Source organism: Megascapheus bottae, chromosome 7 (assembly GCF_031878675.1).
Source record: "Megascapheus bottae isolate mThoBot1 chromosome 7, mThoBot2.hap1, whole genome shotgun sequence".
NCBI lineage: Eukaryota > Metazoa > Chordata > Mammalia > Rodentia > Geomyidae > Megascapheus > Megascapheus bottae.
This window is the reverse complement of record NC_143515.1, coordinates 76,174,243-76,246,331: the sequence shown is the minus strand read 5'-3', so window position 1 is coordinate 76,246,331 and position 72,089 is coordinate 76,174,243.

Genomic DNA, 72,089 nt, shown 5'->3' with positions numbered 1-72,089 from the left:
TGACACTGGAATTATAGTTTTCACATTTTGGAATACTTGCATATCGACATTGGGAGCCTTGAGGATGGGGCTCTGGAAGAAAAAGATGCTTACTAACAATGCATGCCTTATTTTGTAGTCCAAAGACAATATGATATTATATTTTTTGCACATTTTGGTTTGGTCACATTTTTCATTGTGGTATTGATTAGTGCTCTGAATTGTCAGGCTGGTGTGCATTTCAAATTTCAGATATTCAGATTAATGTTGTTTAAGCTTCAATGAAAAATATTATCCTCTAGTCAAAGTTTCATGCTTAGTTATAGACAAAAAGCTCAGTCCTCAGTGAAAGAGCACATGGGATTTCTATGATGAGTTATTCAATGAATGCTGAGTTACCAATTAATGCTAATTCTACATTGAAGTAAAACAAAGAAGTGAATTATCTCAGTTGTCAATGCTTGATGTGGTGTTACCAGAAAGAAAGCAATACACATTTTAAAAAAATGAGCCAACATAACAGGACATAGAACACTGGAGAATTGAAGTTAATTCCCTATTAAACCATGCCTGAAGACAGCCTTGCCTCTAGATTTTCCATTTACAATAATGTAATAAATCCACTTACTCTTTAAGTCAGTTTGAGGCTGGTTTTCTGACACTTGCAATTGAAAGAATCCTAAGGGCTTCACCCAGCTCAAATTTAATAACCCGCTCTTCCAATTTATTCTGAGAGTATTTTAAGAAATTTCATTCTCCTGTCTTAATACGTGCATGGCTTTCAATGAGCGGGAGTGTAGGATTGTAAACCTGCCTCTTAAGATCATTTACAAGAGCATTTCCAGCCTGCCCCAGCGACTGTCGATCAACTCTTCTTCAGGAACATCTCATCTTTCCTGGCCTCTTCCTGATGATGTCTGCCTAGGCTGAGTGCAGCCTCTGATTATCAGCTTTTATACAATCTTCCTCTACTGCACAGAAAACCTTCCCCAAAGAGTTTTCGCTTTCCAGCAACAGCTCTTTTCCTTCCATGGAGGGGATAATGCCTCTCTAAAATCACACTGACTCATTTTTAATGGCTATTGCCAATCATTGTTCTTCCAAATGCATAATTATATTAACCACTCAGATACGCTGATCATCAACATGCATTATACACATATGCATAAATGCAATATTGGTATATATATATATATATACACAGAGAGAGAGAGAGAAAGAATTTATTCTCTTCACATTTCACCTCATATACTTGCATTCAAATAAACAGATAATAAACTAATTTTCTATTGGATTATTCAATGTGCATTTGTGTCTCATCAGAAATTTTCTGAAATACAAGATGGATCAGAAAGAAGACACAGATGACCAGTGAATTTTCAGACTTCCTATCACCATCATCAATGCTGAAAACATTTCAGCTGAGCTAAGAGAATCCTCTGGATATAACAAATATTTATTAAAAATGTTAAGGAGTTTAATGGTACTGTTGTTATTAGGTATGTTGCTATAAATAATGATGTACAATTTTACACATAGTAGTGGAAAAGTTAGATGAAAGCAAGTAACTAGTTAATTGGTTGGACTGAACAGAGTACCCAGAAGAGTATAGTTCTCTGAGAACTTGTCTTCATCTCTTTTTTTTTGCCAGTCCTGGGCTTGAGCTCAGGGCCTGAGCACTGTCCTTGGATCTTCTCAAGACTAGAGCTCTACCACTTGAGCCTCAGCACCACTTCCAGCTCTTTTCTATGTATGTGGTACCAAGGAATCGAACCCGGATCTTCATGCATGCTAGGCAAGCACTCTACCACTAGACCAAACTCCCAGCCCTGTCTTCATCTTTTATGTGGCAAAACATTGCTATAGGTTTATTGTACTGGTATGGCATCTTTGTGGTAATTTAGTAGAGGATTTTAATTTACATAAGTATTAAAATTACATTAAAGTAATGGGGTGGATTTAATTCCATTTAACTTGTAGGGGCTTCTGTTAAACAATAATGATTATGTTCAGTAAACGGGGCTAGGGTTCTATAATACATAATTTGATTGCGATGAATAGTAACTCGACTTTATTCTATGAGGACTTTCAGATCTAATCTAATGCTTTCACTTTTCATAACCTATATGCTTCCATGTAAAAAGTATATACACAAAGACCAATCAAGTAGTAGTGGTAATGCGAGTCTAACCCTTCCAAACTTGAGTAAGAACGGGAGGAAGTCTTCAAAACAAATAATATTTATAACCACTGAAAATGCAGGAACTTAGGGATCACGGATACAGGAACCATTGATAGCAGATAGTCTAGAAGCCAATGCTCTGATAAAGCTTCACATGCACTGTATGTGTTACATGAATCTTTCCTGAAGAGCTTTGGTTATTTTTTCATAAGTTAATTATACAATTTGCAATTAGACATTTAAGCAAGAAAAATGAATACACTAAATGTCTAACAAAATTTTTCTTTCAATTTCCATTCTTCAAGGAATAAGTGATCAGTTTGTAACTTATACACAGTATGTACCACAGAGTTACAAGGATTTGAACTGAACAGACAAACATCCTGCTGCAAAAACAATGACATCAACTTCACACTTGGGTACAGATAACTCACAATCTTCAATCCAAGCTACTCAGAAGGCTGAGATATGAAGATCATGGTTTGAAGTCAGACCAGGATAGAAAGTCCATAAGATTCTTATGAACAATTAATCACACACACACACACGCACACACACACACAAAAAAAAAAATCAGTGGATTATGTGGTCCTAACAACAACAACAACAACAACAACAACATAGAACAACCTTATAAGTAGTTCAATGATACCAGTAATCGGCCATTTCTTCTTACCTACCACCTATCACATATATATTCCTTGCCAATGACTCGCCCACATCAACAAGGAGAGCTTAATTTTCGCATAGACAAATAATGTACCAAACTAGGAAGGTTTGATCCTTCTTACTTGCTTGTTTCTTATCAAATATAAGCTCTTTTATTGGGAATAAATTCAAGGGATTATTTAGGAGAATCTTTCAAGATACAAATGTGATAGTCACTCTTCTGAAATTTCATCACATGATACCCCGGATCACATTTCATTGCTTCAGTAGCAGTGAAATTCCTACACATGAATATTATCTATCTCAGTGTTATTTTTTCCAGTATTGGTCTGTTACTCAAATTTATATGTGCCTAAAATAGAAGAATCATAGCATTTTTAATAAATATGGTCACACCAAGAATACTGAGCCAATTTGTATTTGTATAGGCATAAATATAGACTGCAGACATGGAAAAAGTATTCATTTTGTGAACTGTTCTTTGTCAGTTAATACTTAGTTGCTGTAGTTTTGCAAATGATTAAATGTAATCATTTTCAACCATTATGACAAAGTTATTGGAAATTTATCCATATGTGGCTTGATGAGTAAATGATTTATAGTTTCCTTTTTACCTATCTAGCCTAAATATCTATCTCAATTTTAATAATTGGCCCATTGAATGTGTAGCAGGAGTTGTTACAGTTTTGTTCATTTGTTTGGTTGGTTGGTTGGATTTTGTGAGTCATGGGACTTGAACTTGGCCTGGGTGCTGTCCCTGAGCTCTTTAGCTGAAGGCTACAAACCTACCCCTCGGCCTGGGTATTGTCCATGAGCGCTTCAGCTCAAGGCTCCCACCCTACCCTTGAGCCAAGCCCCATTTCCCATTTTCTTGAGGTTAATTGGAGTTAAGAGTCTCAGGTCCTTTTGTGCCCGAGCTGGCTTTGAACCTTGATCCTCAGATCTTAGCCTCCTGAATAGCTAGGATTACAGGTGTGAACCACCGTGCCACGCTGGGCTACAGTTTTGAATTATGGATATTTATTCTCTGGAAAGCCTTATTTGTGTGATGACATCAGAGCAAAGATGTGAATATAAATTGATGGTTATCTAAACTTATCTCAGTGTTATTTTGAAAGAGATGAACAGCAGAAAGTATGAATGGCATTGTGGTAAGGGAAAGGCTTAAAACAGACAAAAGGAAATAACATTTGTGACGTGAGACTCAGAAATCTGCAAAGCTATTCTTTTTTAAATGTCTCACTTGCTGATGATGGATTTTTAGGTCAATAGAAAGCAAATCAAAGCAATGCATTTTTGAAGAAGCCAAAGAGTACAGTATTTCCTAAATTTTAGTGAGACTGTTTGTTTTATGCATCTGCCATATGTCACCAATGGTTGTAATTTAGATGGAGAAAATGAATATGACAGTCTGCCTCCTCCAAAGATTCCTGGCATTGTAGGGAAAAATGCCAGAAGAACATGCAAATGTAAAGCTGTGTGAGAAATTATAGTAACATAGGTGTTGGAGCTAATGTAGGGCAAAAATGCAATTAGAAAGTAAGTTCTAGGAGCTGGGAGTTTGGCCTAGTGGTAGAGTGCTAGTCTAGCATGCACAAAGACCTGAGTTCAATTCCTTGGTACAACATGCCCAGAAAAAAAAGTAAGGACTAATTTGAATTGCTAAGGTGGAGGAAATGAGAAGAAACATTGTGAGAACATTCTAAGGTGTCTTGCAACACACAAAGGACTTTTGTAGACACAAGACAGTCAGAACGGCCCATTTTTTAATGGGATGGTTGTTACTTTGGAGGTTAGTTTTGGAGTGATTCAATTTTTTGAGTTGTTGATATATTTTAGATATGAGGCCTTTGTCCATTGTTTGGTTGGTGAAGATCTTCTCCCACTCTGTAGGCTTCCTGATTAGTTTACTAGCTATGTCCTTTGCCATACAAAAGCTCTGCAGTTTAATGCAGTCCCACTTATCCAGCCTTTCTCTGATTTGTTGTGATTCTTGGTCCTTATTAAGAAAGTTTCGACCTGTGCCAAGGAGGCCTAGTGTATCTCCTATTCCTTCCTGTAAAGTTTTCAATGTGTCAGCTTTTACCTCCAGGTCTTTGATCCATTTGGAGTTAATTCTAGTGCAAGGTGACAAAGAAGGATACAGCTTTAGTTTTCTGCAGGTGCTTAACCAGTTCTGCCAGCACAACTTGTTGAAGAGGCTGTCTTTCTTCCATTCTATTTTTTTTGGCTCCCTTGTCAAAGATTAGGTGGCCATAGGTCTGTGGTTTAATATCTGGGTCCTCAGTTCTATTCCATTGGTCTTCAGGCCTGTTCCTGTGCCAGTACCAAGCCTATAGACACATGAAGAAATGCTCAACATCTCTAGTCATAAAAGAAATGCAAATCAAAACAACTCTAAGATTCCACCTCACTCCAGCTAGAATGGCCAGGATCAGGAAAACGAATAACAACAGATGCTGGAGGGGATGTGGCCAGGAGGGATCACTACTACACTGTTGGTGGGAGTGCAAACTCATTCAACCACTATGGAAAGCAGTGTGGCAGTGCCTCAAAAGGCTAAACATAGAACTCCCCTATGACCCAGCAATTCCACTACTTGGCATTTACCCAACCATCCAGAAACAAGGACATACTAAACCCACTAGCACAACAATGTTCATTGCAGCACTATTCACCATAGCAAAGATATGGAACCAACCTAGATGTCCCTCAGTTGATGAGTGGATCAACAAGTTGTGGTATTTGTACACAATGGAAATCTATGCTGCTGTCAGAAAGAATGACATCGCCCCATTTGTTAGGAAATGGAAAGACTTAGAAAAAATCATATTAAGTGAAGTAAGCCAGACTCAAAGGAACTTAGGCTCAATGGTTTCCCTCATTCATTATAATCAGTAGAAACCTTGGGCTCTACTAGCAGAGATTTGCAATAGAACAAAATCTTGATACATAAGGCCATATAATGTGAAGCTAATGGAAAGGACCTCCAGGATATTGAAACAAAAGCCATATAATGAATGATTGTTGTCCTTAATGTACTATGTTGTCTCTCATCTCCTTTGCTGTCCCTTGCTTATCTCATATTGGTATAGTATCTCACTTTGTTATCTTATATATTGAATTTATTTGTATTTGGATATTTGAAATTTGATAGGGAAGGGGGGAAAACCAAGACGGGTGGGGGATGTGGCGGGGGAGGGAAATGGGTACCAAGACATGTGAAAGGGTATCAATGTATGTGAATTAATGCACCTTCTATCTGGCAAATATCATGTAACCCTTTTACTAATTACAATAAAAAAAATTAAAAAAAAAGACAGTCAGAACGGCTCGGTGTCTCTTACCTTGAAACATTTTAAGATTAAAGAAGTTCTTCCTTTCCTTTCCTAGCCAGTAAACTCTCTGTGGATTTTGCTGAGCCTTTTTGTATTATCTGCACTAACAGGCACCATTGAAAATGTCCTGTGGTTGCTCTCACTCTTTCTCTCTGTGTCCCTTAAGGCTTTCTGCATAATAGAAAAAAACGATGGAGAGAAGAGAGGCCTGTAAGTACAGACATAATACTCGATGTGCTTATGGGAAAATGTAACCAGGTAAATGGAGGGGATGGATGCAGTTGGGAAAAATTAGGGAGAATGATGAAAGTGGTGATGTAGATCAATGTCTTTTGCACTCACAGTTTCACACGCTGGGTTGAATTCTCGTTGTACACCTACTTACAGATACTAAGGAAAAAAGTGATAAGATGGACTTAGAAAATGGGAAGGAGGATTAAACAGCTTGAGAGCACAGACAGCAAGTGCCATTGATTTCCATACTGGTCATGAGGATTGAGAGACAGGAAACCTTGGTAGAAGACAATGAAAGAACCAACATTTCTTTTGCCTCCGAGAGCTTTATTAGCAAAATCTGTTTTAAACGATTCTTCTGAGACAGGCGCCGGGAGCTCATACCTGCCATCCTAGCTACTCAGAAGATCTGAGATCTGAGGATTGGAGCCCAAAGCCACCTTGGGCAGAAAAGTCTATGAGATTCTTGTCTCCAATACACTGCTCAGAAAAAGCTGGAAATGGCACTGTGGCTCAAGTGTTACAGCACTAGGCTTGAGCACAATGGGGCTGAATTCTATAGCCAGGACATAATAATTTCTTCTGCTCAGTGATAGAGAGCATGCTTAGTATGCAGAAGGCCTTGAAGTTCAATCTTAGCAACAAAAAATAAATATGTTCCATATTAATAGACTATATGGGATTTTACTTTACTTTTTTAATGTCACAATCACTGATTCCACAAACAAGACCAAATTTGCATTACAGAACACATCAAGTCACAGAAATGGTGGATATTTTCTCTTTAAAGTCTTTGGCATTATTCACATACTTGGAAAACGAGTGATTAAAAATTCCTGGTCATGCGAAGGTAAGGGTAAAGGAAGGCTGGATAAGAATTCAGAAAGGAGAGACATGGATCAAAATGCACTGTATTTATAAACTAATTTGATGAATGACAACTTCCTTATACAACAACTTAAAAGATAATAAAAATATTTATAAAACAAAAACATTAAGTGTTAATAGAACATACATTGTTAAAATTCCAATATGTCACCTTGATTAGTATTTTCTTTTGCTTGTGAGATGAAACTATGTGCAAAAGATAGGTTGGTTAGTTCTTTAAATTGACCACAATTTTATTAAGAAGTTTATACTGATGTTCATCAAAAAGATAGGTACCTAGTTGTTTTTCTTTAGAGAGTCCCTATTTGGTTTGGGAATGAGGATTATACTGGATCATAAAATGAATTTGGCATTGATCTTTTCCTTTGTATTTCATTGAAGAGTTCCAGAAAGATGGGAGAGAGTTCTTGTTTGGAAACCTTATGGAATTTGGCTGTTGATCTATTTGGTCCTGGGCTTTTCTCCCATGGAAAGTCTTTTATTGCCATATTAATTTCATTACTTGTTATGGGTCTATTTAGTTGGGTTAAAACATCTTGGTTCGGTTCAGTTATATCAATGTTCTCTAGAAATGCTTCTTTTTCTCTAAGATTATCCAATTTGTTCTCATAAAGGTTTGCAAAGTATTTTCTAATAACATTCTGAATGTTTCTATTGTGCTATTCAGTTTTTCTTCTTTAATTTTAATAATTTGGGTGTATTCTCTTTTTTGTTTAGTCAGATTTGCCAATGGCCTTTTATTTTTTCAAATAACCAACTCTTACTTTGTTAACTGTAATTTTTTACTCTAATTCATTTATTTTTTATTATTTGTATCTGTCTACTTATCTGGGATTTGGCTTCTTCCTGTTTGTCAAGGAGCTTTGAGTTGCATCATTAAGGTGTTTATTTGAGATTTCTCAAATTTCTTGGTGTAGGCACGCAGGGCTATCCTCTGAGAAATGTCTTTCATGTGTGATCATTTGTATTAAATTCCATAATAATTTGAATATTCTTTCTAATGTTTTCAATAACTCACTATCATTCAGCAATGTGGTGTTTAATGTCCATAATCATTTTTTCAGGGTAGCTTTTGCTATTGAGCTCCAATTTCAGTCTGTTGTGATCTAACCAGATTTAAGGAACATTTTCTTCCCTTTTTCTCTTTTTCTTTTTGTTTTTTATAAGTCATGGGGCTTGAACTTGGCCTGGGCACTGTCCCTGAGCTCTTCAACTCAAGGCTACTGCCCTACCCTTGAGCCACTCCCCACTTCCTGTTTTCTAGAGGTTAATTGAAGATAAAGAGTCTCAGGTCCTTTTGTGCCAGGGTTGGCTTTGAGCCTTGATCCTCTGATCTCAGCTTCCTGAGTAGCTAGGATTACAGGTATGAGACACCACACCTGGCTTGCAGATTTGCTTTGTGACATACAACTTGATCTATTTTGTGGAAAGTTCCATGGGCTGCTGAGAAGTATATTCTGAATCTACTAGGTGAAATTGTCTCTGGAAATCTGTTTTCTATTTGATCAAAGCAATTCTTTAAGTTTAGGTTTCTTTGCTAAGATTTTTTCTGGATGCTCTATTCAGAGGAGACAATGACCTGTTGAAATTGCTAACCATCAATGCATTTGAATCTGTGTGCCTTTTTAAGTACAATAATAGGTGTCTGATAAAAGTGGGTGCTCCAGTATTTGGTGCATATATATTTAGAATTGTAATATTTTTCTGTAGGAGAGTTTTCTTTATTAATATGTGCTACTCTTCTTTGTCACTTCTTACTAATTTTAATTTGAAGTCTATTTTATGTTATATTAGAATTGTTACTCTCACCTGTTAATTGGGGTCATTTGCATAAATATATTTCAAACTCTTCATTAGTTAAATTGATGAGCAATATTTCTAGTGCCTCTTGTGATATGTTTTCTAGGTCCCTGATTCCTGCTCTGTTACCTGGCTATTTTCTGTGAATACTGTGTTTTCTTGGATTCTTATGCTTCTAGTATTTCCGTGATGAGTTCTGCCACTTGGAGACCCATTCTGTTTTCTCCATGGTTATTTGTGATCTTCTAAAACAGGTGATTCCTACGTGCTTGGTTTGACTAGCCAGCTCTTGTTCTGTTCCTTCATTGAGATTTACTTATCTGGATTCAAAGCTTGCAGAGACCATTCAGTTGAGATGTGGAAATACAGACTCCTTGTGTTCAGCTGGTGTTCAGCTGGCCAGTGGCATCTTTATCAAGCATCTCTGTGTCCAGAGGTGGTAGTCTAGAGTCTATGTCTTTTCATAGAGAATTCTGTCTGTTTTGCTATAATTATTGTTACTATTTTGAGGTCCAATTCTAAGATACACATTAACTATTTTGACTATTTTACTTTATTTTTTGAAAATTCAACTTACCAGAGGGAAGCAAGATTGATATGTTTCCGTTTATAGGTATGTCAATCAAATCTGTTAGTTTCCTGAATTTAAGAAGCATTAATAAAAAGACACATCAGCACTAAAAGTGAAATATATAATATGAGCAATATGAAACATCTCTTTGCTTTGACACATGAGAAAAAGTTCGTCAAGAAACATTTGAGGACCAGGAGTTTGGCTTAGTGTTAGAGTGCTTGCCTAACATGCACAAAGACCTGGGTTCCATTCCTAGGTACCACAAATTTCAAAAAAGATGGAGGTGGTGCTGTGGCTCTCTGCTGGTAGAGTGCTAGCCTTGATAAAACCCAAGGACATTGCTCAGGCCCTAAGCTCAAGCCCCAGGACCAGCAAAACAAACCAAAGAAAGATGACTGAAGAATAGAAAGGAGTATCAATCCTGAATAGTTTCCAAAATTATTGGATATGAAATGTGTTGTCACAGAAAGATTAATAGGCATGTCTGCTTAATAAGAAAACCACTCACTGCAAATGTGATCCCAAATAGAAGTGAATATAAATACCACTGAAGGAAGAAACACTTCCTCCTTCATCACAGCACAGTAGAAATCTCAGTGCATAGGGAAACACTGCTCAGGAGTGAGTGGGAAGGGGGAGAGAGGGAGGTAGTGAAAAGAGAGAGAAGAGGAGGATGGAGAAGACTTGCAGAGCAATGTCAGATGAAATTTGAAAATGAGAAATACAATTTATATTAGATTGGTTTATATGTGCACACGTGTGCGTGTGTATGCATGTGTATGCATGTGTGTCAGGGTCTGAATCTGTACCAGTACCAAGGCTTGAACTCAGAGCCTTACAGTGGGCACTCTACCACTTAAAACAGGGCTCTAGTACAGCCTTTGGCTGGTTAATTAGAGACCTAGTCTCCTGGAATTTTCAGCTTCAACTGACAATGAACTTTGAGCTTTGATTCTTCAGATCTCACCCTCCTGAGTGTGTTTGTGTATATACATATGTATATACATATATATTTATATCCTGCTCAAGACACAATTTAAAGTTATCATTATTTATTCCATTGCTTCTCCAAATGCTATATACATTCGATATTAGAATTACTTTTTCTCATGATCTACTCTATGTAATTCACTTCAAATAAACATACTTGTTCTAAAAGTATTTTTTACTGATTTTCTTATCAATCTATATTTTATCTTGTTTGTCTTATTCAAATGTGTTCCATTTTCTACTTTTTGAAGAAGATTGGTTAATACCTTCGTAGCTACCTGGGGGAAAGTACAATAAATCAGATGTGATTTATTTATGAAATGGAAAAGAACTCACCCTACGATGCTTTAATTGAGTATTTAAGTTTGCATTTAGAATTTCATCAGCAGCTTTTCCGTGCTTGAGGCAATATATAGTTCATTTTGTTTTCATTCTAAGTGGCCAGTACATCTTAGGGGAGCTTCCTGAGGAATGCTGGCCGTTAATATAAATTTAAAGTCAGGAAAGACATGAGCATGGAAATTTCCCACGCTGGCCGGCATATTCTGACAGACCTGGGTGATTTAGCATTCCTCCCTGGCAGCGTGAATTATAATTAAATCACAGACATATGGAAGGCAAGTAACTGAATGTCATTTGAGATGTCTACATGCAGAGGAGGAAGAGGCGGTGGAGGAAGTATGAAAAGAAGAATATGGAAACTAGTTTTAAAATCATTTATACTTAGAGAAGAAAGATTGATAAAGCAATGGTATATATATATATATGGTATATATATGGTAAATATATATATATGCTAATAGATCACAAATCCAGAGAGGATACTACCATATGAGAACAGCTGACATCTAAGGAAGTTAACAGTTTGTGATTCCTGTAAGTGGTCATTCTGAGGTATTACTCACTCTGTTCAATTCTGTTAACTGATGTGTTCATTATGGTCAACCGATCCCTGTGTTGTAGTAGTTTATCGACATGGCATGGAGAAGCACACATGACACAGGCATCCGGATTTGGAATGGAATGCAATCTTGAGATGAAACTTTGCAGCTCCAGTGTTTAATGGACACATTGCACTCAAGGTGTTTCATGACTTTTGCACTCTTCAATAAAGCCTTGTAGATAGAATAATTCTATTGAATGAGTTGAAAGTGCAGTCATTGGTGAAGCACCTCTGGTTGAATGAAGAAGGAAACCTGGGGGATTCGTTGACCACTCTCTGGCTTTGATCTACTTGAATAGGTAGAGACAGATGAATACTAAACTGGAAAACCGATTCTCAATGAAGAGAAATAAGAATAAAACATATTCAAGGTGACAAAAGAAAATACAAGTTTCTGCATTCATAAATGAATGATACAATAATTGATTTGCCTCTCATTTATTATGTTTTCTTTTGCTTTAGACAAAAATCCAACACTCATTGGCGCTTACAGCTATAATCCTATCTGCCCAGAATACTGATGTCCGAAGATTGTGGTTCAAAGCCAGCCTGGGCTGGAAAATTCATGAGATACATTTCCAATTACTAACAAAAAAGCTGCTACTGCATCTTTTTAGCCAGCCCTGGGGCTTGAACTAAAGGCCTGACCATTGTCCCTGGGCTTTCCTCAAGGCTATAGATCTACCACTTGAGCCATAGCACTACTTCTTACTTTTTGCTATGCATGTGATATCGAGAAATTGAACCCGGGTCTTTGAACCTGGTTCTTCATGCATGTTAAGCAAGCACTCTACCACTAGGCCAAACTTCCAGCCCCGAGTACTGCATCTTGATTCAGGTAGTAGAATATCAATCTTAAATGAGAAGGCTAAAGTATAGGGCACAGAGTTCAAGCCTCAGTGAAACACACACACATACACACACACACACGATAAAATTCTAAATATTATTCCCTATTGACATTAGTATACAGTTTAAGTCTTGAGAACTTGCCTTGAGGACTCTACAACATCTAATAATACCAATGTCCTAATGTTAGCTCCTATCTAGCACCTAAGCTCTGCCCTTCTGCCATGTTGTGTCCTTCCTTGAACTGAATTTGATAGGTGTTTATGCTGCTCAAAACCTTTATGTTTTTCTCTTGAAACATTCTCAATTGACATTTTTTTTGCCAGTCCTGGGCTTGGGCTCAGGGCCTGAGCACTGTCCCTGGATTTTCTCAAGGCTAGGGATCTACCACTTGAGCCACAGCACCACTTCTGGCTTTTTTCTATGTATGTGGTACTGAGGAATCAAACCCAGGTCTTCGTGCATGCTAGGCAAGCACTCTACCACTAGGCCAAACTCCAGGCCCCTCAATTGACATTTTTGATCAGTGATTCTAGCTAATTTTCATACCTTACTTGAAATTCCAACCTTCTCAAAGAATTACGTTTGAGAATTGATTTCAGGAGTTTTCTGCACTTGCCTGAACATGCCTATTTTGCTTTCTGTGTCCAGTACCTTGCAACATTTCTGCCACAAAGGAGAAAAAATAAGTTCTTCCAGAAGTCTTCCCCTCATTGTATAATTTGGGGCCTCAGGATACTGAGACAATCTCACAAGCAAAGAGAAACAATTACATGAGAAATTCCCAATCACCAAGTTTTCTTCCTGCTTTAATCTGTGGAGGCCTCAGCATTTTTTAGAACAAAAGCAGCATACCAGAGCAGCAGACCCATATGTGAAAACATGAACTCATTCTAAAACAAGTCTTCAGACTGATGTGTGCTCAGTTTTTATTTTTATCTTTATAGTAAATGAGTCTAACTTCCCTTTTTCCTCTCCATCCCTCAAAAAAAATCTGTACATGGGTTTAATGGGGTTTACAAACATTAACCTGTAAATAATGGGAAAGATCCTGGGAGCCTCCCCATTGACTTGGCTGGAGGTAACATTTGAGGGGACCTGTCCCCACAAACTGCATGTGACCTGAGGAGTCTCATGTATGGCTGTTCTGGCCCCACCATGAGCTTCTTTGGCACCTCCATGTTTATCTGCTAGTCTGACAGTCTGCTGGGCCTGCAGAAGAGCTAGAAGCCTGCAGCAGTGGTGGCTCTTCCTCCCTTCATCACTCCGGCCCTAGTTCATTCTGGAAGGGTTGCTTCCTCTCCTGGAAATGATTTTCCTAGGCAAGATAGTCTTTCTGGTGGCACTGGAAGCCACAGTACCAGGGAGCCTGGCAATGCCTGCAGATGGTGAACTCCCAAAACTGCCTCTCAATCACTGTGTGAGGAAGGTGATTTTACTCAGTGAAGGGGTAGGATTTTCTTCCTCCTCCCCACATACCCATTGGCATCGTCTCATACATAGATGCTATAATGCATCATTTCTTGTGTGGACGTGTGTGTGTTCTTGATCTCAGGACCTGGGCACTGTTCCTGAGCACTTTTTTCTCAGTAAGTATTCTACCACTGAGCCACAGCTCCACTTTCAACATTTTTAGAAATAAGAGTGTCACAGACATTCCTACCCATGGTGACTGCCAGTTGTGATCCTCAGGCCTCAGCCTAAAGAGTACGAGCATGAGCCACTTGTGCCTCGCATAAAATAAATCATTCCTCCAGGAAGTGAAAAAAATAAATATTTTTTCCAGGAACAACAGAGTAGAAGAAATAGTCGACGGCCAAGATATATATTTCAAAGATACACTTCCAAAAATTCACTTCCTTCTGTCTTCCACAATGTCATCAATTAAAACCTTAAGTCATCAGTGGAATAAGCCATCGATTTTTGTCAGAGGTTTATGCCCTAATCATCTGGAGATTTCCTCACAGAAACACCAAGAAAGATGCTTTCCTGAATTGCCCAGATAGCTCCAATCTAGTTAAGTTACACAATCGAGACTAATTGTCATAATCACTTCATATAACCATTCCTATGTTAGTGCATTCTCATCACTGGACAAAAACACTGCACAACCAAGTAATAAGGTCAAGAAATTCCATTCAGCTTAGAGATTTGGGGGCTGAATGCCTGCAGTAGACTCACTGGTTCAGCTTCTCAAGGAATTGGGGTGAAAGTGGTAGTGGCAGAGAAATCTCATTATACCACAAGACAACAGACGAGGACTCCAGCTCAGGTTAGGTGACCAGCAGCATGGTTGCATAGCTCTTAATAATCTAAGAACCTGCTCCTCACCCACACCTTTCAAAGGCCCTCTCCATCCTTGCCTGAGAGTGCATGCATCCTTCCAACATGTAAGCGCTTAGGGCCAAACAGCTACATCTGAGTTATAGAATTTCCTTTTCCTTTCCCTTTTTGCTACACTATGACTAATCTAGTGCTTATGAGTAAACCACTATGTAAATGTGACTATTTCACCTTGTGTGAAAATCTGTAACCAGATTAAAAAAAAATGCTGTCTAATAAAAACATCCCTACTGAATAATTCTAGTTAATTGGAAAGCAGAGATAGAAGGATGAAGATTTAAACAACAGCCTAGAAAAGTTTTTCTCAATTTTTTTTTTAAAAATCAAAGCTAATATTGACTGAGCACTTATTTTGTGTAGAACTCTAAAGTACTTTAGATTGTGTAGCACAATTAATCTTTATAATAATCCCATGAATTATGTTTTATTGTCCCTATAAGCAAGATAGTACAAGAAGAGGACAATTTCTAACAACTTTCTCAACCCCACAGGCTAATTAATAAAAGGCTCATTCGCAGAGCTGAGACACTAACTTAATACCAAAACTGGATCTCTGAATGGAAGTTTTTGCTTCTTTCCTATGTTAAATGTGTTTAATTTTGAAAAAGAAAAAAATGGTATAAGGTACTATATATTGATTGTAACACACTCTTCTCATCAAAACGGGGATTAAAATTACACTTCAGAAAGACATAAAAAGCCAAAAATAACCACCACATCAAACAAGCCCAAGCTTTATATACTAGCCTTATAAATTATTTCAAGTTTTTGATGTGATTTCCATTTCATTCACGGAATGACATTGATATAGAATGGCTCAATAGCTTGTCTTTAGAAAAGAAAATTTATAGTGCAATAGTTAAAGCACAACCATTTTCAATTCTTGTTGGAAGCAAGTAGGCTCTAAATAAATCTTCCTTCCATACGCAGCAAAGACAGTAGCACCAACAATAGCAGTGAGTAAGAATGATAGACAAACAGATAACCAGTCTTTTCCAGTTCCACAACTGCCAGGAGGAACTGTGACAGCAAGCCAAGAACCCATAAGCCTAGAGAACAGTCATAACTATATCATCTAGGTAGGCTAATGTAGCATGCATCCTTCATATTTCAAAATTATGAATGAGTTCAGCCTTAGAAATAAGTATAACTTAAAACAGTAGATTGTGATGTACAAATTTATGGAATCAATTGAACAAAAGGAAGATATGAAGAATATAGGCATGCCATACACTATCACTTATTCTACCCAACAGTCCTAAAATGACCTCTGGAAATGTTAAACAAATACTTCAATTTTTGATCATATGTCCAGCAAATGAACTCACAGAGAATGCCACTTATCCTTTTCGAGAACTTACTGTATGGAACCCCGGGAATGTGGGCATAAATATAATCAGTCAGTATAGTAGTTATGAATACAGGAGTCCCTTCTGTGTCTCAGAAATCATTTATATGTTTCAATATAAAACTTCCAACCTGGTCTATTTTTTCTTTCTTTCTTTCTCTCTCTCTCTCTTTTGTTTTTCTTTCTTTCTGTGGGTCATGGTGCTTGAACTCTGGCACTGGGATCTGTACCTAAGCTCTTCAGCTCAAGGCTATTGCCCTACCCCTTGAGCTACAGCAACACTTCCCTTTTGCTAGAGGTTAACTGAAGATAAGAGTCTCACGTTCTTTAGTGCTCTGACTGGCTTTGAACCTTGATCCTCAGATCTCAGCCTTCTAAGTAGCTAAGATTGCAGGTGTGAGACTGTGCCCAGCATCCTGGTGTATTTTCTACTTGTATGTAAAGGTTTGGTCATAGAGCATTATGAAACCTTCACTTTAGTTATTCAGTCAATAGATAACCCGTGAGAATACAGTTAGCATAAGCAATAATGTTAATAACAATTCATAAAACACCATTACACCATTTTTCCATAAAGGTTATATTGACCCACTTTTTTTTCATATATTTTTTTGTAATTAATAGAAGTGTTACATTATGTTCACCAGATAGAAGGTGCATTACTTCACATACATTGATACAATTTCTCATGTCTTGGTCCCCATTTCCCTCACCCCCACCCCCACCTCTCACCTTGTTTCGCCCCCTTCCCTATCCGACTTCAAACAAACAAATCGCACATATACAATATATCAGATAACCAGGGGAAATATTGTAACAATATGAGATAACCAAGGAACAGCAAAAGAGATGAGAGATAACATAGTACATTAAAGACAACAATCACTAATTAAATGGCTTTTGTTTCTGTATCCTGGAGGTACTTTCATTTAGCGACTGACCTGTATTCTTGCATAAGCCATGTATATGTTTGTGTCCACATGCACACACACACACACACACACACACACACACATACACACACACACATACTCAGATTCCTGAATGAGTTGCTTGCACCCTTACCTCTGACATTTTTTGTATATTTTTATTGTAATTAATAGAAGGTTTACATTATATTCACCAGATACAAGGCGCATTACTTACCAACATGGATACGCTTTCTCATCTCTTAGTCCCCATTCCCCTCCCCCCCCACTCATCTTGTTTTCCCACCTTCCCTAACTTCAAATAACCAACTTCAAATAACCAAATAAGCATATATACAATATATCAGATAACAAGATAAAATATTCTAACAATATGTCCTTGTTTCTAGAGGAGTGGGTAAATGACAAGTAGTGGAATTGGGTCATAGGGGAGCTCTATGTTTAGTCTTTTAAGGAACCAGCATGCTGCTTTCCATAGTGGTTGAATGAGTTTGCACTCCCACCAACAGTGTAGTAGTGATCCCTCCTGGCCACATCCCCTCCAGCATCCATTGTCATTCGTTTTCTTGATCCTGGCCATTCTAACTGGAGTGAGGTGGAATCTTAGCGTTGTTTTGATTTGCATTTCTTTTATGGCCAGAGATGTCGAGCATTTCTTCATGTGTCTATAGGAAATTGTTATTTCTTCTTCAGAGAAGACTCTCTTTAGGTCTTTAGCCCATCTTTTAATGGGATGGTTGTTTCTTTGGAGATTAGTTCTGGAGTTGATTCAATTTTTTGAGTTGTTGATATATTTTAGATATGAGGTTTTTCTCTGTTGTATAGTTAGTGAAGATCTTCTCCCACTCTGTAGGCTTTCTAGTTAGTTTGCCATACAGAAGCTCTGCAGTTTAATGCAGTCCCACTTATCCAGACTTTCTCTGATTTGTTGTGCTTCTGGGTCCTTATTAAGAAAGTTTTGACCTGTGCCAAGGAGGTCTAGTGTATCTCCTATTCTTTCTTGTAAAGTTTTCAGTGTACCTGCTATAACCTCCAGGTCTTTGATCCATTTGGAGTTAACCCTGGTGCAGGGTGACATAGAAGGAACCAACTTTAGTTTTCTGCAGGTGTTTAACCAATTCTGCCAGCACCACCTCTTGAAGAGGCTGTTTCATTCTATTTTTTTTTTGCTCCCTTATCAAAGATTAGGTCTGTGGGTTAATATCGGTTCTGAGTACAATTCCATTGGTCTTCAGGCTTGGTGCTGTTTTGATGACTATAGCTCTGTAATAGAGTCTAAAGTTTGGTATAGTAATTCCTCCTGTGCTGTTCTTTCTGCTATGAATTGTTTTTGTTATGTGGGGTCTTTTATTATTCCATAGGAAAATTTGGATTGCCTCTTCTATTTCTTTAAAGAATGACATTGGGATATTGATGGGTATTGTGTTGAATTTGTTCATAGCCCTGGGCAACATTGCCATTTTCACGATGTTGATTCCTCCAATCCAGGAGCATGGGAGGTTTTTCCATTTCCACAGTACTGCTTTAATTTCCTATTTCAGAGTTTTAAAGTTACTACTTAGGTACTTTATTTTCTTTGAGGCTATTGCAAAAGGAGTTGCTTTCCTGATTTGTTGCCTCATTCCTCTCATTGTTGGCATAAAGGAAAGCCCTTGATTTTTAAGGATTAATTTTATACCCTGCTACCTTGCCAAAGTTTTGAATCAGCTCAAACAGCTTAGGAGTGGAGTCTATAGGGTTCTTTAAATTGTATTTAAGAATCATGTCAACTGCAAAGTGGGAAAGTTTCACTTCCTCTTTCCCTATTTGGATCCCCTTTATGCTTGCTTCTTGCCTTATTGCTCTGGCTAGGAATATAAATACTATGTTAAATAGGAGTGGAGAGGGTGGGCATCCTGTCTCATTCCTGATTTTAGAGGAAATGGCATTAGATTTCCCCCATTAATTATAATACTAGCTGTGGGTTTGTCAAACACAGCTTTTATTATACTGAGGAATGTTCCATGGATTCCTAGTTTCTCCAGAGCTTTTAGCATAAAGGGGTGTTGGATCTTGCCAAATGACTTTTTTGCATCTATTGAGACAATGATGTGATTCTTGTCCTTGCTCCTGTTGATGTGTTGAAGTATGTTAATTGATTTGGGTTTGTTGAACCAGCTTTGCCTCCCTGTGATGAATCCTGTTTGATCATAGTGTATAATTTTTTTGATGACTTGTTGTATATGGTTGGCTAGTATTTTGGTGAGAAGTTTTGCATCAATATTCATCAAAGAAATGGGTCTATAGTTCTCTTCCTTTGATGAATCTCTGTCTGGTTTTGGGATGAGGGTTATAATGCCTTTGTAGAATGAGTTTGGCAAAGAGCCTTCATTTTCAATTTCGTTGAAGAGCTTGAGGAGTATTGGTGTGAGCTCTGTTTTGAAGGCCTTATAGAATTCAGCTGTGAATCCATCAGGCCTTGGGCTTTTCTTAGGTGGAAGGTCTCTTATTGCCCTTTCTACTTTAGTGCTTGAAGTAGGACTGCTTAATTGGATTAGGTCTTCTTGGTTCAGTGTGGGTATGTTAATATTGGCTAGAAATTCATCCATCTCTTCTAGAGTCTCAAATTTGTTGGCATAAAGGTTTGAAAAATTTTCCTTTGTGATGCTCTGGATCTTGGTGATTTCTGTTGTGATATTACCTTCACATTTGTGATTTTGTTTATTTCGGTGTGCTCCCTTCTGTTTTTGGTAAGATTTGCTAAGGGTCTGTCAATTTTGTTATTTTTTTTAAAAGAACCATCTCCTTGTTTTGTTGATTCCTTCTATAGTTTTTTTTTGGACTCTAATTCATTTAGTTTTGTTCTGATTTTAATAATTTGCTTACTTCTACTGGGATTAGGGTTCGTTTGTTGCTCTGTTTCCAAGAGCTTAAGGTGCAATATTAAATTGTTGGTTTGCAATTTTTCCAATTTGTTAATGTAGGCATTCAGAGATATAAATTTTCCTCTGAGTACTGTGTTTGCTGCTCCCAAAGGAGCTGGTATTTTGTGAGCTCTTTTTTTAAATTAAATTTTATAAACTGTTAAATTTATGTTCTGATCTCCTGATGACCCATTCGTGATTCAACTATGTGTTGTTCAATCTCCATGAGTTACCGGGTTTTCGTTGGCGGAGATTGCTGTTCAGTTCCAATTTGATGCCCTTGTGGTCTGAGAGAATGCAGGGAATAATTTCAGTGTTTTTGAATCTGCACAAGTTTGTTTTATGCCCTAACATGTGGTCTATTTTGGAAAACATTCCATGTGATGCTGAAAAAAATGTATATTGTGATGTTGTTGGGTGGAATAATCTGCAGATGTCTGTTAGATCTAGTTGGTCTTTACAATTGTTCAATTCTGAGGTTTCTCTGCTGAGTTTTTGTCTGGTTGATCTGTCCATAGGTGAGAGTGTTGTGTTAAAGTCACCAACAATCACTGTGTTTCGATCTATGTATGGTTTCATTGAAAGTAAAGTTTGCTTGATGAAGTCCGGTGCTCTGGGATTAGGTGTGTAGATATTTAGGATGGTTATGTATTCCTGGAGGAGAGATCCCTATATTAGTATGTAATAACCTTCTTTGTCTTTTCTCACTAATTTTACTTTGAAGTCTATTTTATCTGATGAGGATGGCAACTCTAGCCTGTTTTGGGGGGTCGTTAGCTTGATAAATTTTATTCCAGCCTCTTACTTTCAGATGATGTTTGTTTTGGGGGGCAAGATGCATCTCTTGAAGACAGCAGAATGATGTATATTGCTTTTTAATCCAACTAGACAATCTATGCCATTTATTTGGAGAGTTAAGTCCATTGATGTTGAGGGTTAGGAATGGAAAATAATTACTATTTCCTGCCATTTTTAAAAGATTTCATTAGAACCTGTGGCTTGCCAGTTCTTTTGGTATGTAGCTGGTATGATTTTTAGGTGCCATATCTTTGTCAGTTTCATGTTTGTGTTGGTTTTCAATGTGTAGAACATCTTTGAGAATTTTCTGTAATGCTGGTTTGGTTGCTATGTAATGTTTCAACTTTTCCTTAGAATGGAAGGTTTTTTTTTTGTTCCCTCAGGAATGAATGAGAGCTTAGCTGGGTACAGCATTCATGGTTGATAAATATTTGGTTTAAGGGCATGAGAAATCCTTCCAATCTCTTCTTGCTCGCATAGCCTCTGCTAAGAAATCTGTGGTTATTCTGATTGGTTTTCCTTTGTAGGTGATTGTTCTGCTTTTAGGATCCTTTCTTTGGTCTCTATTGTTCCTGTAGGGATTATAATGTGGCGGTGGGTTGTTCTTTTCTGGTCAGGTCTGTTTGTGGTTCTAAAAGCTTCTTGTATCTGCATGGGCCTGCCCTTCTGAATATTTGGGAAGTTCTCTGAGATGATTCCCTGAATTTTATTTCCAATACCATTGACCTCTTTCTCCAGGTCCTCCTCAATACCAATTAGCCTCAAATTAGGTTTCCTAATTGTATCTTGGAACTTCTGAAGCATGCTCACATATTTCCTAAATTTGGTTTGACTCATTTTTTGTCTTTTCTCTATAACAACTAGGTTATCTTCAACCCTGGAGATTCTCTCTTCTGCATTGTCTAACCTGCTATCAATACTTTCTATTTTATTCTTCATCTCCCTTCCTTCCAATTGCTCATTTTTTATGCCTTGCAACTCTTGTTTTAGACTGTATATGGACTTCTTTAACTCCTTGATTTCCATTTGAATGGTTAGCTCAGCAGCTTTAGTCTCATTGGACATTTGTTGGAGTTCAGTCAGCTTTTTGTTTGTTTGTTTCTCTAGCTTCCTCATGTTCACGTAATTTCTTTATTATGGCCTCCTTTATGGCTTCCTCTCATTCACTTACCACCTTCTTTATGGTTTTGTCTCGTTTAAATATGACTTCTCATGTATCTCTTTCTGTATGCTTTCAAACTTTTCATTAATCATGGTTATCAATTGCATTTGTGTAGCATTTAGTAGACTCTCCTCTAGTTTTGTCATTGCCTGCCTCATTTCCTGTTTATATTGGGTGGGAGATGCTATTCCTTGATTTGCCATTTTTCTTCAGTTTCTTGTTCTGCCCATTAGAAAATGGGAGCAAGATAAATACTGCACAAGATTACAATTCTTTAGCTGGCCAGGCAATCGAAGTTCACAATTTTAGATTGGTATTATCACTCTCTCTCTCTTTTTGTGCACTTATGGACAAATATATTACCACTCCCGTTCACCATTTTATGACCAATCTCTCTGGTATTTAAATCACTATGGACCTACAGTATAATCGAACATCTAGATATACAATATTGCTCAACAACCATCACTGTAGATCCGTGTATTATAAAAGTTTGAAGGATGAACAGAGGACCAGAGATAGAAAAATAGTATGAAAGACAAGAGGGGATGTAAGAAAAGAGTAATATAGGAGTGTAAGATTAATATAATAATGAAGGAAAGGGATAGCATAAGGATACTGACCTAAGGTGATAGAAAGGTAAAATAGTTGAGTACAAAATTTAGGAAAAAAATAAGATAAAACCTATAAAAATAAGAAGAATATATAAAGGAAAGAAGAAGGTATATATAAGAAAGAACAATGATAATTTTTCAAGATAAAATAAAATAAATAAACAAAAAAGAAAAAGAAAAACAAGAAAAATTTGGAGGTGAACCCACAAAATTGTAAGTTCTAGTAGGGTTAGGAAACAATAGATTAAAAAGCAGGGAACTGCATCAATAAAAATATAATTTGTATCTAGTCTGTACCCAGTGCTGTCACTGTTTCTAGGAATGACCACAATGACTGAAGGAAAGTGGAAAAAAAAATGGAAGGAAGAATTACAATAATAAAAAGGAGGGGTTTGAGTTAAAAATGGCAAAAAAATTGACACAAAAATTCAAATGAAAAAAGGTATTAAAAAGGGGGGTATTCTTCAGTTTTTTGTTTTTTATTTTGGCTGGGGGACTGGGTAGGAAACTTGTGTCTCCACTAAATTCGAGATCCAAACGCTTTAAGAAGTCTTTTTCTCCTGCGATTTGGCTTTGCGGTTTTCTGATCAGTTTGCTTGACTGGGCAGAAAAAAAACAAACAAACAACAACAACAAAAAAAACGGTGGAGCTGTGAGTGACTTCGTTTACCAGGAGTGTGGCCCCACCCAGGGGGAGGAACTTCCGCTAGCACCTGAGGCGGATGTCCTGCTAAGCTGCCTCTGGGAAAACCTTTGCCCTTTTGAATGATGGCGCTGCGAGCACCACTTCTCAGGCTCCAGTTGGCTTGGCAGGGTCTTTGCCAGCAGTCAAAATGGCGCTGCTCCCAGCTGGTGGAGGAGAAGATTCCTTCCCAATGCCATTCCATGAGCAGAAGTGGAAATATCCACAGAGGTACTCACAAATTGCCGGGTTTTCTGGGTCCCTGACGCCACAGTCGGGTGATGGCTCTGGGCTCGCGCAGGCTCGGTGTGGCTCTGTCTGGAGCCGCGGATCTGCGCTGCCGAGGAGAGCTGTCTGCTCAGGCTCAGGAGAGAGGCTTTGTCTCCACAGTGTCTCAGAGTGGTTGGCGCCGCTCCATGCTGTCTTCCTGCACCTATTTCCTGCCTCCTTTCTGACTGAGATCTCTGTGGTGCTAAAGCTTACTTACGATGGATCTTTGGGAAAAGAACTGCTATCTTGGCAAGAGCTCAGAAAGAGACACACTGAACCGGCGCCATTTTCCACCGATCTCCTCACCTCTGACTTATCTTCAGCCTCTTTTATGTTTCAGCTCCATAGATATGTCAGCTTTGTGAGACCAGAGCCATAGATTCAGACAGCGCCTGGATTCCTTTTGCAGAATGTGCACATCTCCTTTGTGGGCAATTTGTTGCACAGCAATAAAAATTGGTAGAAGTGCACAAATTTTTCTTAGTTAACAAGTATCTGTTACCTCTCAGCACGTTTGTTATTCATGAATTGCTTTAGATAAATTTCCTAAGTATTATATAATTCAGTAACTTTCCTATACTTTATATTACATAATTGAAAGGATCATCAATATACTTTTGTAGCTACATCTCAGCTGTCCAAACTGTCCATTGTTTTGTATAGTTCTAAACCATTCACATTCTTTAGCATCCACTGCAAGGCATTTGAATTTGCCTGTGCTGTTTGCTAGTTATTGTCATTTGTTGATAGAGTGGTCTTCAACTTTGCTGCTATTTACACCACCACTGCCAGCATTAAAGGTGTCTCATCAAAATCTTCCTTTTGCTATTCAATCCAATTTTGAGAGCATACCCATTCATGATTGCTTTCATGACAACTTTATATTAATGGATATTGAATATATGTGTAATGAAATTTTAGAACCTGGGAGGAAAGCATCAGAAAGTAGCAGTTGAATTCTGTTCGGACTAAATATATGGCTTATTATTTTATCCTTGACCTAATTCATTTGGTGTTTTTTTCCCTCAAGTGCATCAAGTGATGATTTCTATAGTAACTCTGTGTGTGTGTGTGTGTGTGTGTGTGTGTGTGTGTGTGTGTAAGTAGTGTTTTGGCAACATATGCTGAGAGTCAAATTCTAAAGAGTTTAAACAAACAAGCAGAAAAATGAATTGCATCAAGTTGTGTGAAGAATCCCAAGAAAGAGACTACAGCTCCTAGAGTAAATAAACTAAGGAATTCAGATTCCTGGGGTCTCAGATTTCTCTGCTTTGTGCCTACACTTTGCTCTTTTCTTAATGATTGGAAGCTTCTTCCATTTCTTTATTTTGGACTCTGAGAACATGAACTGGTGAATTGTGTATTATGGAGTTTCCAGCATTCCCACACAATCCTCATTTCTTTTCCTCCAGTTCAGTTCCAAACTCCCAATTATTAAGTATTCATTGTGTCAGAATCCATCATCTCTTCATCTGTGGACAGTTACCATGGGAAGCATGGTCATGATCTTGTGTTTTTGAAGTTTAAGTCATGAGTTAATACCATGTGAATGTTCATTATAACGGTAAGCATGTGATGTGATGTGATGTGATGTGATGTGATGTGTGTGTGTGTGTTTGTTTGTTTGTTTGTATGCTTACAGAACAGGAATGAGGAGAGGATAGTTTTATAACCCAGAACAGTGTGGGATCATCTTCAGAATTTTGTATTTGTAATAGGTGCTCATGAGAATTTTCCCAACCATAAAGGCTCTAAAATCAGGACTTGACCACTTTTCTATTGCCACCTATAGGATGTCCTATCATCCTATTTAAAAAAAAATCATATATTTCAGTCTTAGCCAACACAGAATGGTATTTGGAGGTTAGCCTTTGGGAAGAAATTCTATTTCATTTGTTTCTTAAGAGAAATTATAGTTCTTACAAGAAAAGGAAGATGGCATGGGCATGGTGGTAAATGTCTATAATCCTGGCTAATCAGAAAAGCAGAGGTGAATGGATCATGTACAAAGGCCAGCCCATGAAAACTAAGTGGGAGATTCTTATATGCAAGACAAATGAAATCAAATCTATGGGTGTGGCTCTAGTGATAGAACCCTTGCCTGACAGTCACAAGACCCTGAGTTCAACCCCCAGTAGTAAAGCAAACGAACAAAAATAAAAGGAAATTAAAAGAAAAAAATGAAAGGAAGGGAAAGAAAGGACATACGTCTTCATGTTTTCAACAAGTTGGAAAGTTCTCCTAGTCACTCAACAAATAGATGGCTGCTAACACACCAGGAATCATTTTCCACCTTGAAACATAGTAACAGGTACATTGATGTGATATTAGCTTTCATAGATCTGTGAAAAAAGTGCCTGTGGTTTATGTCTCCTAGACTGTGCTTTTGCTCCATGGAGCCAAAGCTGATTATATACGAACCAAGTAGGAGTCATACAAATTTATTCTTCATAGAACATTATAAATCACTGAGGTGCTCAGCCTGTAAGATTTATTTACTTGAGTTCAGTTGAAAAACAATTACTTGCCATGCCTTGGATTGAAATTTGAAATGCATAGACAATTAAGAAACACTTCTGACTATAGGCTTCTAGCCTAGAAATGAAGACAGGTATGTAATTGATTTTAGTGGAGTGTAATGGGAAGAATTTTCCCACTGCACTAGACACACATAAAGGTGTGATCAAATCTACAGGAGTAACTCAGGAGTGATTCAGAAACAGCATGTTGACTCATGTTTGCTGATGAAATAAACCTGTGAAAATATAGGAAAAACTGGTCATTATCTGCAGAGAAAACAAGTGGAAGGGAAATTTACACATATGTGAATTTATACATATTCCAATATTAATTTCCAATGTATATAACCTCATTGAAGTATTACATGAGGGATTTTTGAAGAGCCAATTAGTCCTCTAGCGAAGATTAGAAGAAAATATCCGATTCTAGCTGTTTAAATTTCTCTACAGAAGCATATACTTCAAATCCTCCCAGCTAATTCTGTTGATAACTGTCACACTTATATAAGCATTTATTGATCTTTCAGTCTTTGCTTTTATGGACTCTCTAGTAGAGGAGAATAGAATTTAACTTGACAATCAACCTCATCATTCTTTTTCTACAATATCTTTCTGACACTATTTTTAAAACAATATAGTTAATATTAGTCTAACTAATACATATTTATATTTTCCTTACACTCTCCTCAAAATGTTAGTTTTTCACTGGAACTTTTAACAACAGAACACACACACACATACACAATCCTCACAGAGTTTTGTAAAGTAACATTGTTTAGCCACTTTACAGACAGAATGTAACTATCAAAGCCACCCAGCTAGAAAAATGAAGGGTGGTATTTAAACATGTGTTGAGCTCCTGAAACCGCTCATGCTATTAACCACTAACATATGTGGATTCTCAGTTGTGAGCTCTTACATCTGTCTTAGCTTTATTGTTGTAAGGAAATGGAAAGACTTGGAAAAAATCATATTAAATGAAGTAAGCCAGTCCCAAAGTATCACAGGCTCCATGGTTTCCCTCATTTGTAATAATCAGTACAAATCTAGGAGTCTTCTAGCAGAGGATTACAGTAGCTCAAAATTTAGGTTCATATGGTCATATAAAATGAGACTAAATGAAAGGAACGCTAAGATATGGAAACCATAGCTTTATATTGTGTGATTGTTGTTCTTTATGTACTGTGTCATTTCTCCTCTGCTTTTATTTGCCCTTATGGTGAAACTCATATTGTTACTGTATCTAACTTTGTTACCTGGTATGTTGTATAAATGTTTATTTGAAATAGGAGAGGGAAGGGGGAAACAAGATGATTGGGAGAAGGTGGGGGAAGGAAATGGGGACAAAATCATGAGAGGGAGTATCAGTATGTGAGAAGTAATGTACCTAATGCCTGACAATGTAACTGTAAGCAATCTATACATTATCCCAACAATTAAAAAAACTCTGAATGACATTATGCACTATTCATTTTCTCATTTGTTAAGCCCCTTGATACAACTTTCTTAAATTGGAACAAAACTGGGAGAAACCAGCTTATCCACTATAGCATAGTATGCTGCAGTCATTTTAGGCTTGGGTATTAACTGCCATTATCATTTATTGGTTTTTCAAACAGTTTAAGTTAGCTTCATTGCTTATTTCATATTTTCATAGTTTAATTCTTTGCCTGTTTACATGGCCTTGATGTTCGCAATGCCATATTACCTTCACCATACCATGACATTTTTATACTAAAAATCCTTTTGTATGGAAACCACCACCCCTTCTCTCAGAGCTAACCACTTTAATCTCCTTATAAATGGATGCTTTTAGAAAGCTATGTGAAATGAATAATGTAAGATATAGGTTTGACACTGAGATTTGTAGCTAGCAAACCTATGCTGACATTTCCCCTCCTACACTTTCACTCATTAGTCCAGTGTCACAAGAAGCAATATGGCCAATAATCAAGATATACATAGATTTGGAAGTTGTAGGAGCAAGAGATATGGCAAATAATCTGAGCTTCTTTTTTTTCCTATTTTTTAACTACACACTATATTCTGACAGTTGGGCACTCTACCTAATCTCTCATAGAAATATGTATTAATTGAAAGGATATAACTTCCTTCATTTTGTTGCCAAGCGTAGATCTGTCTAGGCTCTGTTGTGAGAGTACTATCATTTAAAAAGTTTTGGTGTTTTGTGTTGTTTCTATTTATTTTTAAGTGTAAGCTTCTAAATTATTATGTTAAACACTGCCAAAAATAGAATGATATATGTGTGCCTCCAGAAAGTTGTAATATTTTAAGCAAGTATTTCTTAATCTGTAACATGATGACATATTAGGATATGCAGTAAGAGTTTTTTGAATATTAACATGATAATACATGATGATTGAGAAATATAATCTATTAAATATCAGCTTATCATGTTTACATTAAATGGGTGCTAAATCATCACCAGCTATCAGTTATATTATAAAATTTACAGAATGAAGAAACATCACCAATTTCAGTTAGATCTTATTATTTTTATAATCAAAAGCCCCAATAACTTTATCTTGCCACAATATGAATTTACAATTATGCGGCAAATAATTTAGATAAGATTTCCTAATTATAGGCCTGGGCGTTTACCCTAGTGGTAGAGTGCTTGCCTAGCATGCACTAAGACCCGGGTTCGATTCCTCGGTACCACATACATAGAAAAAATAAAAAAAGAAAAAGATTTCCTGATTATATTGAATTTACAATTTGCATTTTTCATTGTCATCCAAAGGGATTAGTCATATATGAAGGTACATGTGATCATGGCAGCAGAGACATTTCTTGACTGCACTCTGTCTGATATCTCTAATTGTAAGTATTGAGTGCAATAAAATGAGAGACAGTGGGCCACAGCATGAGTTATCACTCTTTGAAGTTAACCAAGCCGTAATACCACAGCATATTCATAAATTTTTAGCTTAAATTTGCTTTGAAAATACAGACAGTATTGGAAATATAATACTATTTTTACAAATTTATTTTTGGTTGCAGTTTCCATGTTACATTTACATAATTTAGAGTCAGATGCTATTTTTTTTCAGATACCAAATTTATCACCTCCAGTTTGCAATCTGGAAATCAACAGTGTTCTCTTGGCACCTTCTACCATCATAAGCAATTAAACATTCGAAATATAAACTTAGCTTGGAATTGTGCTGACAAGTGAGTTGATACCAGCTGTGCCAGTATCCACAGCCAACAAATAGTGGGAATATGTCTGGAGTGAAAGCAACCAGATAGGACAGAAGTACAGGACAAACCAGATTCATGTTGTTATGGAACAGAAAAGTACAATTTTAAAGAAATAGTTTAATTTATATTACACCACGAACAATACAAAACTAAGACTTAAATGTGATTTCACATCCCCACAAATTACAGATTTCACCATATAACGTAACTCCTTTGCAAAAGCTCAGGAAGAATGGAGGTTGAATGCAAAAATACGGTTATTGAAAACATATTACTGAAATAATCATTAGTTTATTAATGTCCATTGGTCATACCTTTCTTTCATGTATATAAACGTTAATACTTATTAATATATGAAAATCAGTGTTTCTTTTTTTGTGGGTCAACAATATTTCACTTTTTCCCTGTTTCTTTTTTATTTAAAATCGTTTCTTCATCATTATCACAAGCCTATGAGTTTCCTACAGACAGATAAAAAGTTTAAGTTTTACATCAACTTCATACAGGGAGTAAGATTTAGAGTCAATATTTGACTCCACAACCGTGGAATCTACTCACTTTTTACTCCCTCTTATAGGAAACAGAGACACCATCAGAGTAAAGGTGCAAAGAAACATTTTGAAATAGAAACTTGGGGAAATTACATGCATGTGTTTTATAGATAGATAGATAGATAGATAGATAGATAGATAGATAGATAGATAGATAGATAGATAGATAGATGTGTGTGTGTGTCTGCGCACATGCACGCTTGTGTCTTGCACAGCATTTGCCTCAGAATACCAGAAATGGCAGGAGGGAGGACCTTTCTGTAGGTAGAGGGATGTCAGGAAGCGAGCCTGCTCTGCAACTGGGTTTGGGGGTTCATGGGGCAGATGCACTGTACAGGGAAGAAAACCAGCTGTGAGAAACGCGCGGTCTCATGTTCCATCCCTAAGGCCGGTGCCCTGAGGCTCCAGGAGGCTTTTCTGGGGAGCAGGGCTTTCCACTGCAGTTCTGTAAGGCGGTTGAGGCTGAGATAGGGCACAGAGAGAGCTTCGCGCTCTCCTCCTGGAAGCCTGACACCTGGTAGGCATCTTGAGGCGTATTCAGAGCCATCTGGAATTCTCAGGAAGGCTCGTGGAATGTGGCGCTGCTGGAATTGCTCAGGTCCAGAGGAAGGGAAGACGCCCTCATCAATACTGTGCGTGCGGTTAGCATCGGGAACCCTTGGAGGTGTGAATGGGGTTCACATGCCCGCATCATAGTTGTAGGACAGTGACTGCAGGCAACCGTTTTCCTTCCTGAGGCTGGTGTATACTGGTTTGAAGGTCCTTGGAACAATTACATCTGTGACCCCACAAGCACACCAGCAAGGAGAGGTGGCTAGAAGGCAACATTCCACGAAATACCCAGACTCGTCTGGTTTCAAGTCTCGTCCATTAGTTCATTTGTTAGAAACAAAATTTCAGGAAAAAAAATGTGAAGGAATATAGTTTTGGCAACCAAGTTTGAGTTTTCACATTAATGGAGGACATTATATGAAAAGATAAGATCTTCAGCTAAAAGCACTAAAAATATGTGTATGCACCATTATTAAAATCTCACCAGGGGCTGGGGAGTTTGGCCTAGTGGTTGAGTGCTTGCCTAGCATGTATGAAGGCCGAGGTTGGATTCCTCAGTACCACATACATAGAAAAAAGCTGAAAGTGGTGCTGAGGCTCAAGTGGTAGAGCTCTAGCCTTGAGAAAGTCCAAGGACAGTGCTCAGGCCCTGAGCACTGGCAAAAAAAACCCCCAAAAAACAGAAAAACAAAAAAACAAAAGCACCTCACCATGTATGTATTAACTGGATCTTACTCAAAATGTGATTCAGAAAACAAGTGAAACATCAAAACTAAAGCAAAAGGAATTAGTAGTAGGTGGGCTACTTAGTTCTTATATTCATGTATTTTCATTTAAAATGCTTGTTTAGATCTCTAATGTGATGCTAATGTATGGATTACTAAGTTATTGTGGAACTTTATTATTAAATCAAGAAACTCCTGAGTTCTAGGTTTTAGCTTCACTTTTCAGTAGAAAAGACAAGGCAGTCAGCTCCTGAATGTACCATCAATATGCAAAGGCATTCAAGAACTTTAATTGTACTCTGCTTAGAAAAAAAAAATCTGAAGAGTCAATTTTATTTGCTATTCTGTACCATGCATCAGTCCCGAATCAATTGCATCTATTTAAGAAAAGACATCTTAAGCTAAATAATTTCTAGCAGGATTTAAAATTATTTATTGAATTTCAATTTTATTTTTGCAACAGTGTATTGTTCCTGATACATTCCAGCACTTACACTGTGGTGCGTTTTTAATTACAGTCATTTCCTCTCTGAGCATCTCTGCCTTGTGCTGTGGACCTGCAAATAGAATGTGAGAGATGCAGATGTACTGGAGTAGGTGGAGAGGTTGCACAGCTGGAGAGCTCCATGAAATACCTACATGCTTCCTTTACATCCTGGAGATAAAAATAGATCAAATATTTAAATAGATTCAGTGTAAAAATACTAGAAAAAATTAAAACCAGAGAACCTCCTCTGTATTTAATCTCTTTCCAAGCTCTTACCTCACACAACTTTGCCATTTTTCAAAAATTCTTCTATCCTAAACATTCAAATTGCACTCAGAAAACCTTTAGCAATGCTCAAATCACATCTTAATAACTACCTCTTCCAAGATGCATTTCTGCCTTCTCTACATTTAGAGCTTTTATAAATATTTTGCTTCCAAATACATAAACATTTCTGTAATGCTAGTTATTACTGTTGATATGCGTTATGCATACCTTACATTTTAAAACAAATCTAAATAAGGGTAGGATGAATGTTTGCTTTTATTATTATATGGCCTTTGAAGATACTTCCCATTTTTCTCTTTGCATTTGATTGTCCCATAAAAGCAAGGGGAACACTATTAAAAATCAAAATTAACCACAATTCTAAATGAACAGAGTTGTGTAAAGCCTAATGAGCTTTATTTCAGAAAATTGCCTGAAATTTGATTGGAACTGGGCAAATACAAATCATAGCTTCTTACTGTGCTGCCAGGGCCTTCACCGCACCTTTTGGGTAAGCTCTGAGAACCAACAACTTCACAATCAAAATATTGGCAGAAACAGCAAAGTAGAAGGAAAATGGAGCCAGAAATAGACAGGACCTTCCTCAAAGACCTTTTATTCCACTCAAATGATTGTCACTCTCCAATCTTCACAGAGTATTTCTGAAATAGTGTCATTCATATGACACTGCCCTGACACTGTACTTGCTCACTATAAATGTCCTTCTATCCTATACCTCTTTTTAGAAAATAATCAGTAGTGACAGTGTAACAGAGAAACTGCTTAAGGCAGCAATCCTAGTTAGAATATCCAAAAGCTAGCACAAATCTTAAAAGTGAAATGAGGAGGAATGAGATGTTCATAGAGACCTCCAGATACTTCTACTACAGTTTCCCACCTCTGCAGAAAAATGGTCACAAATTCATAATTGTTTACACACCCTAGACAAATCTTATACATCTCTAGTATTTCCTCCTTGTCTGTCTTATTTTGGTCTTGTTTAGTTATCTGTCCACATAAAGGGAAAGTAAAGAGAGAATTGCCAGAGTCATCGAAGACCATGCCAACCACACACACACACACACACACACACACACACACACACACACACACACACACAGATTGTGTATATTTCTAAATGGAATAGGTAAAGCCTTTTCTATTCACAAATGATATGACTCTACACATAGAAAATCCTAACATTTCATCAAACCAAGTGTTACAAATGATATTTAAGAAGCATACTGCAGTAAATTAGTTCAGCAAAGCTGAAGTATGCAAGACCCAAATAAAGATATCAGTGATGTTGCTGCACACAATCACTGCAGAACTTGAAGAAAATAATTAGAATTTTAATGAAGTGAAAATAATTAAGTACCTGAACATAGTGAATTTTAAAGTTGCTCACTGGAAAGTAAACTGGCTATTTAGGTAAATGAAAACTTATGTAGAAAAACATGTGATAGTCATGGTTACAGAACTAGTACTGTTAAATTAGTAACCTTGTTAAATTTGATCTAGGTTCAACATTGTGCTTATTAAGAGCCCAGTATGTACTTTTTCAAAAATTTGTAAGTTACCTCTGAAGTTCAAATGCAAATTTAAGCAGACTCAAATTACCAAAAGAATTTTCAAGAATATTAGAATCATTGTTAGACTTACTGTGGAAATCAAGACACTTATATACTGGCTTAAGGACAATAATATAAATACATGGAATAGAATTAAGGATTCTATATTTTTGGTGAATTGATAATCATGAAGGATTCTAAGATTAGTTATCTAGAAAAGAATCTTTTCATCATTCATTCTTACAGCCCTGTCCATCTTTTCATCATTCATTCTCATAGCATTTTCCAACAAAGAAATGTTTGGTCAATGATTTGTGTTTTTTTTATATATATCCTCCCTTAAGAAATATTTATTTATTTTTTGGTATCATGACTATTGAGAGGGTTTCAGGAACTATCCATATAAAACAAAAACTTGCATTTTGGGGATATGAAAGTTCTCATGGTTCGAATTTGAATTTTTTTTAGTTTTCATTTTATTTTACTGTTATCACAAAGAGGTTGCAGTTACACACATCAGCACATTTCTTTTTGAGCACATTTCTTTTTTGAACAGTGTTTCCTCTTCACTTTATTTCTCCCTATTTTTCTTCCCAACTCCCCTCCTGAAAAAGTTGTAGAGTTCATTTTTAATATATTGTCTAGTGAGTATCACTGCTGCATTTGTTCACCTTTTGTCCCACCATTTCTGTGTCCTTTTACCCTCCTCCAAACTGATAAACTTACATACAAGACAAAAGGTACAGAAATCAATGTAGCGAAGGAGAAAGAAAAATGTAAAGAGAAGCAAAGTAGCATCAAATCTCTTATTTCCATTTCTTGGAGTTCATTTTGAATAACTTTTTTTGTTTGCCAGTCCTAAGGCCTGAACTCAGGGTCTGGTCACTGTCCATGAGCTTTTTCAAGGCTAGTGCTCTACCACTTGAGCAACAGTACCACTTTCACCTTTTTTCTGTGTATATGACACCAAGGAATTGAACCCACTGCTTCTTGCATGCTGCCAATCACTCTGCCACTAGGCCAAACACCCAGCCCCATGTTGTTAAACATTTTATTTGATTATGTACCCATAGTTATTGAGCCTTTGTGATCCATTGCTAAGAATATCCTCCTTTTGTCTCACTGTGTGAATGTCTAGAGCTCTGTATGATTTATCATGTCCAGGTATATATTTTTTGTCTTTTACCATCCAGTCTGTTACTTGTAGATTTATACGCACATTCCAGATAGAACAAATAAGGGGAACCATACAATCTATGCCTCTTTCGGTTTGGCATATTTCACTTGATGGGTGTCTTTATTCCATTCTAAACCTTTTCAGAGTATATAAATATTGACTGTCCATTTGCTCAAAATGATAAAGATGATTGTATTAAATACAACACTAGGGATGTCTCTAGGAATGTTCTCCCACAGTGTCTTGTTGGTGAAATACTAGGTGTAAATGTGACCTTGATTTTTTTTTTGCTACCTGTGTGTGTCTCTCTTAAGTGCCAGATTTGTTGAAGCATACTTTTGTATTTGAGTTGTAAGATAAATCATGTTCAATGTAACAAATGAAAGGACATTCATGTGCCTGTCCCTTGTTGGTTTTTTTTATGTCCTTTGCAGTTTAGCACATTGTCAGACTCAGTAAATAGAACATATTATATAATACATTGAGAAGAAGCATTTGGAACATAATTCGCCTGAGGAAATTTCCCTCCAGATTTCATCACACAGCAATTTAAATAGTTTCTGTCAAAGTTTGCCTACAGTCCAATAGGATCTAAACTGGCATCTTCTCTAGTTGGCTTAGAATTCTGTCATTTTAGCTTGGTAAATCCCAGAAATTAACCTGTGAGTTTGCCAGTGACTCCACTGCACCTGGATTTCCTTCCTGTAGCTAGGAGAGCAGTTGCAGAATCACGAATTGGCAGGTCTTGTGCAGTTCTGCTGCACTGTGGTTATTTGTTATTTGTATTTTATTTCACACAGAAGCAATGCCACTGTTGTTGTTTTCCTTATCCTTCCTTTTTGTACTTGGAGCTATATTTTATGTACTCTTGATGTTTAAACATTGATATTGATGTTGAATGTTTTCATAGTCTCTCTCTGTGCCTCTCTCTCTGTCTCCCTCCTCTTTCCCTCCCTTTCTCTCTCTCTCTCCCTCCCTTTCTCTCTCTCTCTCCCTCCCTTTCTCTCTCTCTCTCTGTCTCTCTCTCTGTCTCTCTCTCTCTGTCTCTCTCTCTCTGTCTCTCTGTCTCTGTCTCTCTCTCTCTCTCTCTCTCTCTCTCTCTCTCTCTCTCTCTCTCTCTCTCTCTCTCTCTCTCTCATGCCTATACTGGGGTTTCAATAAAGGGCCTCAGTACTGTCTCTTAGCTTTTTCCTCTCAAGGCAGAAATATCCTTTTATTTATATGTAGAATCAATTCCTAAGTTGTCTCAAAGCGATTTGCATACACTATTGTCAATGCTAATTCACAATGGCTGAAATATCTATAATTTTAAATGTTTATTATTAATTGCATTGTATTTAAATTTTTAAATAAGATTTGTTTGAACAAAATGTCTCCTTCTCATGGCCATGAAACCTAGCCATTACTTTGTAGGACTTGAACTTTCTTTTTATTTTAGTGGATCTTATATTTGTGGTGCAAATGCTAGTGGAAATTATCTAGAAGAATCCCAAGTGCAACTAATTTAAAATAATTTAAGTGGAGTATGTCTATAAAATCTTTTCTTATTTATGGACTGTTTTGATAAGGGTCTACTTACCAATAAATATTACTTTTCAAGAACATAGACAACAGAAATTGATTCAAACAATTTTATGGTTATTACATCCCATTCATTAAGCAAAGTCTTTGTATATTTCTTTTTATTAAGAAATTCACACATAAATTCATTAACAAGTGAAAGAGTCCCAGGGTTTTATGTAAGTTAAATAAATTAATTTCACCTCACATGATTCTAATAAATTTAATATGTATTGCATTCTTATAAAAAAAGTACTGTGATAAAGTGAAAAATAAATTAAACTTGCTCCTTGTCTCATTTAAAGGTATTATCATATCTAGATGAAAAGACATTGGCAAACTATCCAGGCTTAGGAAAATAGTGGCATAGCATTAAATAGTGTCAATAATCATCGTACTGTGGGTGAAAAAAGAGGAAACATTGGCTATCTCTCATCACATGAGGAAAAATCAAGCTGAAGAAACGTCATTTTCAGTAATATCACCAGTGGAAAATGGCAATTCTAGCAATCATCTGCAATCCCTTTGTAAGGAACTTTTTATAGCTGATTTAAGTATCTGATTGTTTTACCTCAAACTAGAATCAAGTCCCTTCATGTGGAATCAGGTGCAAGTTACTCTTGCATAATCTGTTGTTCCCAACTTTAAGCCTTGCACTGAGTGTGACAGAGCAGAAGCTATCTTTCCACAAGCCATTTTCCCATCACATCAGACTCAGGAGCTAAGCCTTCCTGTGGCCGATTTCATACAACCTTGGGGCCCTCTCCTCTCTGGGGACTGGTAATTATAGGCACAATGAGATGGAGGAAAGACTAGCTGTTTTGGTGTATTGGGGAAAATTTTAATTATTTAAGCTGCTCTTAGTTCCAGAAACACAAGTTTCCTGAGAGAAAATTGTGTTTAAAAATTAACAATAATTCTGGAAGGACAAGCTGTTCTATACAAAATATTACATCACAGATTTTAGTAGCAGTTCTTCTATCCACTTTTCAGTGTATGTCCACCTTGGCTTCACATTAGCTTCTTGGTCATAAGATAACCATTCATTCCGTATTTCTGGTTTAGTAAAATTGGGGTAGCACTTAGATATTGGTTTATTTAATACTTTGCTTGTTGATTTTAATCGGTTTCCATATTAAGCATATTAGCCTACACCTTTCAAGTACATGGCATCATCAATATGAATGTATTAGGGGCTGGGAGCAGGGTTCCCTAAGTTTTCAGAGTGAGAGCTGTCACTTTACGTATCTATTAAAGGTTTCATCATTGAACAGTATAGCTAGCACACAGAATCTGAATATAAAACATTGTAAATCTAAGCATGGAAAGATGATAAACTGAAATCAGTCAACATTATTTGCTACATGAACCAGAATTAACTAACCCAACACTTAGCAGCAGACTCAGGAATAGAAAACAGGAAAAAAATACAAGAAATAACAGAGAGAAGTACTGGAGGGGAAGAAATCGTGGGGACATCTAAAGCCAGTAAGACTTCATGCTGCTAGGAAGTAGGCCAAAGAAATCCACAGGAAAAATAAGACAAAACTAACCCAAGGATTCCTCTCCCTCTCCTCCAACACCAAAGAATTTAACCACAATCCCAGGAATATGGGAGGCCAATCTGGTCTGCCAGAGATGCCACATTACTAGGAATAGAACTAAGATGGGACATGATACATTATCTGTCTCCTGGTTCCCAGGAGGAAGAAGTAAAGCACTTGAGATGGCTTCTCATGAAGCTTAGTGACCACATAAATTCTCAAGTCAGCTGAAGCAAACACTTAGCCATACAACTTGGAGATGAAGAAGTATAAGCAGTTCAAGAATGGAGAGTGAATGAGTGAACTAGCAATGGAAGCTTCAGCTTTTTCATGGCCACCAGGTGAGCAAAGGCTGCAAAAATCCTTGAGCACTGTACTGGTACCATCACAGGAAGTGCTGGGAGTCTTAGAAACTTGGGGCCACTGTAACTCAAAGAAGACCAACATTGCCTGCTTTAGAGAAAAGTGGATGTACTATGCCTGACAGTCAGGCATCCACAGCATTTCTTGCTGAGCCTTTGGAGAGTCTTGCTGAGACTTTGGAGAGAAGCAAAGTCGTCGCACTTGAACTAAAACCATTGCAACCTGCTGGCAAGTCTCTACAGAGATAGCCACATATATAGACAACCAAAAACTCTGCTTACCGTTGTTTATCTTCTGCATGCCAATTTATTTTTATTGGTTCAGTTGTTTTGAGGGTGATATTTGTTTAGGTCTGTGGTTTCTTTGATCTACAAATCAGAAAAAGGCAATGACCTTTCAATTCCAGTTGTCTTTCAATCTCACCATTCTAGTAAAAATCCTTTGCCCTTCATTCACTTTTCCCTTTTGAATCATAATTGGTTCTTCTCCCCATTACCCTCCTACTTATACTGTCTCCACATACAAAAGTTAAACTCTTAACTCACTCATCTCTTCCTCCTACCCCTTCATTCACCACCAATTAATCTTTCTCAATACTTTAATACTTACGTGGTAACTAGCCTACCAGGATATGTTCTGTTATTTTTTTAATTGTGTTTTGTTTTGATTGTTTGCTTTGTTGCTTGTCTAATTACTAGTGTTCTACCTGCTCTCTGCTTTAGTTTGTCTCACTAGTCTATTTACAGTTTGCCTTTTCTTGTTATTTTTTCCTTTCTCTTTCTTTTATTTTTATTTTTCCTCTTCCCTCCACTTTAATCATTAATGATGTCTGAATCACATTCATCTCTTCATGTATCATTTCTCCCAAACTTACCACCTTTACACCCAAACCCAATACAACTTTAAGTTCACTTCTCTTTCTTGTTTACCTAGTTACATCATCCCATTAATCTCTCCTCTAAAGTTTAGCTCACCCAAACTTCTCACTTTGCATAAGAAAGTATCCAGAAGCCAGGCACCCAGTGGCTCACCTGCAATTCTAGCTCCTCAGGAGGCTGAGATCTGAAAATCATGCTTCAAAGACAGCCCAGGCAGGAAAGTCCATGAGACTCACATCAATAATCTACTGAGGAGCTGTGGTTCAAGTAGTAGAGCATTATTGAGCAAAGGAAGATACAGAACAGCAATAACACACACACACACACACACACACACACACACACACACACAGAAAGTGACGGGGAGAGAGAGAGAGAGAGAGAGAGAGAGAGAGAGAGAGAGAGAGAGAGAGAGAGAGAGAGAGAGCTCCTAGAGAGAGAGTCCTGTTATTCCAACAGGACTATCCCATGTAACTCCTCTCTCCTCACACCCTTATTAAGGCAGTTCATGCTAAAACACAAAATTATACTTAGGATTCTATGTTAATCTACAAATAGCAAACCTCTGTGGAGATGTTTTTCTCTTAGGATGGGAAAGAATGGTTTCAATGGCTATTATAGCTTATAAACCTTAGTCATACGCTTTTGTTAAATTCAATAAAGAGATGGAAGCTATGAAAAAAAGAAAACTTAATAGTCAAAATGAGGAATTCAATGATCCCAGTAATAAATAAATAAAACCTCAATTAAAAGCCTAGTTAAAATAGCAGAGTAGAATACAAGTTGACTGATACTGAAGATAAAGTAAAGGGCTTAAACAGTCAAATATAGGAAATAATTCCATGTAACCTTTGAAATAGAATTTCAAGGCTTCTAAAACTCCATCAGAACATCAAAGAAAGTTATAATAGGGAATGATGAGAAAGTAATAAAACAAAAACTTGAGAACCCAGTTAAAAATAATAGAGAAAGCCAGGTCAGTAGCTCACGCCTGTAATACTAACTACTCAGGAGGCTGAGATCTGAGGATCATGGTTCAAAGCCAGCCCAGGCACTGAAGAATGTGAGACTTATATCTTCAACTAATCACTAGGAAATGGGAAGTGGGGCTGTGGCTCAAGGAGTAAGGCTGTAGCCTGGAGCTAAAGAGCTCAGGGACAGTGTATGGGCCCAGACCAAGTCCCATGACTGACAAAAATTATTAGTATTAATATTATTATTATTATTATTATTAATCGAGAAAATATCTCCAATCTCAGGAAAACTAATTTCATCTATCTTAGGGAGGCAAAAAAAATACAGGTAAGACTAGAGAGGAAGAAATTTCTAGTCACAATGTAGTAAAATCACTATATAAACAGAACAAATAAAGATACTGGAAGTGACAATCCAGAGAAGAGGCAAATGATTTGCTATAGCAGGCCTATTACAATAACAACAGATTTGTTGATGGAAACATTAAAGGCAAGAAGGCCATGGAAAGATAAAATTCAAGTTGTAAAGAACAATTACCAATTAGACCAATATCGACCACTGAAACAGCCTGCAAAAGATATGTAATGGAATAGTAGCCTCAGAGGAATACAGATTAAAACATAGTACCTAAATGAACAAACTGCTCTATACAGATAGATAGATAGGTAGATTAGTAGTTTAGGAGGAAGAAGAAAAACGAACATCACAAAATGATAGAAACCATGTCATATATCTCAATGATAATGTTAAATGTATATGGGTTCTCTTCACATCATTATGATATGCGCAAAGATTGCAGTTGAGAGGCAGAAAATTGAGGCTCCATATACATGAACCTGGTATTTTAGCTATCATGCTGTAATTGATAAAAATGATTATGGAAAATAGAAATCCACTGATACCTCTTCATACCAGGGAGAGTCTATGTACTGTGCAATTGCCTTGTGTACAAAATTCATCCTGAGATACCAACATAGAGGGTAAGAGAAAAGAAAGAGGTGACCACAGAAATACTGGTGCTGCATAGTATTAATCTTCTGTCTTACAGCCTTGACTTATTTTCCTGGTTACTCATAAAAGCACTTTTCAGTGAGGTCTTTACCCACATTTACAATGCAATTTGATAGTTTGGTTCCATTGCATATTTCATTTTGTTAGACTCAATCTCAACAAACTGTTTTGTTGGACTCAGTCTCACAAAGTGTTTTAAAATGATCAGACATTTTAAAAGGTTAACATACGAGGTTAACATTATAAAAGCTCTATGGATTTGATAAGTGCATGTTTCCTTGAATTAACCAAGATAGTACTTATTGGTACATATCTCTTCTATTTTTCAACTTTCTGACCATTACTCAACTTTTATAAATCTACTTACTTTTTCATTTTTACATTATTGCAATCTTTACAGTGATTATATAACATACTAATAAGCATTTAATAATTTTCTCATTTTCTTTTTTTGTTTGTTTTTTTCTTTTTTTAATATTTTTATTGTAAATAATAAAAGGGTTACATGATATTTGTCAGATAGAAGGTGCATTAATTCATATACATTTATACCCTTTCACATGTCTTGGTACCCATTACCCTCCCCCCCACCGCCCCACCCATCTTGGTTTTCCCCCCTTCCCTGTCCAATTTCAAGTAACCAAATACAAATGTATCCAATATATCAGATAACAAAGTGAGATATTGTGACAATATGAGATAACCAAGGAACAGGAAAAGAGATGAGAGATAACATAGCACATTAAGGACAACAATCATTCATCATATGGCTTTTATTTCAATATCCTAGAGGTCCATTCAATTACCTTCATACTATATGGCCTTATGTATCAAGGTTTTGCTCTATTGCAAATCTCTGCTAGGAGAGCCCAAGGTTTCAACTAGTTATGACAAATGAGGGAAACCATTGAGCCTAAGTTCCTTTGAGTCTGGCTTACTTCGCTTAATATGATTTTTCTAAGTCTTTCCATTTCCTAACAAAGGGGGCGATGTCATTCTTTCTGACAGCAGCATAGAAATCCATTGTGTACAAATACCACATCTTGTTGATCCACTCATCAACTGAGGGACATCTAGGTTGGTTCCATATCTTTACTATGGTGAATAATACTGCAATGAACATTGATGTGCTAGTGGATTTAGTATGCCTTACTTTCTGGATGGTTGGGTAAATGCCAAGTAGTGGAATTGCTGGGTCATAGGGAAGCTCTATGTTTAGCCTTTTGAGGCACTGCCATACTGCTTTCCATAGTGGTTGAACGAGTTTGCACTCCCACCAACAGTGTAGTAGTGATCCCTCCTAGCCACATCCCCTCCAGCATCTGTTATTATTAGTTTTCCTGATCCTGGCCATTCTAACTGGAGTGAGGTGGAATCTTAGAGCTGTTTTGATTTGCATTTCTTTTATGACCAGAGATGTTGAGCATTTCTTCATGTGTCTATAGGCCATTTTTGTTTCTTCTTTAGAGAAGACTCTCTAAGTCTTTGGCCCATTTTTTAATGGGATGGTTGTTTGTTTGGAGATTAGTTTTGAATTGATTCAATTTTTTGAGCTGTTGATATATTTTAGATATGAGGCCTTTGTCTGTTGTATGGTTGGTGAAGATCTTCTCCCACTCTGTAGGCTTCCTAACTAATTTATTAGCTATGTCCTTTGCCGTACAAAAGCTCTGCAGTTTAATGCAGTCCCACTTATGCAGCCTTTCTCTCATTTGTTGTGATTCTTCGTCCTTATTAAGAAAGTTTCGACCTGTGCCAAGGAGGCCTAGTGTATCTCCTACTGCTTCTTGTAAAGTTTTCAGTATGTCAGCTTTTACCTCAAGGTCTTTGATCCATTTGGAGTTAATTCTAGTGTAGGGTGACAAAGAAGGATCCAACTTTAGTTTTCTGCAGGTGCTTAACCAGTTCTGCCAGCACCACTTGCTAAAGAGGCTATCTTTCTTCCATTCTATTTTTTTGGCTCCCTTGTCAAAGATTAGGTGGCCATAAGTCTCTGGTTTAATATCTGGGTCCTCAGTTCTATTTCATTGGTCTTCAGGCCTGTTCTTGTGCCAGTACCAAGCTGTTTTCATAATTATTGCTTTGTAATAGAGTCTAAATTTTGGTATTGTAATTCCTCCTGTGCTGTTCTTTCTGCTAAGAAGTGTTTTTGCTATACAGGGTCTTTTATTATTCCATATGAAATTTTGGATTGCCTCTTCTATTTCTTTAAAGAATGCCATTGGGATATTGATGGGTATTGCGTTGAATTTGTAGATAGCCTTTGGCAAGATTGTCATTTTCACGATGTTGATTCTTCCAATCCAGGAGCATGGGAGGTTTTTCCATTTCCTTAGTTCTGCTTTAATTTCCTTTTTCAGGCTTTTAAAGTTTTCATCAAAAAGGTCCTTTACATTCTTAGTTAAGCTAATTCCTAGGTACTTTATTTTCTTTGAGGCTTTTGTGAAAGGAGTTGCTTTCCTGATTGTTGCCTCATTCCTCTCACTGTTGGCATAGAGGAAGGCAGTTGATTTTTGAGGATTAATTTTATAGCCTGCTACTCTTTCAAAGTTTTGAATCAGCTCAAGGAGCTTAGGAGTAGAGTCTATAGGATTCTTTAAATAGAGAAGCATATCATCTGCAAAGAGGGATAGTTTTACTTCCTCTTTCCCTACTTGGATCCCCTTTATGCTTGCTTCTTGCCTTATTGCACTGGCTAGGAATTCTAATACTATGTTAAACAGGAGTGGAGAGAGTGGGCATCCTTGTTTCGTTCCTGATTTTAGAGGGAATGGCTTTAGCTTTTCGCCATTAAGTATAATACTAGCTGTGGGTTTGTCATACACAGCCTTTAGTATATTGAGGAATGTTCCTTGGATTCCTATTTTCTCCAGAGCTTTTAACATAAAGGGGTGTTGGATCTTGTCAAATGCCTTTTCCGCATCTATTGAGACAATTATGTGATTTTTGTCCTTGTTCCTGTTGTTGTGCTGAATTATATTAATTGATTTGTGTTTGTTGAACCAGCTATGCCTCCCTGTGATGAATCCTGTTTGATCATAGTGTATAATTTTTTTGATGAGTTGTTGTAGACGGTTGGCCAGTATTTTGTTGAGAAGTTTTGCATCGATGTTCATCAAAGAAATAGGTCTATAGTTCTCTTTCTTTCATGAATCTGTCTGGTTTGGGGATGAGGGTTATACTGGCTTCATAGAATGAGTTTGGTAAAGAACCTTCATTTTCAATTTTGTTGAAGAGCTTGAGGAGTATTGGTTTGAGCTCTGCTTTGAAGACCTTATAGAATTCATTTGTGAATCCATCTGGCCCTGGGCTTTTCTTAGGTGGAAGGTCTCTTATTGCAATTTCTATTTCAGTGCTTGAAATAGGCCTATTTAGTTGGCTTAGTTCTTCTTGGTTCAGTGTGGGTATGTTAATATTGGCTAGGAATTCATCCATTTCTTCTAGATTCTCAAATTTGTTGGCGTAAAGGTTTGAGAAGTATTCCCTCATGATACTCTGGATCTTGGTAATTTCCGTCATGAAATTACCATATTCGTCTGCGATTTTGTTTATTTCGATATGCTCTCTTCTTTTTTTGGTAAGGTTTGCTAAGGGCTTGTCAATTTTGTTAATTCTTTCAAAGAACCAACTCCTTGTTTTGCTGATTCTTTCTATAGATTTTTTGGAATCCAAATCATTTAATTCTGCTTTGATTTTAATAATTTGCTTCCTTCTACTGGGATTAGGGTTGGTTTGTTGCTCTTTTTCCAGGAGCTTAAGGTGACACATTAACTGGTTGGTTTTTGATTTTTCCAACTTGTTGTTGTAGGTACTCAGAGCTATAAATTTTCCTCTGAGTTCTGCCTTTGCCGTGTCCCAAAGAAGCTGGTATTTTGTGTGCTCCTTATTGTTAAATTTCATAAACTGTTGGATTTCTGTTCTCATCTCTTCGATGACCCATTGGTGATTCAACAATGTGTTGTTTAATCTCCATGAGTTACAGGTTTTTCGTTGGTGGAGATATGTGTTCAGTTCCAATTTGATGCCTTTGTGTTCTGAGAGCGTGCAGGGAATAATTTCAGTGTTTCTGAATCTGTCCAGGTTTGTTTTATGGCCTAAGATGTGGTCTATTTTGGAAAACGTTCCATGTGCTGCTGAGAAAATCGTATATTGTGTTGTTGCTGGGTGGAATATTCTGCAGATGTCTGTTAGATCTAGTTGGTCTATATAGTTGTTCAATTCTAAGGTTTCTCTGTTGAGTTTTTGCCTTGTTGATCTGTCCATAGGTGAGAGTGGTGTATTAAAGTCACTGACAATCACTGTATTTTGATCTATGTATGGTTTCAGTGAAAGTAGAGTTTCCTTGATGAAGTTTGGAGCTCCAGGATTGGTTGTGTAGATATTTAGGATCGTTAAGTCTTCCTGGAGGAAAGATACCTTTAGTCGTATGTAGTAACTTTCTTTGTCTTTTCTCATTAATTTTAGTTTGAAATCTATTTTATCTGATATGAGGATGGCAACTCCAGCCTGTTTATGGGGGCCGTTAGCTTGATAGAGTTTATTCCAACCTCTCACTTTCAAAAAATGCTTGTTTTTTGGGGTAAGATGTGTCTCTTGAAGACAGCAGAATGATGGATCTTGCTTTTTGATCCAACTAGACAGTCTGTGCCGTTTAATTGGAGAGTTAAGTCCATTGATATTGAGAGTTAGGATTGAGAGATATTTATTAGTTCCTACCATTTTTAAAAGCTTTTATTAGGGCCTGTGTCTTGACAGTTCTTGTAGTACTTACATGGTATGCTGTTTAGGTGCCATTTCTTTCCCTATATTGCATTTATTTTGGTTTTCTATGTATAGAACATCTTTGAGAATTCTCTGTAGTGTTGGTTTTGTTGCGACATATTGTTGCAGCTTTTCCCTGGAATGGAATGTTTTTATTGTTCCCTCAGTTATGAATGAGAGCTTAGCTGGGTACAGTATTCTTGGTTGGTAGTTATTTGACTTAAGGGCATGACATATATGATTCCAGTCGCTTCTTGCTACATGGTCTCTGCTGAGAAATCTGGGGTTATTCTGATTGGTTTGCCTTTATAGGTTATTGATCCCTTCTCCCTGGCTGCCTTTAGGATCCTTTCTTTGGTCTCTATTGATCCATTTAGGATTACAATGTGGTGGTGGGATGTTCTTTTCTGATCAGGTCTGTTTGGGGTTCTAAAAGCTTCTTGTATCTGGATGGGCCTGCCCTTCTGGATATTTGGGAAATTCTCTGAGATGATTCCCTGAAGTATATTTCCAATACCATTGACCTCTTTCTCCACGCCCTCCTCAATACCAATTAGCCTTAAATTAGGCTTCCTAATTGTATCTTGGACCTCCTGAAGCGCTCTCTCATTTTTCCTAGATTTAGATTGACTCATTTTCTGTTCTTTCTCTATAATAACTAAATTATCTTCAGCCCCGGAAATTCTCTCCTCTGCATTGTCTAACCTGCTATCAAAGCTATCTACTTTATTTTTCATCTCCCTTGTTTCTAATTGCTCATTTTTGATGTTTTGTATCTCTTGTTTTAGATCATGTAAGGATTTCTTTAGCTCCTGTATTTCCTTTTGAGTGGTTAGCTCAGTAGCTTTATTCTCTTTGGACATTTTCTGGAGTTTGGTCACCTTTTTGTTTGTGGTTTCTATGAATTCATCCATTTTTCTTTGAAAAACCTTTATTATGGCCTCCTTTATTGCTTCTCCTTTTTCACTTATCACCTTGTTAATGGTTTCCTCTTGTTTAGCTATGGCTTCCTCCCTTAACTCTTTCTTTATATTTTCACATTTTTCATTAATGATGTTTATCAATTGCATTTGTAAAGCACTTGGAAGACTCTCCTCTAGGTTTGCCAGTGACTGTTCCATTGTCTGTTTATATTGGGTGGGGGATGTTATTCCTTGATTTGACATGTTTCTTGAGTTTCTTGTTCTGTCCATTTGAAAATGGGAGCACGATTAATACTAAACACGATTATAGTTTTTCAGATATAACCAACCTCGTCCTCTTTAGCTGGCAGTCCCTAGATGTTCACAATTTTTGATTGGATTTACACTCTTTTTGTACACTTACAGACCAGTCTAATACAACCACTAGTCACCGATTTATGACCAAAACAATAAGCCTCTCAATCCAATCTCTATTGTATTTAAGTCTCTCTGGACCTAGAGTATCATTGAACACCTAGATACACAGAATTGCTCAACAACCATCAAATGTAGATCCTTGCATTATAAGGGTTGAAAGATGAACAGAGGACCAGAGTTAGAAAAATAGTATGAGAGAGATCAGGGGAGGTACAAGAGGAATAACATAGGAGTGTAAGATTATTATAATAATGAAGAAAAGGTATAGCATAAGGATATCTGACCTAAGTTGATTAGCAGGTAGCATATTTGAGTACAAAGTTTGGAAAGTATTAGATAAAACTTGTGAAAGTAACAAGGGTAATAAGAAGAATATATCGAGAAAAGAGGGAGGTAGTTATTGGAGATTTCAATGATGGAAAATTTTAAAAAGAAAGAAAGAAAAAAAGGAAAGTAAGACAACAACAAGCATAAAAAACAAAAAAATATATATATACAGAACAAAAAACAGAGAAACAAAAAGGAAAAACAAAAAAGCAAAAAGAACAACAACAACAAAAAATCAATAAAAGAAAAAGAAAATGGTGGAGGGGGGAGGTTCCTCACTATTGTGAGCTCTTAGTTAAGAAATACTAGGGTTGAGACCAGGAGATTAAAACACAGGTGACTGTATCAATATAGATATCATTTGTATTCAGACTGTACCCAGAGCTGTCACTATGTTTCCAGGAACGAGCACAGTGACAGAGGGATGCGGGAGAAAAAAGAGAAAAAAAAAGTGTAGGTAGGATGGTAAAGATAAAATAAGAACACCTTTAAATGCAAATGAAAGAAGGGGTGGAAGAAAAAAAAGAAAAAAAATCCCCAAAACAAAGAAAAAGAATAACAAAAAAAAAGGGTCTTCTTCAGGATATTTTGGGGGGGGCGGGCAGGTCCGTGCACAGCCGGGTGATGGCTCTGGGCTCCTGCAGGCTCTGTGTGGCTCTGTCTGCAGCCGGTGGGTGAAGGCGCCGAGAAGCACTGCTGCTCAGATTCAGAAGAGCCGCTTTCTCTCCGCGGCCTCTCCGAGCAGCTGGAACCGGTCCCCGCTGTCTTCTTTGTGCTGGATTTCTGCCTTTTTCCTCTGTGACTGAGATCTGTGTGTCGCTAAAGCTTACTTAGGCTCGATTTGAGGTATGTACTGTCCCCTATGCTGCCAAAACTGGTGTCTTGGCGAGAGCTCTGAAAGACTCCAACTGAACCACCGCCATCTTCCCCACAAATCCAATTTTCTCATTTTCTTATGCTTTGATTACTCATATAGTTAATGATATTTCATTTTATAGTCATAATAAATTTAATTTATTTACTTACTGAAAGTGATTCTATCTAGGCTGAGAAATTGTGAACAATGAAAATTGAGGGGTAGATCTCAATTTTCAATGAAACTTGCTAATTACCAAGACCAAGACTACCTATAGAGAAAAACATTATTAAAAATCTCTAAATTTAGGGACCATGAGCATAGCATAGTGATAGAGGGCTCACCTAGCATACATGAAGCCCTGGGTTCAATTCCTTGGTACCACATACTCAGAAAAAGTCAGAAGTGGTGCTGTGGCTCAAGTGGTAGAAAATTAGCTTTGAGAAAAATGTCCAAGGACAGTGCCTAGGCCCTGAGTTTGAGCCCCAGGGCTGTCAAAAAAATCTCTAAATTCACTTTTCTTTTTAGCATTATTATTGATGAAGGAAAGGTGTTATTATTCCATACCTTTACTAGACATTGATATATGCTGAAATGAAGATGCATATAAATAAAAACTTTCTGTGCCAGAACCCCAATAAATTGGTCTCTGTCATCTTAAATTTTACTTTTTCATCATGAAATCTATCACTAAACAATTAAATATGAATGAAGAGAAGTTCTGGAATAATGATAACTCCAGCCTTCACAGCAAATTATTGAGTTCGAGTCATTATTCCAGTTCTTTAATACTCTAAGTCATGTCGAACTGATCGAAACCTCAGTGAGCTGTATTGGTTTTTGGATATAGACACAAGATGGAATTTTTACATACTCATTTTTTCTCACATGCCTCAAAATAATTAATATATTAAGAAGTTCTATCAGATAATGTACTAAAAATCCACAATATAAAATGCCCACACAAAAACATGCCAAATTGATCTAGCATTGCTTCCAAATATCAGCTTAGTATATAGTATAAAGCAAAATATTTTTTCTACCTAACTTGTGTTTGTAACTAGCGACTGAATTCATGTTAGTCAGATAGACATTCAATACACAAAAACAAATATACTAAAATCTAGTACATAGCATTATCATATACATTTTTTTTATTAAGCATTCTCTGGTTTGTAAGACTCACATACATGCATTAACTTATTTTAGGTAAGATTGCACAAAAAATGTATTTAGCCAAGTAAATGTCACTATCATAAAAAGGTTATTTATTGAGTGATTTTAGTCCTTAATGTACTGTGTTATCTCTCATCTCTTTTGCTCTCCCTTGGTTAGTTCATATTGTTACAGTATTTCATCTTGTCATCTGATATATTGTATGTATGTGTATTTAGTTATTTGAAATAGGATCGGGAAGGGGTTAAACAAGATGAGGGATGGGGTAGGGAAGGGAAATAGGGAGTAAGACATGAGAAAGGCTATCACTGTTTGTGAAGTAATGCACCTTCTCTCTGGTGAATATGATGTAAACCTTCTATTAATTGCAATAAAAATATATGGAAAAAAAGGTTATTTATACAACTAACCCATAACTTTCTGTCTATCTCTTTATGGTAAACCAGCCCATCATCTCTAACCTCAGGACATTACTAAATGGTTGGCTCCCAATAGCTTGTGCCTTTTTTAGAATTCCATATATATGATATTATAGAAGTGTTCAACTCATTGTGTCAGTGATTTCTTTCACTTAATATAATGGAAGCAAGGTTGTAGATTCATCACAAATTAATCTTTTCACTATGAGAAAGTATGAAGCCAATGACTACTCCACTCAATCTATGTTAGGTAGAGAAGTTGTTTCTAGACTTTTGTTTATATCTTTGTTGCTGTTGTAGTTCTTGTTGCTTCTCTTCAATATGCATGTGAATTTGTACAAATAGAAATATAACTTTTCAGGTATAGGTTTTCATGGATATCTGATTTTTCCAGGTTAAATATACATCAGCGGTTTTACTGCATTTTATCTTAAACTTTATAAGCAGATATCAGTAATCTTCCTAAACTGGTTGTATAAGTTTTCATTCAAAACAGACCATGAGACTTTCCATTGTTATATACCTTTGTTACCACTGAGATGACTGAGTTTAGGAAATTATTCTTGAATTCTTAGCACAAATATTTTCTTAAATATGAATTTCATAATTTTTAAAGTAAATATCTTTCCCTCTGTAAACACATTTTAAAAGGAAAAGGTACTAGACATACTGTTTTTGTTTGTTTTGTTAAGTACCTTATATTGGTTGCTTGCTTCTTTTTTCCTTTATTCTATTAATCTCTGGGTATAACAATATACCACAAACTTTTTGGCCTCGGGAAGCAGACCTTTACTCTCTCAGTTAGATGTCTGAAATCCATGGTCAAAATAAGAGTGTTGGCCTGGCTATCCTCTCTTCAGACTAGGATTTAGGATAGACTCTAGTATTTTACTCTAACAGGGAGCAATTATTGCAGACATTCCTTGGCTTGCCATCATTCTTTAAAAATTAATCTCTCCTTGTCCTTCGAATTTGGTTCTAATCATTCTTCCCTCATGAGAAGATAGTTGTGATTGCAATGAGGATAATTGAATTAATCCAGAATAAACTATGTTTCAAGATTCTTAAGTTAATAAAATTTATAATCTACCCCTCTTTCTTTACAATGTAATATTCTTAGCTTTCAATGGCCAATGTGGATATATTCTGGACAACTATCCTTTAAACGTCCCAAGTGTATAGTTTAGAATCATTTTAATAGGTCAATTTAGAAAGAACTGATACATTTAAAAAGATAAAGTCTTTCAGTCCATGAAATATACTTCATTTATTTAAGTCATCTTCAATTTCTTCCCTCATTGTATATTAATATTCTACACAGAGTTGGAATATTGGATTTTACACAAGCATGTGTTGTTGAATATATGAAATAAAATTTGACACTTAAATTGAACACTAAATTTAGTAATTCAATTTATAATTATGAATTCAGTTAAAAAGCAATTATATGTAGTATTTGAAATCATAAAAATATCATGTAGAAGAGAGTATTAAATAATGGAGGGAAATGCTACAGTTTTTATTTTTATAGAAATGTTACTTGGTAGAGATTTCTACAGAATTCAAAAATTTGGTAAATTTTCATGGTTATTATTTTTCCAGCCGCATACCTATAATTATAGCATTTATGAATATAAAGTAAATTCCAAATGTTCTTGCAAATTTATAGGGCATACATTAGAATTTTCTTCTTGTTTTAGTATAATATTTTTCTCTGCATTTTTCCTTCTTTTCCTGAGTTTCTCAGTATTCCTCGGGAAAGAGTCACTTTTTCACAATGTGTTGTTTGTTTCTTTGCTTCACTTCTAGTATGTTAAGAGAGACAAGTGAGTGTAGAATTGCCAGCAGTTTTCTCAAATGTTGCTGAATATTGTGTCTCATCTCTGTAATTTCAGAAATTTGGAAGGAAGAGATGGGATGACAGTATTGGAATACCAGACAAGCCAAAATGTTAACAAAGAGTTGGAATGGTGATATTCGCTTGCATTTCCAGCTGAACTTGAGGCCACAGATAAGAGGACTTTGGACAGGCTAACTAGGCAGAATATTGGGAACCTATCTGAAAAATTAAAGAAATAAAAGGATTGGAGATATTCATGCTGTACAGTGCTTTCTTAACCAATGTGAGATCCTAACACCTGTAATTTTGTGGGACTAATACAGCTCAGAAAACAAAGCAAGAGACTCCCAAGTTACATTTGTAAATGTGCCTCAAACTCTGATGAACAAACTCCAAAATGTCAGGAGTTTCCAGTTGGGCTCCACAGAGTGGATGAGTGTTAAACAAAGAAAGAGAAGTGTGTTTCTTCAATTCTTATTTTAGTCTTGTCCTGGAAGACAACGTTATATACTGTTATGAATTTCAAGCCACTAAAAATAAAAATGTAAATTTACAAAAGTTGAAGGTAAAATATTTGCAATAATAGTTTATTAATGACTGAAGAACTCCTGTTCTTAACAAAACCAGAATAAATAATATGTGCAATTTTTTCCAGTGTTTTTAGAATAAAAATAAATAAATGCTTATTAATTCTAAAAAGTTTTCTGTGAATTGTACATAAGTGCATAAGCATAAAAGAAAAAAACAAATAATACAATACCACAACTTAAAACAGCAGCCATCTAATATCTAATTTGGAGCTCATCTTAATCACCATGGCTGTGTATTTTTCACAAGGATATTGCAGTAAAGTAGTGAATGGAATGGACTAATATGTGAAGATTAACTTGCTTGAAATTCCTAAGCTTACAAAAAGCCAAATCAAATTTTCAGTTCAACTCTAACACATTACCCAAAGCCAGGGAAATTCTATAATAGTCTGCCACTATTTCTTCATAGATGTTGGGTGGGCAGGAAATCTAATAAAACATTGCATTTATTGGGGAATTAAAAGTAAGAGGAAGTAATAGTCAAGGGATTTGTTGGTAATAAAAAGTTGAAAATCCTTCCCAATGACTTTACTTTTCTCTCTTGACTAATGTGCCATTGATATGGGAAATGGGATATAATTACACAGAAGTGACCTTGTCATATAATAGCCTTTCTAGGCAAACGAGTGAGGGTACATTTGAATTGCCCAGTCAAAATATAGCTTTACATTTTATCCTTGTTAGTAAATAATGCCTATTACTTTTCATAAAATTAACTTATTCTGAGGCTGGGAGTTTGAACTAGTGGTAGAGTGCTTGCCTAGCATGCACGAAGACCCAGGTTCTATTCCTAGGTGCCACATACATAGAAAAAAGGTGGAAGTGGTGCTGAGGCTCAAGTGTAGAGCTCTAGCCTTGAGAAAGTCCAAGGATAGTGCTCAGGCCCTGAGCACAAGCCCAGGACTGGCAAAAAAAAAACAAACTAACTTATTCTTCCTGTTTAAATTATCATGTATAAACATGACTTTAAAATACTTCCCCAGATAAAAGGTTAAAATCTTTTTTGCCTACACTATGTATTTATTATTTATAGTCTGTAAAACTGTTTTTATGTTTATATTTTGTTGAAAAAAGTATCACGTAATTAAAATCTATTAGTATACTGGGTAACATTGAAATGAAAGCATTCATTGTGTAGGTTCAGTAAGCTATGGGACTCTTAAGGGGTATATTTATTTTCTTTAAAAACGATTCCCATGAACCATAGAATTGGTCTAATGCTCTTGAGAGTCTGATGCTCAGTATTTCAAGAAATCTCATTGGTGGTTAGAAGCTGGAGACATTATAGTATTAAGATATCAGTGTTACCTAAAATTGTTTTTTAATTTTCGTAAACTACTACATGTATGCTTCATCATATTAGGTATTTTGAACTATAATCCTTTGATAAAGCAAATTCTAATGCTTTGTAAATATTGTTCCTTTGTATACATTTATTTCCCTTTTAAACTTAGTTTCTCATTTTTAAAAATGTTATTAATAATAATTAAGCCAGGAGCTGATGTTTCATGCCTGTAATTCTGGCAACTCAGAAGGCTGAGATTTGAGGAAGTTTATTCAAAGCCAGCCAGGCAAGGAAAGTTAGTGGAATAGTTATCTACAACAAATTTACAGAAAATAATGTTAGAAATGGAGCTGTGCCTATAATGTTAAAAGTGCTAACCTCGAGCACAAAAACTCAGGGGCAGCACTCAGGTCCTGAGTTCAAACTTCAGGAAAGACATAAAAAAGGAAGAGTATTTGTATGATTAGATTAATGTAAAGGGTTGACCCACACAATAAGCCTTTCAAGAGTTCAATCAAAAAATAGAATGTGACTTTGATTTATCTTTTCTGAAATTCATTTTACAAAAGTAATTGTCTGTAATAGTATGTAACATATGACAGGAATATAAAGTAATACGCATTTAAGCAAAATTCTACCTAAACACGTAGAGAAGCCTATACAAATTTATCATAATATCGCTAACATTCTTACACACATCATTTTACTAATAAAATACAGGTCCTTTGAAGTAATGTGATATTTTCCAATAAAATTATAGGTTTGTAAGTCACAGCTGCCTTCATTTCTCAGATTGAATTCAATCTATCACTATTTGCACTTCTTCCTATATTCTCTTATATGGCATTATAATATATAAATATTATATTATTAAGTGACATAGTAAATTATATTATTAAAGTATGGAAAAAAAGGTTTTCTTTTTGTTTGTTGTTTTGAATGTACCATGTGAATTTATTTCTTTTTCTTTCATTATTTCCCTATGGTTTATTCCCTGTTGTCTCAGTGTTTGATTTTAGTACCCTGTGTATTGTGTATACATTTATCTGAATTAAGGAAAGGAAGGGGAACAACAAAATATTGAGACAAACAACAAAGGATGAACCAATGCAACAATGATATTCACAAGACACTCTGTTTAGGGAGAGGAAAGGTCATAGACAAACAAAGGAGAGGGAACCAACATTGAGGAAGAAACGTGCTCAGGACTTTATGTATACAACCATAGCCCCTCTGTACACCACCTTGACAACAAAATCAAATTAAACAAAAAAGAAAAACAATTGCTTCAAAGCACTGACCATTGATTACTGATTAGGCCTTAGTAGATATGCTAATGCAGGTGGTGGGCTGTGGTGAAAAGGGCTATAAAGATACTTCTCATAAAATCATACCTAACATATTCAGACTGCTAATAAAATTAAGAATTATCTTAAGTTTCCTTCCTCATCTTTTTCATGCATCTACAAAACATTTTCTAAAGCTTTCCTGGAGAGAACCCTGACCTTTAGAAATTAATATTGAAGTAAAGAGTCATTCTTCCTTGATGATATTAAACGCAAATACGCACTTACTGTTCATTTAAACCAAAGGTTTGGGTGGTGGCAGAAAATGTAGAATTATCTGCAGCAATCAGATGTTGTTTAGGGGAGAAAAGCAACGTTATAAGTGCAGGAGGAATGAAATAGGCAAGAGATCAATGTTTCATTTTTTTCAGTAATTGATTGGGACAATTTAAATGTTTTTCCTTCGAATGCATAGTAAAGTGTGCAGTCATATCAGCACAGTGGTACGTGGAAAGTCTGAATCCAAAGCCACTAGTGAATTGATGCAGCATGTCTATTGTAAGAGATCAGTTACTGGGCAAAGTCCAGGAAACAGAATGGTAATGGCATTGCTCGAGCAGATGCCATGGAATGTTTATTCTCCACTTAAGAACTGAGGAACATCTGGCAGCCCATCATGTCTCCAGGCCTATGACTCTACTGAGAGAAAAAGTCAAAAGAGGGAATCATGTTTTAGTTTCTAGGTCAATGAGACTAAGACTCAAACAAAATTCTAACTTCAGGAGGACACGTATCTTGGGAAAGTAGCCTGGCAAGTCAAAATAATAGTCACTGGGGAATAAGCAGATGGCATTAGCTAATTTCCTCTTTAAAAAATCTCTCCAGTGGTGTCAACTCATCACCTCATAATTTTTCTGTTTCTATATATTTATATTGCACTCGACTGGCTTTTAAGAACAGAGAAACTATGCAGAACTAGTTGACGGCCTTTTACAACAAACAGTAATAGCAAAAAGTAACAAAAGTGAAGGAGAAAGTAAAGAAATCAAGTAGGAGAGAGATTCACCCCTGGGATATGGTTAGATATTGTCAGAGAAGTAAGCTTTTAAGAACAAATGCTTTCAAAGTCAAAGAAATTTTAAGATGTCATATATCCCATTAGTACCAATGTGAAGGAGGTGAAAAATTAATATCTTTTGCTAACCAATTTACCTATAGGTAAATGTTCTTTATAAAAGCCCATATTCCCCCAATGAACAAATCAGATTAAGGACATAACCAAGAAAGCAAATATAGACCAATTTACTTGGTAAATAAAAGACACCAAAAAACTCAGTAAAGAAATTGCCAAATTCAGTAACACATTGAAGGATACTACATCACAATGAATCTGAGAAATTTTGATATCACTTCGAGATAAAATCCTTGAAGAAACTAGAAACAAAAAGATTATTTCTCAACACAATATAGTCCATATATGAAAAGCCAATCACCATCATTTTCCATGGGACACACTGAAAGCATCTGGACTCTCTCTGCCTTTATACATGATACTGCTCACTTTCCTTACTGTAGCAATGACAGCAGAATGGAGTGACAGGACACAAATAGAAAACAAGGAAGTCAAATGATTCCTACTGCAGATGACACGATTCAACAATTGAAAGAACATATCTTCCAAACTAGGTCTAAAATACAACTAAGCATGATAACATAGACAGGGCTCAATGCATTTACAGCAGAAAAATTGATTAATGGAAAGTATATGTATGGGAAGATTCCAAAGGAGCAATTTCTCTGGATAAATAAAGTACAACTTATCAAAACAAATGCCAGCAAATGAAAACAGTTTTTTTTTTAATTTTATTTTTTTATTGTAATTAGTAAAAGGGTTAAATGATATTTGCCAGATAGAAGGTGCATTAATTCACATACATTGATACCCTTTCACATGTCTTGGTACCCGTTTCCCTCCCCCCACACTCCCACCCGTCTTGGTTTTCCCCCCTTCCCTATCAAATTTCAAATATCCAAATACAAATAAATTTGAAAACAGGTTTTATTGTAGAAGGGGACAAAAGAGGGCAAAAGCAAAGGTATGGAGGAAGGCTGAACAGATGCAGTCATTTTTTTTCCAACAAACACTATATAAAAATTGAGTTATATAACTTGTGAATAAGAATAGCAGAAAGCATCCCTTGGTTATCTCATATTGTTACAATATTTCACCTTGTTATCTGATATATTTTATATGTGCTTAATTGGTTATTTGAAATTGGATGGGGAAGGGGGGAAATCAAGATGAGCAGGGGGAGAGAGAGAGGGAAATGGGGACCATGTCATGAGAAAGGGTATCAATGTTTGTGAAGTTATGCACCTTCTATCTGGTGAATATAATGTAACCCTTCTATTAATCACAATAAAAAATTTAAAAAAAAGAACAGCAGGAAGAAAATGGGTCAAATAATGTGGTGACATCGCCAAGAATATGGTATCCATTGCCTGACTTACCAAATTGCAACTCCTTTGTACAATTAAATCATAATCATCATCATCATCATCATCATCATCATCATCATCATCATCATCATCTTTATCCCCAAAGTAAATAAAGTCTTCCAGAATGACTCATAAATACTTGTAGCAAAATCATAGGACAGAAAAATCAACCTATGGAAATTTATTGCTTTTTTATAAAATAATAGTCATAAAATTAATCTGATCATTACATTCACACAAGAAAATAGCACCAAGGAATAACTCTAATCAAAGGAATGAAAGCGTTCTACTATAAAAGAGTATCAAACAATAAAAAACATAATAAAGATTCTAGAAGATGGAAAGAGTTTCCATGTTCATGGATTGGCAAAATTTTCATGGGGCAGATGGTTTGATTATACTCTCTCTCTCTCTCTCTCTCTCTCTCTCTCTCTCTCTCTCTCTCTCTCTCTCTCTCACACACACACACACACACACACACACACAGATTCAACATTAATCGCATCATTTTGTACCTGATATTTTTTACAGAGTTAGAAGAAACAATTTTGGCATTGCTTCCAGAATCAAAATATCCAATTTCACAATATACAATTGAGGCTTACTAAGAAAAGAAGCATGGTAATGAAAGAACACATACAGTGACTGGTGGAATACAATACTAGAATGAGAAATGAATCCAAACAGCTTACAGCCACCTGATCTCAACAATAATAGCAAAAACAGAATTGGAAAAAGGGGAACCTCTTTCTTAAGCTGGAAATTTAGATATTCACATGAAAATGACTTAGTTTGACACAATTAAGCTCATATTCCACTACTTATGGCCAGTTGTGAAGCATTGGTATTTTTCCTGATTATAAAGGAGGATTTATCCTCATTTTACTATAACTATTTCCTTATTAGCTCCCAATCATGAATTTTAGACTCAGACTAAATACCTATTATTATTTTTTTTTATTTTTGAGACAGGGTCTTTCTTGCTATGCAGTCCAGACTAGTGCAAAGCTCTACATCCTTCTTCCATCTTTTGTCAAGCTGGGGTTGTTTTATATACTGCCATGCATGGCTAGCTGCTTTGTAGTCCAAGTAATGTTTTTATGTTTATGTTGATTGCTTAAGCAACCTCTGTAGCTGCTTTACTCTAATGAGGAATTTCTAAAAGAAAGAAAAAAGAATCTACTCTAGAAATGGTTTTCTAGGTCATTGCAAATCAATGGCAATTGTCTCCAGCAATGGCATATGTGAGGGTATTATGTTGACTTTCAAATATTTTAAAGAACAGAAGTTCACAATAAATGTTGCAAATGAAATACATTAATTGCCAAACATCTATAAGATTAATTTTCACTTGTAGCTAAAATGTTGGAAACGTGCAGATGGCACACCAAAGTGCTATCTTGTTGTACATACTGTGTAGTCCTATTTTTTTCCATGTCTGGGCACTGCAAAATCAATGCACATGAATGTTACACATGTGCATATCATATAGTAATATATGTTATATACATAAGACACATTTATGATATATATGTATTAAGTCTCAGAACAATGCTGAAAATATGACTTCCATTTTATGCAGTACTGTGAATTAGTAATTAAACAATGTGAATTAATTAAAGTGTGAATTAATACAACATATGATTAGGCTCTTCTGGGGATTGTTTGTGTTTTTATGTCCTCACTGAGCAAATTCCACCTTGATTGCAAAGGTAGTCCTGGTTCCCCGGTAGCTCTCAAGCAGAGCTGGCAGACATCTTACACCACACCCACACAGGCAAAAGTGATGTATCCCCAAAGGCTTGCCAATGCTATTACACATGGATTTAACAATTATGTTTTATTTGTATCCTCAATATTTCCATTAAGAAATACTAAATTAGCTATAACGATGCATTTAGAAAAGACTATTCAAGTCACAAGACTGTGAAGAAATATGCAAAATAATTCAGTAAAGCGGATGTGTTTCTAACTCCTGATCAAATGAGTGAGTAGAACAAGGAAAGTTGGCCTCCAACCAAATGGAGCTTGGATCTGAATTTTCCTCCACCAATCCTCATTTACTGGTAGTAAACACCAGTTTCTGTTATGCTAATATTATGATAAGAAGGAAACACCTGCGCATGTAGCTAATAGTAATTAAGAGGAAGGAAGAGCTGCACTTCAATTAGTGCTTTCCTGTCAGAAACCTGAGGATGTATTTTGATAGCTCTTCATATTAGAAATGAAAATTTAGTTTATAAATGAAATAGTCTGAATTATGTACACAAGGGTTAAATTGAGCCTCATTTTTTCAAGAGCGAGTCCATATACCCTGAGGTTTATTCTCTTAGAGTCTAAATGACAGATAACACAGTCACATTTCTTCATTGATTTGTTTGGGTGAATTTCAAGAATGCTTGAGCTAGGAATCTTTACAGGTGCCACAAGCTCCAAAGATTAGAACTTAATATACTTTAAGTTTCCATTGTTTATAAATTTCTTGACCTTCGATTACCTATAGAGAAGGCCACACACATAAGATAGTAAAGCAGGGATGAAGGCTATACTTTGTCTGTCTGTTTGTCTGTCTGTCTGTCTTTCTGTCTGTGTATTTTTGTTCAGTCATGGGGCTTGAACTTAGAACCTGGGTGATATCCCTGACCTTTCTGAGCTGAAGGCTAATGTTCTACCCACTTGAGCCACAGTTCCGAAGTTCTACTTCTGGCTTTTTTTTCTGGAGGGAAGGAGTTGGTTAATTGGAGAGAAGAGTCTTATGAACTTTTCTGCACAGGCTGCCTTCAAATTGTAGTCCTCTGATCTCAGCCTCCTGAATGGCTAACTGATAAACAATGCTTGATGTTGAAGAGGACATTTATTTTCATATATTTTTATTGTAATTAATAGAAGGGTTCCATTATATTCGCCAGACAGAAGGTGCATTACTTCACATACATTGATACCCTTTCTCATGTCTTGGTCCCCATTTCCCTCCCTCCCACCCTCACCCCTCATTTCTTTTAGAGGACATGTTTTTGAAAGTAACGTACTAGTATGTGCCTTAGGGAAAGAGGTTCATCCTGAGACAAAGGAAACTGTTTTCTGCGGATGTAAGAAGGCATTTAAAAGTGAGGACAAGAGTATGTGCAACAGAGATATTGGGAACTTAGTGGAGTGGGGGCTATGGAACAACTCTGTAATTCCAGGCTTGAATGATTTAGCCTTCTGTTATGGGCTAGCTGGTAATTGTGGGATATCAGCTTGCATTCTTTCACAGAGACTATCTTCACTGATTAGCATATTTCAAAGGAAACTTTCTATTCCTAGAAACTTTTTACTCTTGAGTTTAGGCGATATCTCAAAGAGAGAGAGAAAGCATTCCTATAGTCAGGTGTGGAATGGAGCACAGAGCAAATTCTTTTAACAATTTTGAACTTTCTAAGGAAGTTTCTCTAAGGGGAACTTGCCTCTCTCAAAGCATGGAATCTTGAGCTGTTGGGAATGACATGTTTGTTCCAGCTTTATTGTGTGAGGATGTGGTGGGCACAAGGGATTCTGCTACAAATCTCTAGTTTTAAGAGGACAGGGAGAGGCCAAGTGAACTGGGTGCTAAGGAGAGCGACTGCAGCCTGGCCAAAGAGAAAGTGTTTGTTGCCTGTATACAACAAAACTAAATACCCTAATTCCATCAAACTGTCTAATACTCTGAATCACCCTCAACTTATTTATTCATCTGTTATCTAAGACAATTTGAGTCAGTCAAGATCTAAACATCTTGTCGCAATGTCCTTTCCTCTAGCATCTCCTGATCCTCTAGACCATTATTCTACCAACAGTCAAGTAAAAAAGGAAAAACAAGGAAAAAAAACTAAGACAACCTATTAGACTGAAAGTCAAGGAACCGATCCTCATTCTTCTCACATATCACCTAGATTCCTACAATATTTTCCAAACTAATGTTCTTGCCTCCAGGGTTGCAACTCACTAGATGTACTGAAAAGAAGAATGTATTTATCTTCTTGGGAAAAAAATGAATGATGGAAGTTGATGGCTCCATGCTTCTCTTCCCATCCATGGGGGAGGCAGAGGTAGAAGGACCCCTGTCTGAACCAGTCTAGGCAATAGAAGGACTCTATCTGAAAAATGTGAGCCAACAACGATGTGGATGATGTCTCAAGTTATACAACATCCACGTAGGAAGCTTGATGTCCCAAATCGAAACCTAACAAAAAATTAATACCAACTCTTTTACACATCAGTGTAAGATAATGGCAATTATACACAAATAAACACATGCTTCATACACATATACACTCACACACACACACACATACACATAAACACATGAACACACCTACATTTCTTGCTTTTTCATTGATAATGTTTCATGGTCTCATGCATGCTTTACTCTTCAGCTACCTGTGTTGTCCTTTTCCATTTCACATTAATTTAGCATGGCACTTTGAAGAGCCTTTGCCTGACATATATTTTCTTTTTTTTTTTTTGCCAGTCCTGGGGTTTGAACTCAGGGTCTTGGTGCTGTCTCTGTGCTTCTTTCACTCAAGGATAGAACTCTACCACTTGAGCCAAAGCACCACTTCTGACTTTCTCTGTTAATGTGGTACTAAGGAATTGAACCCAGGCTTGATGAATATTAGACAAGCACTCTACAACGAAGCCACATTTCCAGCCTCATGAAGTATGTGTTTTTGGACAAAATTTATCTGTACCCTAACTAAACAAATGTCTTCTTCCTTTAGGATTTTTTTCTAAAGATTCTGATTTTGTGAAGAGGCAGATTTTCTTGATTTCCAGGTTTCCATCAAATAGGTTTATCCTCTAACACATTATGTAGAGAAATTTACTTACATTATTTTTCAAATTATATTAGTATAAAACTGTTTAAGTGTGTCTTCCTTGCAGCCATATCTAGATGCCATGAATGCAAAGGTTTCTATATTCCTCTCAGATTAGCACAGGATCTGGCAATCTCTTAACATTCATTATCTGCTAAGTAGTGACTATATATTAAAAATAGACAAAAAGAAAATAACACTTCACAAAACTCTCCTTCATTGCCAGTCTGTAAAGTAAACTGCAGTTATAAAAGCAGCAGGGCAAAGGGAAGGGAGACTTTATATAAGGGTTTGGATAGTTGCCTTTCATTTAGTTAAAATAACCTCTGTTAAAATAAACTTGAACCTAGGTCAATTTGTGTCGTATTATTAACTGTTTTCTCTTAGGACTGCCATCTAGGATTTTCTCAATAGCATAATACAGAAATCATAGAATGGAAAACAAATTGATTAGGTGAGAAAATGCTTGCAAGCTTCCAGTCCCAAGCTCATTATTTATTTACTAGTGGAGGCTGTAACCTTTTCTCCAAAGAACTGCTAACTCATTTAGAGACCTTAAATCTATTGCTGAAAATTAGCCTACAAGCAAGAGAATGAGACCCATAGGAATCAAATCTGGCTTAAGATAAACCAAGGTCTCCTTGCCTAAAAATAACAGATTACTGGAAAGGGACCAACAACACGGTTCGTATCCTGGCAGCTAATGCTGACCAAGACATCTTGTTGACAAATGGTTGTCATAGTAACAACTATAGAAAATAGGATGGATACTGTGTCAGTTTGGTGTGGTTTCATTCTCAAATGCAATGCCCTGAATAGAATATTCCAATCTCCCACACCAACCTCAATCCATAAAATGAATTGATATCTGTGGTATAAAGAATTCCTCTGAACCTATGCGCCTGCCCAAATTTGGGTTCAGTTATCTCTCACTAATCTTTACCTGTAATAGAAATGGCCTGAACCAGTACAGATGGGATGTTTGGGTGTTTTAGATTCCAAGAATTATATTTAAGGTTCCTGGAAAGCATTACAAAATTGGTACGGTGTGGATAGGCCTATCTCTACCTTGACGTGCCATGCTTGTTTTCTGTGACTTTGAACAACTATTGAAGTTTTTTGTGAGCCTCATGGTTACAATCTATAACATCTTTTTTCTTCCCTCAAAGGCTCTGATTGAAATGGTATTATTTTTTGTATTTTATGAAATACAAAAGTTAATTACAAAGAGTTTGGGATTCTAGGAATGGAACAAATCCTAGAACCAAGACAGCTCTGCCCTAACTTAATCAGACAAGCTATTTTTCCCTCACCTAATCAGAAACTCTGGGACTCCATGTCAATGTTGGTTGTTATAAAGACCTGATTCTCTTTTTCAACTACCTCATCTCATGAAGCATGATGCATTAATGGCCTTAGGACCTGCCCTTCCCATGTACAGAATAAACTAGGCTTGTTCAGATGCCCTAATGGGATACCTTGCATCTTACCACCAGCATTCACAATGAATAAAAATAATGTGAATATATGCTTACAGATAGACTTGTGGTTAGAATTGAAGATGATGGTAGTGCATTTATCAGATTATAAACTCCAATTCTAAGTGTTCATGTTGGAAAGTAGACTTATCCTCTCCCACGCCCCAAATAGGATGATGTGAATTAAAGTACCCTCCCACCAAACAAAACATGGTTTAACCATTTGTCATTAAGACATTGATGGGGCAGTAAGAATGAACGATGTCTAAGGTGCCTCTAAAAGAAAAGATGTACCTCCAAATTTGCAGTGGCACATGATGAGAAAATTCCTCTTAAAGGGTATGAGTATTTTCTGTGCTGATTTTAAAAGTGATACTGCATACAAAACCTGCTCTCATTCAAGATTCAGTGATTGCAAATGTTTGAGCCAGATGGTGCCAACAGAAATGTGAAGCTTGTATCTATATCACATTTCAAAATAAAGTTTACCAAAAATAATCACTTGTAAGATTCAGTTACTAACAAGTAAATTCTCAGTTTATGTGTGAGATATAAACAGAAGATACATTTTGAGACCTTTATTACAAGCTCATATGAAAATTGATTGTTCGTATAAGGAGTGTTATATGAGATAGTTTCTTGCTGGAGAGACTGGTAAGGGAATGGTAGGAAGATGCAATTTATGTTAACGTTCGCATCTCTGATATTGTTAATGTTGTAATGTTGTCGTATTAATTTAAATACCAAATCTTATATGCTTGGATCTTACTTTGCAGTCTATAGAGTAACTAGGTCAGCATACCAGGATATTTTAGAACCTGGAAAGAAAGATGAAAGAAGAGGGAATCGAGCTAAATCAAACATCTTGAGATACCTGGTCTTCGAAGTTCTTCAATCAATCCCTGTCTGTTTTATGGCATTCCTTAGGAGCAGGCCTCTCTCTTCCTTTGCCTAATCTCCCACTCAAGACAGAGCCAGAAGGTCACATCTTATTTGTTTGATTGAGAAGCAAAGATGCCCCATGAGAGAAAGTGTTGAGATTTCCCTTATTGTCCCTAAGTAAAGGAGAATGCTATCCTACTCACCTCTAGTGCTTAGATATGCTTAACCGACTTTCTTCTCTTCTCCTCATTTAGAGGTAAGGCAGCATCCTAATATGGGCCAGGCTTGCAATAGCACACACTGAGTTGTTAAAGAGGAAAGTAGATCAAGAGCACAGAGAGTCAGAGAGAAGAAAAATGAGAAAAGGGAAAGAGAAAAGGAGATTAGGAACAAAAAACTTTTAACATAAATATCCCTGCCAATAATCAGGAAAGTAACTCCTTTCACAATAGCCTCAAAGAAAATAAAGTACGTAGGAATTAGCTCAACTAAGAATGTAAAGGACCTTTTTGACGAAAACTTTAAAACCCTAAAAAAGGAAATTAAAGCAGAACTAAGGAAATGGAAAAACCTCCCATGCTCCTGGATTGGAAGAATCAACATTGTGAAAATGACAATCTTGCCAAGGGCTATCTACAAATTCAACGCAATACCCATCAATATCCCAATGGCATTCTTTAAAGAAATAGAAGAGGCAATTCAAAATTTCATATGGAATAATAAAAGACCCTGTATAGCAAAAACACTTTTTAGCAGAAAGAACAGCGCTGGAGGAATTTCAATTCCAAACTTTAGACTCTATTGCAGAGCTATAATTCTCAAAACAGCTTGGTACTGGCACAAGAACAGGCCTGAAGACCAATAGAATAGAACTGAGGACCCAGATATTAAACCAAAGACCTATGGCCACCTAATCTTTGACAAGGGAGCCAAAAAAATAGAATGGAAGAAAGACAGCCTCTTCAGCAGAACTGGTTAAGCACCTGCAGAAAACTAAAGTTGGATCCTTCTTTGTCACCTTGCACTAGAATTAACTCCAAATGGATCAAAGACCTGGAGGTAAAAGCTGACACACTGAAAACTTTACAGGAAGGAATAGGAGACACACTAGGCCTCCTTGGCACAGGTCGAAACTTTCTTAATAAGGACGAAGAATCACAACAAATGAGAGAAAGGCTGCATAAGTGGGACTGCATTAAACTGTGGAGCTTTTGTATGGCAAAGGACATAGCTAGTAAATTAATTAGGAAGCCTACAGAGTGGGAGAAGATCTTCACCAACCAAACAACGGACAAAGGCTTCATATCTAAAATATATCAACAACTCAAAAAATTGAATCACACCAAAACTAACCTCCAAAGTAACAACCATCCCATTAAAAAATGGGCCAAAGACTTAAAGAGAGTCTTCTCTAAAGAAGAAACAAAAATGGCCTATAGACACATAAAGAAATGCTCAACATCTCTGGTCATAAAAGAAATGCAAATCAAAACAACTCTAAGATTCCACCTCACTCCAGTTAGAATGGCCAGGATCAGGAAAATGAATAACAACAGATGCTGGAGGGGATGTGGCCAGGAGGGATCACTACTACACTGTTGGTGGGAGTGCAAACTCGTTCAACCACTATGGAAAGCAGTGTGGCAGTGCCTCAAAAGGCTAAACATAGAGCTTCCCTATGACCCAGCAATTCCACTACTTGGCATTTACCCAACCATCCAGAAACAAGGGCCTACTAAATCCACTAGCACAACAATGTTCATTGCAGCACTATTCACCATAGCAAAGACATGGAACCAACCTAGATGTCCCTCAGTTGATGAGTGGATCAACAAGATGTGGTATTTGTACACAATGGAATTCTATGCTGCTGTCAGAAAGAATGACATCGCCCCATTTGTTAGGAAATGGAAAGACTTAGAAAAAATCATATTAAGTGAAGTAAGCCAGACTCAAAGGAACTTAGGCTCAATGGTTTCCCTCATTTGTAATAATCAGTAGAAACCTTGGGCTACTAGCAGAGATCTGCAATAGAGCAAAACCTTGATACATAAGGCCATATAGTATGAAGCTAATTGAAAGGACCTCCAGGATATTGAAACAAAAACCATATAAGGAATGATTGCTGTCCTTAATGTACTATGTTGTCTCTCATCTCCTTTGCTGTCCCTTGGGTATCTCATATTGTTACAGTATCTCACTTTGTTATCTGATATATTGAATTTATTTGTATTTGGTTATTTGAAATTTGATAGGGAAGGGGGGAAAACCAAGACGGGTGGGGGGGTGCGGAGGAGGGTAATGGGTACCAAGACATGTGAAAGGGTATCAATGTATGTGAATTAATGCACCTTCTGACAAATATCATGTAACCCTTTTATTAATTACAATAAAAAATTAAAATAAAAAAATCCCTGCCATTATTTCTTTGTCCCCAAGTACTGTCTTTCCTTTCTGCTAATTGTGGAATAAATGCCCCAAAATAACATCTGTAGAAGCAGATGGATTGAATAAGTGTTGTCAATAAATTACCAGTTTGGTTTAGACTGTGCAGCAATGTTATGCTACAGGTACTACAAACAAAGAAACAAACAACCATAAAGTGTAACATGTGGTGATATGTTTTCTGTGACTGGATCCCTCTTGGTTTTCCAGTTTCCTCCTCCTTCCCACTTCCTTCTCTTCCTCCAGGAGGTGCTGCAGTCCCAAAACACAGTGCTTCTGAGAGCATCTGAACAAACACTGAGAAAAAGAAATCTTTATACTTCTCACACTATTGATGATTAAATTGTTTTGCCTCCCATCATTTCAGTTAAGTTTTCAATGTGTCACTGCATGTTAAAGTGTTTTAAACACACCTGCTATTTTTTTAAAAATTCCAAGAGCTTATATTTCACAAGCCACATGGATGTCTTTTTGTTCCAGAAGTGTGAGCCCTATTAGATGGAAGCACATTACTTTGTGAAATTACTATGTATAGGAGAAAAGCAGCTGTATATCTGAACCACATTAAATGGCAATATAAAATAATTCAGATATTAAAAACAACAAGAAACCTATTGCAAATAAAATTGCCTTTTGATTTTTATCTCAGAAAATTTATTATCTGCTTATAACAGTTGTCTTGCTTACATGAAAATATCTGATGGAATCTAGATGCTGGGTTGCTGCTGATGATACCATAGACATTGGTGAGACTGAAGGAAATTCCTGATTGAAAGAAAGCAGTGCAGGAATAATGAAAAGATGGAGTCTTTTCTGTAATCCATAATTCCCATTAGTCCCACACAATACTTAGAAATCCCAGCCTGAGTCTCCCAAGTCTTCACATGAAAGAAATTCAACCTTGCCATAATATGAAAAGACATGTGACTTATATACCCTGGTGCAAGAAGAACACAGAGAATCAGTATGTTCCTCTATCCCCAACTCAAGTAACTGAGGGATAAAGAATCCAAAATATAGAGGTAAAAAGACTCGGCAAAGTAGCAGTGTACTTGTGTGACTCACTTAGTGTGCTTGGGAAATGGCTGAATAGAGGTTGAAAGGAAGTGATGGAAATAGGGATTGTCTTACCTGGTAGGTAGAAGGTATGTCTCTTACCTCCAGCCTCCTGTCTGCCCCACATGAGGGTGGCACAGAACTGACAGCCATGTCAAGAGTGACTTGCTCCTGCTTCTGGGATGAGAATGGGACAGCTCTGTTCACTTGGGTGCAGTGGGGAATGAGTTTCTGGTACTGGAAAGTCCCTGCATGCATGTGTTCTATTTCCCTTACTCTTACTGCTGTCAGTCGAATTTCCTTTCTAGCTGTCCAGCTGGATTGGGTCCTCTGTGAGAGAATGGGATAATATCAATAGTTACTCCTCAAAACTCTCAAGGTGTACTCCAATTTCATATATATATAGGGAAGAAAATCTGAGCACCCTCTATTATTTAGATGGATTTAAAACATCTTCACCTTGATGAAAGATAGCAATGTATTTTATTGCTTTTTGCATAGGCAGAAAATGGTCACCGATGTCAAGGATACTACAACAAGCAATGTAAATAAATATAAAGTATAACAGTTTAATGATATTTACAATACCCTTTTCTTTCTGGAAAGATGTGCTCACACAGCTTGGATTTTAAAAGAATCCCCTGTGGATGTAAGTTTTAGCCATGAGCCCAACCATAATAAAGTAAATTTAGCGTGGAATATATAAGCCTTAGGGCAAGGCACATAACTGAAAGGACTCAAAGCAAAATCAAAAGACAGAATAGAAAAACTATTTTTTCTTTCAATTTTTTCTCTCCCTCTATCTCTCTATCTCTCTCTAGCCCTGTCTGTCTGTCTGTCACTCTCATATTGTATTTATAAGTGGATACTGACCAGTCCTTGGAGCATACTAATGGCAGTGTACAATGGCAGGAGTATGCACAGACAAGAGTCAGTCCCAGAAAGACAGAGAGGAGGAGGTCAGATAATCTCCGAACCCCTTTGTGTACTTTACAGATCAGCTCCAAAGTTTTTGCATGAAAGAAATACAAACGACGAAATTATGAAGAAATGTAAAATACTCGTCACAGAGCTATTGCACAATTACATGCCCAAGAGATTTGTTCTAATGAGATGAAATCTTAGTTGGTATGAAGAATGAACCAGGAAAAAAAACAAAACATGTGAGCAAAGCAATGGAACTTGAATGTACTAGTGAGTCTTTGCAACCAGCAAGGAGGTCTGCACATTCATTGGCACTGGGAGCTCTGTCTTGGGAATGAGATCATTGAAGATCACCTGGAGGACAGCCAATCAGGTCCCATTAAGCAGTTGGAAAATTGAGATGTCACTTGTGGACAGGGACAGGAGGAAGAGAGTGAAGGAAGGAATGACAATGCCTAAGAAGCCTTGTCCTTATTACCTGACCTATGGAATTATTACTTCTTTGTACAAATATAACAATGGAAAAACAATCAAGAAAGTTAGATTGCAATGTATGTTCTGCAGCATGGGGTTAGTTTAAGTTTTCTTAAGTTCTCCTCTTTATCATTGAATTTTATGAATAGCAAACTTTAGAGCCTGAGAATTGGAACTTAATGAAAGAAGCATCTTTTATGTCTGAAATAAGCATTACCAGGAGCGAGTATTAGTTGTTCCTTTTTTCACATTCAGAAAATGTTACTAGAACCATTATAAATTCTAAGGGCTACAACTGGGGGCCTTCTTCAGTCAGGATCCTAGCTACAGAAGTCATCACTGGAGCCTCCAGAAAACTATCTATAAGAAAGGATTAATAAACTTAAATATGTACAGCAAATCACTTCAGTATTTGACAAAAAATGAAGCCATTGGGAACAGAACATCAGAAAATAGAGACACAATATCACCTTAGAAAGCACCACATCCATGCTCATATATCTAAAATTTAAAGATAAATAAGAAAGTTAAAAGATTTCAACTTAGCTTATATGATCACTTATCTTGTATAAGCGAATCAAAGGAAGCTTTAAAATCCCTAATAGCTATGATTTCCTGGAAGAGATAGAAAGCATATAATTCAGCATGAAATTCTGTATCAGAAGCAGATGTTTTGGTTGATATCAGAATCAGGAAAACCTCCTCAAGGCATCCACAGTGCAAACATTTGCAAAGACCAGGATTGGGATAAAGAGCATAGCAAGGAAGAGATTTCTTTCTTGGACCCTCAAGGCTTACAACAGGCAAATAAAAGAAAGTAACACTTATTCAAAAATACTTCGAGCAAAAATCTGCTGCTTAAAAACTGGAGGAAAACTGTTTTCAGAAGCAGTGTTTCAGACATGCGAAAACTAAATGGGGAGTGAGTAGTATGAATGACAGAAGTCAAAAGTGGGATATAGAATGGATGGGTTTGGGTCAAAGATATAAGCAAATGATACATTGGGAAATGAATCCCACTGAATCCCAGGGAGGGAATCCTGCTCGTTAATAATTCGGCCTCTGAGAGTCAAGAAACAAGTTTACAGATCATCAAGCTCAATTTCACTAGTCTTATCCTGTTCATGACATGAGAGTTTTGAAATTGTGTTTATAAAATACAAAAATTCACCTCATGTAAGTGTACATTCTCAGAAATGCTTAACAAATATTTATACTAGGGCCTGATGTTCTACAAATTGAAAATGGCTTTAAAATGTTTAGTGATACTGGTAAATGTGTATTTGCGACTTATGGAATTATTTAGTACATCACTCAATATTGAACATTTTTAAGGTATTTTTCTAACATCTCTGATTCATATTTATATGCAGATACATCTGAATATTTCCTTACATTACACCGTAAACATTTAGTAGATATTCTGAGAGTAATTATTCTAGTAGATATGTTGTCACCTTGCAATTATCCCTTTCAGGTTTGGAATACTTTTTCAAGTTTTAACAATGTCTTTTAAAGCAAATACATTTTTATTTCATTTAATACAAAATACCCAAAGAATAGGATCATAATATTTTATTTGTATCCCTTATATTCCAAATACTTAAATGTATTTTTAGAATAGTGTGAAATTAGTGAATTCTAAATTCATTTCATTGTGCTAACAGTGTAGCCTTTTCTTGTCGCTGCTCTTTCACTTTTTTTTACCTGCTATTTTCTTACCTCTTTTACTGAGATTTGTATTACAAACTTGAATACTAACTCCGTGGGTAAGAGAAATGGACCTAGTACCTTGCACTTTCTTGGAAAATGAGCTACAATTCCTACCATATCACCTCTCTCTCTCTCTCTCTCTCTCTCTCTCTCTCTCTCTCTCTCTCTCTCTCTCTCTCTCTCCTTATTGGCTCATATCACGCAGGTGTGAATTTCATTGTTACATCTCCACACATATGCACTATATGAATTTTGGTTATTTTTCCACATGATCCTTTTCCCCTCCCCAGTGGCTATTAATTTTCATAAGTGACGCTCACTTTCTCCAGGTGGCAGCAGCCCCAGCCTAACTCTGGACCCCAGCTCCCACGCACTTGGTGAGAAATTGCCTAGAAGCTAAGAAAAAGCACAGACATCAAGGTCACTGCTCAACTCAGGAGAGTCTGAACTCATGGGACGTTTTCTGTTTTCTGTTTCCTCTGTCAATATCTGTAAGGTCAGCTGAAAGGAAACTCCACGCAGTTCAGGAGAAGAGGGTTAATTGAGAGAGAGAGAGAGAGAGAGAGAGAGAGAGAGAGAGAGAGACAGAGAGAGAGAGAGAGAGACAGAGAGAGACAGAGAGAGAGAGAGAGAGAGAGAGAGAGAGAGAGAGAGAGAGAGAGAGAGAGAGAGAGAGAGAGAGAAAACAGACCTATAGCCGCACAAGATGGAGTCTGGCAGAAGAGAGAGAGAGAGAGAGAGAGGGAGAGAGAGAGAGAGAGAGAGAGAGAGAGAGAGAGAGAGAGAGAGAGAGAGAGAGAGAGAGAGAGAGACTTATGGCCAGAAGTGAGACATTATATAGGGGGCACAGTGGAAGCGGATGTGACCTCAGAGGATGAGGAAATACTGGGGGACCTCCCACTGGGAGACATGACAGTTGCCAGGGTTACAGTCTGGGCGGGGATTTCCAGGGTGCACAGAATGCCAAGGGAAGGAATCATTTCTCCCAGGCAGACCTAACATT